The 72,089-nt window shown below is 41.7% G+C and overlaps 1 protein-coding gene across 1 annotated transcript; it reads left to right on the forward strand.

Moving 5' to 3' along the window:
- The first annotated feature begins 24,074 nt into the window (after positions 1–24,074).
- On the forward strand, positions 24,075–58,864 carry LOC121696220 (sodium/hydrogen exchanger 3-like). Its single transcript, XM_042077575.1, has 16 exons — positions 24,075–24,508; positions 48,233–48,535; positions 50,181–50,341; positions 50,614–50,692; positions 51,020–51,197; positions 51,536–51,756; positions 51,947–52,149; positions 53,170–53,259; positions 53,595–53,665; positions 53,981–54,110; positions 55,568–55,710; positions 56,228–56,342; positions 57,037–57,210; positions 57,479–57,533; positions 57,694–57,792; positions 58,428–58,864. The coding sequence occupies exons 1-16, from the start codon at positions 24,193–24,195 to the stop codon at positions 58,697–58,699; spliced, it is 2,610 nt and encodes an 869-aa protein (XP_041933509.1). The 5' UTR covers positions 24,075–24,192; the 3' UTR covers positions 58,700–58,864.
- Positions 58,865–72,089: the final 13,225 nt, after the last annotated feature.

Consider the following 72,089-nt stretch of genomic DNA (forward strand, 5'->3'; position numbering starts at 1 on the left):
GTTGCCCAGTTGGGACCCAAATAAAACCCAGTGTAATCCTGCATGGAGCCCATGTGGGCAAATGACATGGGGCCACTTTGGAACCTGCGGACAATCCCACCAAAAACCCATATTTTTTTTTATTTATTTTTTTTTATAATTATATTTATTTGATTTCATACATGTAACAGAAATTGCTTATACCAGTACAGACATATTAACTATTATCAATTTACAATCCTACTCAGGCATGGTATTCACATGCTGTTACTCATACACCCATGCACCTATATATACCTAGGACACCCATACCCTTTCATACTCCATACATACCTGCTGGATGCCCTAGCACACACACACACACACACACACACACACACACACACGACATGATCGCACTAACACCCCTACACTCACACATTGTTCTCCATGAGGTTCTCCCGTGTGGTCCTTATAACTTGCCCAACATTTGATTATAAAGATTCATAAATGTCCTACCATACTCTATTAAATTGTTCTATTTTATTTCTGTCCTCACACATTGCTCTTTCTATACTTAAATAATATTTCATCAATCCCTTCCATGCCTGCATGGATGGGGCCTGTGTGTCTTTCCAATGTTTCAAAATGATTTTCTTATAAACCAAGGAGGAAAAAAGAATCTGCCATCCTATTGGATACTTCAGATTATCTGTCCTCTGCAAAATACATAGTGTAGGTGTTAATTTGCACTCAATTTTGCAGGTTTCGGTCAACAACTTTTGAATTTCCAGCCAACCCTGTTTAATTTTCTTACATTCCCAGAAGGCATGTATAAGAGTGTCCACATGAGAGCCACATTTCACACACAAAGCAGAGGATGATGGGTCAAATTTATGTATTTTAGATTTTGTGTAATATATTCTTGTCATGAGCTTATATTGTGTAAGCCTCAGGTTTTCATTGATGGTAATGTTATTGGTTAGGTTTAGTCCTTCCTTCCATTTTGTATGTGTATCTATGATATTAAGGTCCTTATTCCAAGCATCATATATATTTTTAAAGGAGTAATTATCCACCTGTGACTCAATCAAACATTTATAAACTTTACCAATTAGTTTCTTTTTCTCTCCAATTTTCATAAAAAGCTTCTCTAATGTTGTTGATTCAGTATTATAATTTAGCTCAACATTCTGTGATATCCAATTTTTCAATTGTAGATATCTAAATGTTTCATTATGTGTTAAGTTAAATTTATTTTTGAGCTGTTCAAAAGTCAGAATTTTGTTTTGAGATATAATGTCAGAGATAGTACTTATTCCTCTATTAATCCATGATTGCCATTCTAGTTTTAAACTTTGAATAGTGATAGATGGATTGTTCCACAGGTGTGTATTCCTAGGGAGACTAATATGCACTCCTATAATATTTTTAATCTTCTTCCATGCCCCTAGTGTACTGTTAATTACAAAATTAGAACTACTGATTTTACGTTTTGTAAACATAGCTAAAAATAAATTGTCCGGCTTGAGTTGGTAATCTTCTATTTTTATCCAGGGATCTTCCTCTGATCTATTAATAACAGAGTTGATGTAAAAAGCTTGGGCTGAGTAGTAATACAGTTCAATGTTTGGGAAATTAAGACCTCCCTCACCTCTAGAGTTCTGAAGAAGTTTCCAACTTAATCGGTGGGATTTGTTTGACCAAATAAACGAGCTAAACAGTCTGTTAACCATCTTAAAAAAGTTCTTTGGTGGTATCACTGATACTGTCTGGAAGGTAAACAAAAATTTGGGTAACCATATCATTTTAATCAAATTTATTCTACCGATTAGGTTTATTGGCAGATTTGCCCACTTATCCAAATTTATTTTAAGATCTTTAATTAGAGCAACATAGTTATCCTTATACAGTATTGTTTTATCAGGGCTTATATAGCATCCTAGGTACTTAATCCTTCCTTTTTGCCATTTGAACTCCTTAAAAGATTCTTTACTCTTGGACAAAGGCTCTGTTATTGATAAAAGTTCGGTTTTCCCCATGTTCATTTTATAACCAGAAACTTTAGAAAATTGTTTTATGATATTCAACAATTGTGGGATAGATGTTTCAATTTTAGTGAGATACAACATAAGGTCATCTGCATACAAGTTAAGTTTGTAACACTCACCACCTATCCATATGCCAGTTACCTCTTCTGAATTCCGAATCATCTGGGCCAATGGTTCAATGGCTAGGGCAAACAGTGTTGGTGATAGTGGACATCCCTGTCTTGTTCCTCTCGTAATTTGGATAGCCTCCGATAGGATCCCATTAGAGTAGACATATGCTGTTGGTGCCTTATAGATCGCTTGAATTATTTGGATTATTTCCTGGGGAAAGTCATATGCATGTAATACTTCATATAAGTAACTCCATTCAAGGCGATCGAATGCCTTTTCATCATCTACAGCCATTAATGTTAGATCTATTTTTTCTTTTTTAGCAAATTGTGATATTGATACACATGTTCTAACATTTGTTTTTAAATTCCTACCTTGTATAAATCCTGTTTGGTTGTAATGGATAATAGATGGGAGTACTTTTGCCATTCTGTTATTCAGGATCTTTGTAATGATTTTATTATCACAATTTATCAAGCTTATAGGTCTGAAATCTAAAGGAGTATTACATTCTTTACCTGGCTTTGGTATCACATTAATAATAGTCTGATACATTGATTGTGGTAGATTCCCATTCACAATGACATCCTGTATAACTTCCAAAAAAATTAAACTTATATGAGGCCAGAACGTTGAATAAAATTCAATTGGCAATCCATCCATTCCTGGTGCTTTACCCTTTGGAAAACTGTCAATTGCTTCTTTAATCTCAGGTCCAGAAATTTCCTTTCTCAATGCCACTTTTTGTTCCGCTGATAGCTGATTTGTTATGGGATCCTTAAGTACTATGTTTTCTTGTCTGGTCATCCTTTTCACTAATGAGGAAAGTTGCGTGTGGAGAGGGTGAAGAGCAGCGGACTGAGCACGCAGCCTTGGGGGGCCCCTTTGCTCAGTGTGATGCTGCTTGAGGTATTGTTGCCAACACGTACTACTTGAGGCCTCTGACAGAGGAAGTCCAGTAGCCAGTTGCAGAGGTAGGTACTGAGTCCCAGTTTGTCAAGTTTGCAGATGAGTTGTTGTGGTATTATGGTGTTGAATGCAGAACTGAAGTCTATAAACAGCAATCTCACATATGAGTCTCTTTTTTCCAGGTGGGTGAGGGCTGGGTGGAGGGCAGAGCAGATTGCATCCTCTGTAGACCGCTTGGCTCGGTATGCAAACTGGAAGGGGTCCAGGGTGGGGGGGAGAATGGATTTGATATGTGACATGACAAGCCGCTCAAAGCACTTCATGATGATGGGTGTCAGTGCCACAGGGCGGTAGTCATTGAAGCAAGATGGAGCAGTTTTCTTCGGCACAGGTATGATGGTGGCAGCTTTGAAACATGATGGGACGATGGCTTGCTTCAGGGAAGTGTTAAAGGAGAATTCCGGTGTGATATTGACCTAAAGTGTATCGAAACATGATACCGAGTGTGAACGTATGTCTCATAGCCCATCTCGGCTTGTCCCCTGCACTCCAAAATCTGGCGCTAGTTAGCCGATGCTACCAACATCTTTTTCAATAGTGGTGCTTCGGCATCGGGCTAGCCATGCAAATAAATCACTGTTGAGTCGAGCAACGAGTAAGAATGAACAGCTATGATAAGGGATCAGATTCAAAAAAGAATTCAGTGGAAATGCATGGATTCAAGTTGCTGCTACTGGAAGAAACTGGAATCCATGCATTTCCACTGAATTATTTTTGTAATCTGATCCCTTATCATACCTGTTCATTCTTACTCGTTGCTCGACTTATCGTGACTAAATTCAAGATGGCTGCAAACGTTAAACTTCGTGAAGATACTGTCTGTATAAATCGTCTTGTAAGTAAACTACCAGTGCTTTTTCAAAGTTCTCAATGTCTCGTTTTAAATGTCAGGGCCCTAGGAAGTCTACCAATGAAGTGTGGAGATACATTGAGCCTCGTAAATGGGTGTAAAACAGTGATTTATTTGCATGGCTAGCCCGATGCCGAAGCACCACTACTGAAAAAGTTGTTGGTAGCATCGGCTAACTAGCGCCAGATTTTGGAGTGCAGGGGACAAGTCGAGATGGGCTATGAGACATACGTTCACACTCGGTATCATGTTTCAATACACTTTAGGTCAATATCACACCGGAATTCTCCTTTAAAGATGTCTGTGAAGACATCCTTAAGCTCCCCTGCGCAGTCCTTCAGCGCACGACCTGGGATGTTGTCTGGACCTGTTGCCTTACGGGTGTTGATAGCAGCAAGTGTCCTCTTCACGCTGTCGGCAGAGAGGCACAGGGGCTGCTCATGTAGAGGGGGATGGGTCTTCTGTGGGCAGGTGCTGTTTTGTGCTTCAAAGCGAGCAAAGAAGCGGTTCAGGTTGTTGAGCAGAGGGATGTTGCTCTCACAGCTCTGTGGCGCGGGCTTGTAGTCCGTGATGGCCTGAATGCCCTGCCATAGGCTTTGTGCGTTCCTGCTGTCTTTGAAGTGGGTGGTTATCTTGTGAGTGTATTCCTTTTTTGCTTCCTTGATGCCACGGGACAGGTTGGCTCTCGCTGTTCTCATGCCAGCTTCATCCCCAGCTCTGTAGGCTTTGTCTCTGGCCCTCAGCAGCCTGAGGACATCCCCTGTCAGCCATGGCTTCCAGTTAGCCCGAGTGATGATGTCTTTTGTGTGGGTCACATCATCGATGCACTTGGTGATGTAAGAGGTTACAGTGTCTGTATACTCCTCTATGTCTGTCCGGTTGTTGTAAGTGGCTGCCTGCTTAAACATTTCCCAGTCTGTTGTGTCAAAGCAGTCTTGAAGAGCATCAGAGGCTCCCTCAGGCCACACTTTTACCTGCTTACGAACCGGTTTGTTCGCTTTTACCCTTTGTCTGTATGCGGGCATTAGCATAACAGTGATATGGTCTGAAAGTCCAATGTGGGGGAGGGGGGTGGCTTTGTATGCTCCTTTGTGTGTAGTGTAGACCAGGTCCAGGATTTTATCTCCTCTTGTTGGAAAATCAACATGCTGGTGTAGCTTTGGAAGTACAGTTTTAAGATCAGCATGGTTAAAATCTCCAGTGAAGATGGTGAAACCGTCTGGGTGTGCCGTCTGTTGTTCACTGACAGCCTGGTACAGTTCACTAAGAGCCGCGTTCTTATCGCTGTTGTTGTTGGTAGGCGGGATGTATACTGCGACTAGCAGAATCGCAGTAATTTCCCTTGGCAGGTAAAAAGGACGGCACTTTATGATCATAAACTCTGCCAGTGGTGAGCAGTGTTTGCATACTACTACAGTGTCCCGGCACCATTCGTCACGGATGTAAACACAGATTCCTCCTCCTCGTGATTTACCTCCCTTTACAATGGCCCTGTCTTCGCAGCTTCGCTGCTTGGCCCCCAATAATAATTTCACCCAAATGGGCCCTTTGAACAGCAGTGGCTCATTCTGCTCTAAACAAACAGAAAACAACCAAATGAGAAAAAGAACATTTAGCCCCAAAATGGTCTCTTGAACAGTGGTGGTTCTGCCCGTGTGTGTGTGTGTGTGTTTATGAGTGATGTTGTGTGTTGTAAGTGTTTGTGGCAGATTTTGATGCCTTGATGACTGATACTGAGGGCTCCCATTTAAAGCACTGTGGTTCAATGTCAGCCATTTTCACAGTCATGAGGCCATCCTTAAAAATATTCTTGTTTAGTAACAGCCAAAAAAAAAAAAAAAATGGGTCGGTAGGTACAGTAGGTCAATATTTTTTTTTAAAGATTCAAAGTAAAAAAAAAGTACAATTTTGGTCATGGTGATTACGTAGGTATGAATTTAAACAAATGTGCATATTGTGACGTAACTGACTGGGTCCTCAACCTGTGCCTTCAGGCGCATCACTGCAAACCTCAATCTGATGCAGGTTATGTAGACCAGCCTTTCTCAAACTTCTTTGACCTGAGGCCCAGTCATGGCAGACTTGGGAGTCATAGGGCTCATCTACACGTACCCAACCCCACTCCCTCCAAATCAAATTGTCATTATCATTATCACAATCATTATTATGCCTATATTGTTATACATGCACTTTCACTTAAATGTTTTGTGACATGCACATCAGAGGACTGCTTTACTAATGTAAGATATAATTGGTTTAATTGCTTTTGCATGGTTGCATGATGCTTGCATAAGAAAAGAAATACTTCTCAAAACAGCAACACTTATATGGGTGGTATTGTTTTGGGATGTTTTCCTCATGCAAGCATCATACATTGGTAGCCTAGGAAATGGAGAAAAAAAATACATGTTTTTTAATTAAGTTTAATTTGAATACCTGAATGTAATGATTCAGGAAACACAATACCAGCTTTTTTGGTGATGTTTACAGAAAACCATCATATGATTCTGATGAAAATAAATTCGCAGATACACCTAAAGTGAGGTATCTATGGAAAGACCTGCATGTTCTAAGTAATGTTTTCAAAAAGGTTGATAGATTGTTTAAATGGAGTGCTGATTTGAAAAGGTGCCCTGAGGTGTCTATCTAAGACGCGTCAAGCTGATCTGGATCTGGCCAAACAATGTGAATTGGCACCTCTGGAATCAACGCCTCTAGCTCAACGCCTCTAGGCCTCTAGCTCAACGCCTCTAGCCCAACGCCTCTAGGCATCTAGCTCAACGCCTCTAGCCCAACGCCTCTAGCCCAATGCCTCTAGCTCAACGCCTCTAGCCCAACGCCTCTAGCTCAACGCCTCTAGCCCAACGCCTCTAGGCCTCTAGCTCAACGCCTCTAGCCCAACGCCTCTAGCTCAACGCCTAGCCCAACGCCTCTAGCTCAACGCCTAGCCCAACGCCTCTAGCTCAACGCCTCTAGGCCTCTAGCCCAACGCCTCTAGCTCATGAAACTTAAAAAAGAGGTGTTCATCTTTTTTTTCTTTTTTTTGTTCATCTTTTTTTGCTGTAATGACCACACCCTTTTTCTTGTTCTTTTATTATTAATAGTCTTGGCATGTCATTTTATTGCCTTTTTTCTCTGATTGCTTGTTTAATGGATTGAGTGTTTTATTGTTGTAAGGTGACCTTGAGTGTTGAGAAAGGTGCCCCTAAATAAAATCCATTATTATTATTAATATTATATTAGTTTTCCATTTATAAGAAACAACTTAGTGATAGATCTTCATTCATCCCATTTGAGATTCAGGTGTTTAAGTAAAAAAAAAAAAGCCTTGTATATATGCTTATGTTACCACACCCGCCCTAAAGTGTTACTTTGATACATGCGTTCAAAATCTTAAACTATCTACATACTTTACCATTTGTTGATGTGTTTGTGGGGGTAAAGATAAACATTTTCAAAATCATTATTCTCTATCTGTCCCTACCTAAATAAATTTTAATAATTGTTGTTATTTAAGCCTATGAGCTTAATGCACAACGTTGTGATTAGGCTACCAATTGTATCCATTTTTCATAAAAGCATAACAAGAATCCTTGATTATCCCACCATGTTCTATGTGCAAGTTCCGCTGACATACAATTCCCCACTAAATCAGCCATTTCGACGGATGAGAGTCTAATATCTCCCTAAATCATTAATCAGACAATGGCGGCGGGCGGTGCAGCAGCTCGGCGTGCTGTGGGAAAGTTTTCACAAGAGTTCTCGCAAATTAAACCTGAGATTTACCATACTGAAGACGGTAAAGTCATAGATGAGGATGAACTATTGAACTTTATTGTGATCAAAATGCGAACACTAAGCCATGATGATATTGTGCATATAGTAACGAGCAGTTTCAGCTCCGAGCGGATTGAGTCCTCAAAGGCAGTTCTGGCTGAGCTCTTTCCGCATAACAAACGATGGATTTCCCATAGGGGACAAAAGAATAACATTAACAATGTCAAAATGTGCCTTCAAGTGCTTAATGAGTGCGGTGAAGAGATCCCAAGATTTGTATCGCACTTCCTGGATGACTTACCCCCCGTTTCATTTAAGGACATTGATGTGTCTGCGCTCCTTGGGAAAATGCAGCAAATCAATGCTGACATTGACTACCTGAAAAGAACTTTGGGAACGCAGGTAACAGCCTGCGAAACATTGCGGGAGGTTTCCGCTAAACTTGACAGCCGCCTGACTGCTGTGGAGGGGCATGCTGGGGCCGGACGCTACTTTTCCGGGTGCCTGTCTCTCTGCTGTGTTAGGCCTACAACCGGGCCCTGCGCCCAGTGCGACAGGTCTTTCCTCTGCTGTGATGGTGAAGCCGTCGGGTCCTGATCCTGCCCCCTGCACTCCCTTTGGAGCTAATGGATGGGTAACAGTAACGCCTGACGGGACCGACGGCGGACAACCAGCCCAGCCTGCTGATCCAGCCCAGGGACATACGCAGAGCCCTCCATGGAGTAAGGTGGTAAAGGATGGGCGCCCACAGAAGCAGCTACGACTGAAGCAAGCATCTGAGATCTCTGCCCATCGACACCCTACAACTCGCACGGGAAAAACTTCAGCGGGCCATGTGAGAAAGAAAACCGGCATAATCGGGACTGGTGTGGTTAGCAATATAGTGGCTGTCAAAACAAAGATGGTAAAGGTATTTGCTACAAAGTTTGATCTTAGTGTGGATGCCAACGCTCTCAGCGATTACTTAAAAAACGAAGCTGGGTCGGGAGGTGACATGTAGAAAAATCGAGACGGCACAGAGTAGGTTCAGTTCTTTCTGTGTCACTGCTGAATGTAACAATGTGGCGGAGCTGTACGATCCGCAACTCTGGCCCGCTGGGGCTTTTGTCCGACGCTACTATGAGCCTCGTCGCCCTAGAAGAGCAGACGGAGGCCCGTCTGCAGCTCCAGAGGATGCACCTAGCTCTCAAGATGTGGGGCTGCTTCACAGTAACAATACTGGGGTGCCGGACACATCTGTGGGCAAGGATGGGATGAAGGCCAGCTGCTCCGCAGGGAGTGATACAAGTTATTAAATGCGTGTTGCTTCATACAACACTCGCGGGTTGCGAGTAGGGCATACTACTACTGATAGATCGAGATGTTTGGTTGTGGACTCAATGCTGGGCAAATGTGACATTCTGTGCCTGCAAGAAACCTGGCTGGCGAAGCAAGATCTGGATAAGCTGAACACCATACACATTAACTTTCATGGGGCTGGAGAGTCTACTACCGACCTCAGTACAAGGCTGGTTCGAGGTAGGATAGCTGGTGGTGTAGCCATACTGTGGGACATCAAATATGACTCAATGGTGAACGCTTAAATGTGGACTGGGCCATAGGGCTAGAGTGTCATTTTAATGGAAAGAAATGTACTGTTTTAAATATCTATACACCATATGAATCATATGAGCATGAGGATGAATTTCTGAATAGATTAGCTTTTATTCAGTCCTTCATAGAGGACAACAGCTCGTCTTCTGTTTTTGTTATGGGTGATTTTAATGCTGACATGTCAGATAGCAAATCTTTATTTGCAGCTCACCTGCAGAAGTTTTGTAATGAGTCTAAATTAATTCTATCAAGTAAAGCGCTGATGCCGGACACAAGTTTTACCTATGTGAGTGAAGCGTGGCACACAACATCTTGGCTAGACCATATTGTGACCACAACTGATGCTCATGCCTCTCTGGTAAATGTGGAGATATGTTATGAACTTGCCACCTCTGATCACATACCTATTGCTGCACTATTAAACGTTGAGAATGTTCCCCTGCTGTCCAGAAATAATAATGCTGCTTCCTCAAGTAAACTGGACTGGTCAAAACTGAGCAGTGATGAGGTGGCTGGATACTCACTGCGAACGGACAGTCTTTTAAATAATATTGCACTGCCTCAAGTGGCCCTTATGTGCTCAGATATGAATGTGAATATGAAGGACATGCAACATGCTGGAAAAACTCTGTGCCATGTATGATGTTATTGTGAAATGTCTCATTTCTTCTAGTGAACCTGTGTGTAAAAGTAAATGTAAGGTACCCAACATTAGACTTGGGTGGAATGAGTTTGTGGCTGAGCAGTACGCTGAGGCAAGAGAGGCCTTCAGACACTGGTCTGAGGCAGGTAGGCCTAGACATGGGGTATTGTTGGATATGAAAAAACGCACAAATGCTAAATTTAAGTATGCACTTCGTTTTGTTAAGAAAAATGAAAACACAATGAGAGCTGACTCGCTTGCCAGAAAGCTACAGAACAATAACCTTACTGACTTCTGGAAAGAGGTTAAAGTAATGAATAATAATAAAACACCCCTACCGTCTGACATTGAAGGTGTTAGTAGCCCAGAAAAAATAGCTGAACTTTGGCGTGAGCACTACCGTAATCTGTTTAATTGTGTCAAAAGTAACCCAGTTACAATCTTTCATGAACATAGTAATGTCTCAGCAGATATGATAGTTAGGGCAGCAGATATCTATGATGCCATTAATATGTTGGATAACAACAAAGCTTGTGGTATGGACTGCATCACTGCAGAGCATCTAAAATATGCAAGCCAAAAGCTCTGTCCTTTGCTTTCCATGTGTTTTAATGGGTGCCTTGTTCATGGTGTCCTGCCTAATGCTATTTTGTCTGTATTGCTAGTGCCTGTGCTGAAAGACAAGGCCGGCAAACTTAACAGTATTGACAATTATCGACCTATTGCATTAGCCAGTATCTTGTCTAAAGTACTGGAGAGAACACTTTTAACAAAACTAGAAATGTATGTTCTCACTAATGAAAATCAGTTTGGGTTTAAAAGGAAGCATGGAACTGATATGTGTATCTACGCTCTTAAAGAGATTGTGTCAAGTTACACTAGCCTGAATTCATCTGTATTTCTATGTTTTATTGATGCATCAAAAGCATTTGATCGAATTAATCATGAAAAATTGTTTGTAAAACTGTTGGAAAGAGGTGCTCCCAATTTTTTAGTGAGAATTTTGGTGTTTTGGTACGCTCATCAGACATTCCAGGTTAAATGGGACAATGTTGTATCTGCTCCATTCTGTGTCAGTAACGGAGTGCGGCAAGGAGGAATTTTGTCACCTATTCTATTTAATGTTTACATGGATGACTTATCAAATCAGCTAAATAGGTTAAATACAGGTTGCCTTGTGGGCAACACTATTGTTACTCATCTCATGTATGCAGATGACCTGGTCTTGCTCTGCCCATATAGTGCTGGGCTGCAGCAGATGCTAAAGGTGTGCTCCCAGTATGGCATTGACTATGACGTAACATATAATGCTAAGAAAAGCCATATAATGATAGTTAGAAGTGCTGAGTACAGGAAATCAACTTTCCCGACCTTTTATTTGTCAGACAGCCCTCTTGATGTGTGTGAGGAGGTTAAATACCTAGGCCATGTCATATCTGATGATTTGACAGATGACAAAGACCTATACCAACAGCGCTGTAAAATTTACTCTCAAGCTAACATGCTTATAAGGAAGTTTTCTATGTGCTCTGACTCTGTGAAGTGCTCCCTGTTTAGAACCTACATAACACCACTATATACTGCTCAATTGTGGTCCAACTATAAGAAGAAAAGTTTGCAGAGGCTTAAGGTAGCATACAATGATGCAATGAGGTTGCTGCTTCGTGTCCCTAAGTGGCACAGTGCCAGCCAATTATTTGCGTCCACTAGAGTGCCTACCTGTGAGGTACTCTTAAGACAATTGATGTTTAGCTTTATGTGCCGACTGGGCAAGTCAGAGAACCAAAAAATTGAAGCCCTAGTCAGCCCTCTGAAAAGCTGCTTCAGATTCACTTCTAGGTTAAGAAGGCATTGGCGCAAATGCCTGTATGTCCTATAGGCTAATGTGATTTTCTATGTATTTTGTATCTCCTTTTTATACTATGTATCATGTGTGTGTATGATATGGACCTGTGTCTGCAATAAAGCTTATATATATTAATGAGGATGAACAATGATAAACTTTTCTCCAAAAATGAGTCGATGTAAACTAATCAATAAGCTGAGAATGGCCTATTAAGGGACCTCTAAATGCCCTCTAAAAAGGATTTAATATGCATTGGGACATGAACCACCTTCCTCCATGCCACGGGCAGTACAGTATTTCTGTATCACATTTACACAGTAGGCCTACTGAATCACATTGGTTTTCCTGCATTTTATTTCTTCAGAGCAGAGTAGGAGAAGGAGGAGTTAGAAACAGACCTTTATAATTAAAAGCATGGCCGTAGCTACCATAGAGGACACCGAGGTCATGTCCTCTGTATTTTTTTCTTTACGTTTCGTTTCATTTATTAAGTAGGCTACAAATAGGCCTAGCCGACGAGACAATTATCTTTGCATCAACGGACCGTCACGTGATAGCCTACCTACATATCAAAACGAAAGTAGAGTCGAGGGCTGTGTACTAAACTAATTAACGAACGCAACGCAGCTCACATAGCCTGGCTAGCGCCACCACTTCTCAATGAGACGTGGTCTGGAAACCAAACGTTAATTTTCTCGTATTTGAAAAAAATGCCCAGATCCGTTTATTGGGTGCCACGGATGTCTATCAAATGCGTCTGTGCATAGCTCATCATCGTCTTGCTTTCCCCCCTGTTCTGTGATTGGTTCCCTATCTCAGGCGAAAATTTGCTCCATGGTCTCCAGGCTGCCTTAGCAGCGTGAATCAAATCGCGCGCAAGGCAGCATGGGAACACCCAGGCTACAGCTCACATAGTTTAAAAATAAATTTCAAAATAAACTTGACGTCTTGTTAATTTCTGCAGTAGGCTAATCTCAATTCACCTGACCTGAACAAAGGCTGTCACAAAGTTAACGTTTGGAAAGCCAGCAGAAGAGCAGACAGAGAAGGAGGGAAGGTAAGAAATATAGGCCTAGGGCTACCAATGAGATGCTAAATAATGAAAATGTATGTTGAAATTCAGTGGAGATGCAGTTAGCTAACCTGCATTGAAAACGAAGCTATATCAATGTTATATAGGATGGATAATGTTGTGAAGGATATTATCTCATGGCACAAATATTAGGCTACTTATTGTCAAATTATATCAATTATTGTTCAGTAATTTAGAGACTTGTTGTTTTAAGAAATCCAACACAGGAGACAGGGGATATAAATCAGGCAGTTGAGAAGAAAGAGGAGAAGAGGGAAATGATAGGTGAAGGCAAGATGTGACACTCACTGTGTGAAGGTAGCCTACAAGATCTGCAGCCTATAACCCTGCAAATTATGCAACATTTGCTACACTGATGAGGAGAAGCAGCTCATTCTTAATAACAGATGGAACAGGGTCCAGTATAAATATCCAAAGCCAATTTGGGAAAAGGCTCAGATATACAGGTGCAAAAAAAGAAAAAAAATAATATTGTGGAAAAGTATGTTGGTTCAAGTTATAAACAAAACATGTTATAATCTGAACAAATATATGGTTGTTGGCAAATTTGGGGGGGGGGGGGGGGCTCAGAAGAACCGAAGAACCCAGCATTTTGGGGTGCCCAAATTTCTAGCGACGCCCCTGACCTCGGTATTTGAAAAATACTGGCTACGGCCTTGATTAAAAGGTGAGGGATCCTTTCTTTTTTATACTTTAGCCACCCTTGAACTCCTCCTCAGAATAAAGTAAGCATCTACTCATACACTTTGACCGCTGAACGATGCATTTTACTTTAAAAAAAAGTTTGTTTTTTGTTAAGGTTATGACCAGATATTTTGCCCTTGTAATGCCGCCAAAAAAAACAATTATGGATTGTGTCCAAAGCGACTTACAGATGAAAATGACTTTAAAATGTGGTTAAGACTATGTAAAGGAAAAAAGTAATAATAAACAATAATGTCAATGCAATATCCATGACCAATAGCCTAATGAGAAGAAACAAACAGTTAGAGATGAAGCTACTAAAGACAATAAATGAGCTGACAAAAGAGAGAAGAAAAGTTGGAAATATCAGCTTACAAACTTGATCAAAGTCAAAGTCAAAGTCAGCTTTATTGTCAATTTCTTCACATGTTCCAGACATACAAAGAGATCGAAATTACGTTTCTCACTATCCCACGGTGAAGAAAAGACATATTTTACCAATTTAAGTCCACAGACAAACATAACATTCAAGTAAACAAAAAAGTAAGTAAATAAGTAAATAAGAGGGCACATATAATAATGAAAAAAAATAAGAGCAGCAAAATTTGGTTGAAATTGTGCATAGACAGTCAATAAAATACTAGTGCAAAGTCAGGCCAATAAAAGGCTTGGGTAGTTCTGTTTGACCTAAGTAAGAAAGAAAGTGGCATAGTGGTGCAAGTTATGTAAGAGCAGCAGAAGTGTTGTGTTTTCAGGACAACAACAACAAGTTGTAAAGTGTACAAGTGTGCAAGTGTGCAAGTGGAGTAGTGCAGGCGGCCATTGTGGGTCCAATGTCCAGGATGTTATGTAGCTGAGGGTGGAGGGGGGAGAGGAGGGAGAGAGTTCAGCATCCTTACAGCTTGGTGTATGAAGCTGTTGGTGAGTCTGGTACTGCGGGAGCGCAGGCTTCTGTACCTCTTCCCAGAGGGCAGTAGATCAAACAGATTGTGAGCGGGGTGACTTGCATCACTCACAATTTTGGTCGCCTTGCGGGTGAGGTGGGTGGTGTAAATGTCCTTCAGAGAGGGGAGTGAAGCACCAATAATCCTTCCAGCTGTGTTCACTATGCGCTGCAGGGCTTTCCTGTTGTATTCAGTGCAGCTTCCGCCCCACACAGCGATACAGCTGGAGAGGATGCTCTCAATGGTGCCTCGGTAGAATGTGGTCATGATGGCTGGTGGAGCACTTGCTCGCCTGAGTGAAGAACCGAAGAACCCAGCATTTTGGGGTGCCCAAATTTCTTGATGATTGAACTTTTATTGGGATTTGGCTAAAGGAGACTTTATAAGATCCAGGACCAGATGTTAGACATGTAACTACCGGTAAGTGTACTGCCCCTAATTGAATTTCTAAATGTCGCAGCATTTTACAAAAATCTGTACTTTTCCAAGTTTAAACCTCAATAGTTGCAACATATTCAATTCCCTCAATTTTGATTTTTTCTTTTTTTCTTTTTCTTTAAAAAACAAAACAAAAAACACTACACCTCAGATCTTTCAAAACCATATCACATTGTCATAACACATCCATCCATCATATGATCTGATCATGTTTGAACCAGTTACACCCTAATGTAGGCTACTCAATGTCCTAGTATATGAGTCACAGTCTGGTCCAGGTTCTATGTTTTCTGTTCCTTGTCATGCCGTGTTGGTCATGTGTACTAAGCCCCTCTGTCCACGCCATGTTGTGTTCTGTTACTGCACTTCCTGGCTTTCTGTTGATTGAGTCCTGCATCCCTGTTCTAAGTTACTCAATCACCCTGTCTATCTCTGTCACACACTGTCTTGTTTCTGGGGCTTTTCTGACTTATTTTCTAAATGTTTCAGCCCTGTCGTTCCGCGTCACGTCTCTTTTCAAAAACTCTTGAATTTTTGGATTCTTATTGATTATTATTTTTGTCTTGCCTCTGTTTCCTCTGTATTGAACCTGGCTACCGCTATTTACCTACCATTTTGTGCTGCTGACTAACCTTAACATTCTAAACTTATATCCATTTCCCATCTCGGTGTCTGCATTTGCATCCTGCATTTTACACCCCTGCAGTATGCCTAATAGTAACCTAATAGTAATCTAACCGGTATGCTATAGTAACTATGCTATAGTAACTATGCTATAGTAGAGTACGTATACATAGAGAATATACTGCCCAAACATGCCGCATAAGACCCTACCTCTACATTGCAGACTTTTTTCTCTTCACATGGTAAAGTACACCAAATGCCATCACCATCTATTCTGGAAATACTATGTTGGTAAAAGAGCAGTGTTCGGTAGTTGGGTCAAACAAAAAAGATAGAAAGCGGACATATGTTACGTGGCTCGACCCAATCTTCACAAGCAATGTTGCTCAAATCTCATCTGATAAATACATGTGGTCCTTGTCTTTCTTCACATGTGCCTACAGTTATCTCTTCCTCAGTGCTTGCCTTCATTTTATGTTGCTGACTAGGGCTCGACGGTTTCCCTGTGTTTAGGCCTGATTGTTGAGTTGACAGTTATGCAGCTACAGTAGGTGTCTTTACACCTTATCATTGTGTCTGATCAATTGGATCAGTGGATTGTAACATTACATAATACAGTCTAGTTTTGAATGAAACACCAATGTATGGCATTCAGCTAGTCATTCCAATTGAGCATTCCATTTACCTAATTGTTTTTTACTACTGTGAAAAAAGGAAAACAGGGTTTGTCACAGTTAGTGATCTGTGGTATTACGTTGAACTGATATATTTTACCTCCTCAATGAATTTACCTAACAGAATCATGTGTAAGTGCAGCTAAGTACTGAACCAGGTAAGCAATTGATCATATGGCAAGTTTTGGTGTCGCCTTTTGCCAGAATACATAGGTTTTTATAAAGACAGTTATGCTAAGAGAACAGTAGAATTTGATGCAGGATTGTGTCTTATGTTATGCTTTGAGAATAAGTTTGTTGAGAAGTTTTGTTCCTCGACATACAGTATAATGGAAGTGAATAAGAGAATGCTGAGGCTTGACCAACAATGTGGTTATAGTAGTGCAAATATGTGCTGATGTTTTGCTCCTTGAGTTTAAGGTTTTGCTAACTGTAATAATTTTGATGCTAGTGTTCAAGCAATAGATATAGCTAGATATACCTACTGTGGGGGAAAAAACCCTCTGTGCCATGAAAAAGGAAAGGATATATTGAAAAGGATATATTGGGTGTGAAGCAGAAGGAAGTGTGCGGATGAAACTGGAAAATTGTAATTATTTCACTCACTCCAAACTCCTAAATGTTATTATTGATTATAAAATGTTACTTTTACTTTATCTCATGATATCCTATTAGAGACACAATCTGACTATGAAAATATCTGCATATAACAATAATATAATCTGACCCAGTACAGGCAAACCCTCAACTTACTTGCCTTTGGTGCCTCTTTTGTTGATATAATGGACTTTCTCATTTGGTATACCCCGCCCTCTCTTTATTTATTAATGATAAAACAGTAAAAAAATATTCATGAACCTCACAAACTTAAAAAGGAGGTGGTCTCTGAGTGCAAAGTCCATATGAAGTTACAATATGAGTGTTAAATGAATTCCAGTGACCGGTATACAGATCATTGGATGGATAATTAGATTGATCAATAGCTCCACCACGTTCCTACAGTACAGCAAGTCTCCCCTCCCCAATCTTCATTCATAAACACACACGCACACACACACACACACACACAGACACCCATCCTCCAACATAAAGTACCTATACATAGACCCTCTCTCTCTTTTCTCCCCCCCTCTCCACACCCACACACACACACACACACACACACACACACACACAACCTACCCCTTAGGGCCCTGGAGCCATGACATTAGACATGCATAACCCTGAACCTTAAAGTTCAACTTAAATGTAGGATTTATTTTTTATTTTAGTTCACAGACACGTGGCTGAAACCTTTTTAGGCTCTTGGCATCATCACATCCTTGATTCTTTTATTCAGGTTCGTATCACTAAAACTTGAAGCATACACATAGTCAAACAAACCCCCTCCTCTCTCTCTCTTACCCCCTCTCTCAGATACACATACACACACACACACACACACACACACACACACACACACACACACACGCACGCAACCACGCATACACAGACCGTTGGCCCAGCCTCTACCCTCTCTCCACCGACTGGCTGATACATTTTATTCTTTTCAATGACTTGATGAAAATCTTGATGAATTTGAATTTAAAACTGAATTTAAACTTGACCAGACTCATGGCTTCTAGCACCCATTCGGATTTTTGATAATTGTCTAGGCATGACACTCCCCAACAGGACACCAACCATGACCAATACATCCGTGTACACCCCCCACCCCTGGACACACGCGCACTCATGACCGGCACATCCGTGTACAACCCCCACCCTGGACACACACACACACACACACACCCCTGTACACATACAGACATCCACCCCTGTACACACACACACAAGCCCCCGCTCCGGCCAAAAAACACGAAATGACTAAAAAAACATACAAAATGATCATAAAAAGTACAAAAATGACACAAAACCTACAAAACTGTCAAATTCATCTCCATGCACACACAGACACACACACACACACAGCCCCCTCCCCAGACACATGACTCATACAAAAAGCATCCCCCGCAATTCAAACAACCTGTCAGACTCAATTGATGACAAGTTCAAAACTCTGATGTCCCGTCTTCACCGGAAATCAAATACCTTTGCCGGAAGTCCCACCTTAATCAACCGGAAATCCCGCCCACCTGTCACTTTTAATTTAATTGTAAGAAGAGGAAAGGACTGTACTCATATCTCTTGCACATACACACGTTGTACCCACATTCTCACTATTTATTAAATCTTTTTAATCATTCTTTCTTTATCTTTATAAATATTTGGTGGTCCCTCAGGACATCACTGCATAGGAGGAAGTTCAGCAAAAATATGTTTTACAATAGCATCTATATATGACTGTCAGACACCAAACAGGACGAGGACCACAAAAGAGTCACGTTCAAAAGTTTATTTAAGGGTTGGGGGTTAAGGGGGTTTCAGGGGTTCCGGGGGGGGTACAGGAGTTCCCCCAGTAGCTGAACAGCGATGGCAGGAGCTGGATGATCCAGGAAGTCCTGGGGGAAACACACACACAACAGCAATTGAAACGAAGCAGCAGTACAGTCAAGGACTAGGCGGTATTCGTAGAAGAGGGACGGAAGGCAGGTCAAGATTACCGGGGCTGGAGAACACAGAAGTAGTCGAGCGGGTCCGGGATCACAGGCAAAGAGTCAGAGGCGTTTTCCAAAACAGGCAGGTAACTGGTGCTGGTTGCAGACGATCTGACAAGTGTGGACTGAAAAGCAAGGCTTTATATACAGGGCATGATGAGTGGTGAATGCAGTGCAGCTGGTAGGTAACGAGGGTGAGGCAGAGCAGAGCAGAGCAGGAACAGGTGGAGGTCAGACTTCAATCAGCGTGTGTTACCAGGCAGAGAGAGAGCTCATGACAATGACAAATGAAAATACACCTTGAATCCTTTGTCAACATTTGAAATGGGCAAGCACGTAAGTCTGTGAACTAGTCACAACAACAAATTAAAATAGACAGTGGAATTAAAACATTGCTTCACAATGCTGTGTTCTTGAGCAAGCAGACTAATTCAAGTAATGCCTATGAAATCCAGTAAACACTCAGTGGGTAGAACTTCCTCAGAAGACCTTATTCTACTCCAATTTATCTTCATTCCTTGTCTGAGCAAACATTGTTGTCCACAAGAAGTAGACTAAATGTGAGACTTCATAGAGAAGTTTACCTGTTTCAAGGCCACTCAAAGACACTTAGGCGTCTGTCCCTTTTCTGACTTTACTCTTACAAAACAGGCATTTGTGATGACACCAAACATTGCATGGGACACCTATAACTCAACAGAGGTGAATCACTGAAGGTTTTAATAGTTCAGGAGGACACAAAGACACTTTGTTGTAAATCTTCCCATGCACTCAACTGAGCTGTGTGACCCTTTAAAGGAGATGCTAAGTAAGCATGCTTTTAGTTTGCACTGTCATAAGTGCTCAGCACCGCCGAGAGTCAAGGATCCTTACCCAGGGAGAGATCTGAGAAAGATAAACATAAAGATTCAGCCAAGGGCAGGCATGTCTGCTCATTAATGTGGTCAAGGACCAGTGTGTAGATTCCCCACACTGAAACTGGCCCAGGATTTGAGGAACTTGCTTTTGAGTAAAGATGCGCTTAGACTGAGGTGTGAATCTCTCTCTCTGTGTATGTGTGTGTGTGTGTGTGCCAGGAGGAGGGTGGTTTTAAGTGAGTTTCGCTAGGCTGGCACCCTGCTTAGTGGATGTTGTTGTAGATGATTGCCTGTCTGCTGGTAAAAGGGATTTTTTTTATGAGTCACTCCAAAATAATCCCGGAGGGGGAAACATGATATACAGGAAACAATGATAACAGGAAACAATTGCCACAAAGCACAGCCGTGGGCTACATGGTTAGTGCAACAGCTGAGTCATTGCCATTGGGCAGTGGCCATGCTTTTGGGGAAGGCTCAATGGCAATGTACGTCATCACAGTACGACAATTTCAGTAAATGCTATTCACTTATACCTAGTAATAACAGTGTTGCATAAATATAACAAAAATATATGATCAGTATAGTATATATATACTCTTTTGATCCCGTGAGGGAAATTTGGTCTCTGCATTTATCCCAATCCGTGAATTAGTGAAACACTCAGCACACAGTGAGGTGAAGCACACACTAATCCCGGCGCAGTGAGCTGCCTGCTACTACAGCGGCGCACGGGGAGTGAGGGGTTAGGTGCCTTGCTCAAGGGCACTTCAGCCGCTTCCTACTGGTCGGGGTTTGAACCGGCAACCCTCCGGTTACAAGTCCAAAGCGCTAACCAGTAGGCCACGGCTGCCCCAAAATAACTCTATTGATCAATGTACAACTGTATCATAATTAACTTCCAGTCAGTAAGTGCTATACATTTTAAAATAATAAATTATATAATTTAAATAATAAAATAACAATCTGTTGGACATTATATAAAGTGCTGTAGTAGTTGACTTTAATAGCAACCCTTACCCAGGTTCAGAATATTGCCATAACAAGCTGTATTGTGTAAACCTGAAGTAAATATAATCAATAGAGGTTCCAAACGGAACTATCCGGTCCTGCTGCGTGAAGAGCCTATGCAGGTACCTATATCTGTAGTGACCAAAGGAAACAGCATTATTTGTGTGTTTGGGGTGCGGGTGGGTGGGTGTCACTACATCTTGTAATATGTGTAATAATTGCCTTTAATATCAAGAATACTTTGATTTTCAGTGCAGAATATAGTTGGCTAAAATTGTCATTAACACAGAGGAATCAACTGTAGATCCTTAGACAATGTCTTAAGGGACATCAAGTAAATGGTCTTTTGTTTCATGTAGACATGAGTATGTGTGTGTGTGTGTGTGTAGAGAGAGAGTTGATGGTGAGGCTGCAGGTGTGGCGGTAAGCAGTGGGCTGTCTAGGTATTTGCCGAAGGGCCTGGGGTTTTAAAGTATTTTTCCTCTGTGAAAGGTACACAATGAATTCTTTTTCACCCTGAACGGTAAACATGGCTCAGCAATGCTTCTGCTTCCATTAGTACAAGCGTGCGCTTTTCCCTATTTTGGCCAAATCACTATAGTGAAATAATGAACCAGATGAATATGACTGTGTATATCTACAATGACATAATATTTTCTTTTACTGAAATAAAGAGGAAATGATACAAGAGATGTGTGTTGGTGAATGTCGGTGACATCATTATGAAAGTGTCCCCCACTATGTAACTCTGACATACATTATTCATGTAGGTCATCGATCCAGACTCAAAAGTACCTCTTATCACTGAGTGAAACTATTAATTAACACAGGTGGAGGAATGAGGAAAGCTCTATTGTTTTCCTTTAGAATGTGATGAACTGTATGGAATGTACCAGGAGGGAGAGAGAGGTTGTCAAAGGATAACACAGCACTATTGTGGCCTACTTTACCTTGCCAGTCTAACACACTGGCAAGCCTGTTGAAGTCCTTAAAGGAGGCTGTGATAATGGCAACTAACTGACGTGTGAAGCATAATTGGTTACATGGTGCTAAACTTTAAGGTTCTGTTTGAGACCTACCCTGTATGTGGGACAACCAATCATTCACTAGATAAGACTAGGTTATTCACTAGTCCAGTATATAGTAAATGAGTGGATATTTTGATTGGGGAAGAGATCAGAGAGTTTGGAAGATGTTCAAATTTGATAGGTTTCAACTGTCAACAGAGTTGTCGTGCAAGCTGGTGATGTCCTCGTCATGCTGGTGTCAGCATCACAGAGGGTACGGAACACTTCACCTGCGTCACCTTAGGTCCTCCAGTATCCCACCAGCCCCCATTCCTCCACTGAGCTGGCTGGACATTACTGAAGGGTCAGTTTTTGCTGATAAATTACCACTAGATCACATTAAAAATAACAATAAGATATACTTAAAGGAATTATCCGGAGTAAAATGCACTTTAGATCAATTTACGGATGATTGGGAGTACATACGTTGAGTTGACATCAAAATCATGTCATTCGGATGTGTTTTGAGAAAGTTCGATTTTACCGTTTTTAGTCAAAACTCGTTAGCCTGGAAGTGACCAGGGCAAGTCATTTTGCCGCTACAAAACGCTATTTTTATACCTCTTCTACAGTTCCAAACAACATTACACTTACGTGGTAGTGAGTAGAGGGTCCCTAAAGTCAAACCGTAGTATCCCAAGGTCTTTATGTGGTCGGATAGAGAGTCCAGAATGAATTTCATCAAGCCAGTACCTTTCCGGAAATGTTGCTGCTGCAGCTGGCGTCTTTAGGGGAAAGTCCGTAGGAGTCGATTGCCGAGTGTGGAGTAACACGCTCTGGAAATTCACAATTTCGTCGCTGTTTAAAAAAAAAAAAAAAAAAAAAAAACATAGTCCAGTCCATACAACTTCATTTCAATTTCGAAAGAAATACTGGACTATGTTTTTAAAAAAAAAAAAAAAAAAAACGGCGACAAAATTGTGAATTTCCAGAGCGTGTTACTCCACACTCAGCAATCGACTCCTACCGACTTTCCCCTAAAGACGTTTGGAACTGTAGAAGAGGTATAAAAATAGCGTTTATAGCGTTTAGTAGCGGCGAAATGAGTAAAATAGCGTTTGACTTGCCCTGGTAACTTCCAGGCTAAGGAGTTTTGACTAAAAACGGTAAAATCGAACTTTCTTGAAACACATCAGAATGACATGATTTTGATGTCAACTCAACGTATGTACTTCTAATCATCCGTAAATTGATCTAAAGTGCATTTTACTCTGGATAATTCCTGAAGGAAAATTGGCCACAGCTGTGGCGCAACTGGCTGGGGCACCTGCACCATACCCCGGCGACCTGGGTTCGATTCCCGCCCCGTGGTCCTTTCCGGATCCCACCCCGACTCTCTCTCCCACTCACTTCCTGTCATTCTCCACTGTCCTGTCATTAAAGGCATAAAAAAGCCCAAAAAAATATACTTAAAAAATCCTGAAGGAAAATTGACGGTCACAACAGCATTGTCCTGTGCATGTAAACAAACACAATATAAGGCTTTTTTTTTTAATTAAAATGAAGAAAAATATGTCACATCAATGTGAAGGTGCTAACCCTGGCTACAGAGGAAAAGGTCATTGTGCACATCCTAGGTGCAGGACAGACTGAGATGCAGTCAGGGCAGTATGAGCACTCAAGAAATGAGCTATTAGTCAAGTCAAATTTTATAGCGTATTTCACAGAGGTCAATGGATGAGGATAATGATGTAGGATCCTATGAGAGGTTATCCAATAATAAATCTTGACCTCAGGGCAACTCTGAGGTCTTTGTCCTACTTATAACTTCCCCCTCTATACCCCGTGTGTCTCCATGAGTAATACAAGTCTGTATGCTACTGAGACCTTGAATTTCCCCTTGGGGTGTGTGCTCCTGTTCACTGTGTGCTGAGTGTGTTTCACTAATTCACGGATTGGGATAAATGCAGAGACCAAATTTCCCTCAAGGGATCAAAAGAGTATATATACTTATACTACTATACTTATACTTATTGCAATTTTGAAATTTAGTTATCAATTCCCCCTGGTTAAATTAAAGTTGCAAAGCTAACAAAACCGACCGACTTGGAAAACATTACATCACTAAGGCAGACAGCTAGATAAATGGTGGATAGAGATAGTTAGAAAAGATAAATAAACAAATAAATAAATAAAGTAACAGCTGAAACAAACAGACCTCTGTCCCATCATCCCATGAACTGCTCAAACAAGATCGCCCAGGTGAGTGCTGAAGGGAGGGGCTACCTGTCACCTCACCTGCACAGGAGGACTGGACAAGGGAGGGAGGAGAGAAGCGGCCTGGGCACACACACACACAAACACACACACACACATTTGGGCGGCACAGACCTATACAGAGGCGTGAGAGCTTTGCACTAGGCAAGGGAGACTCAGCCAGAGGAGAGACACTTTCTGCTGGAGACGTCATGGCAGGTGTGAGCCGGCTGCGCCTGCTCCTCGCTGGGGCTCTCGTGCTCCTGCTGCTGCTGCTGCTTCAGGCTAGACCCTGCTGTGCAAGCACAGCCAGCCACGGTGAGGACGCTGCGAGCCAAGGTGATACAGTTGACCATAACAATACCGGGGCACATGGCGAGACAGAAGGCCATGAGTCCACTGACAATGGAGGTGAGCATGGTGCGGCGAACATCACCACTCTGCCCATCGTCATCTGGAAGTGGCACCATGTGTCGATTCCGTACATTGTGGCTCTGTGGATTCTAGTCTGCTGGCTCTGCAAGTTAGGTAAGACCCAACTATGTTCAGATATCATGGCCACATGCTGATTGCTGCTACTCCGAGAGATGCATATTTTGCACTGGATAGATGATTTCACATGGGTTTGTTTGAGTGACATGCCCTTCTAAGGCTGCTTTGTTGTACAATTTGATGGAAAGGTTAGTGACACTCAAAATGGATTTTAAAACAGCTGTCAGTGTAAAATCAAAATAGAATGGTCTCTCAAGCGCAAAATCATAAAAAAAACTATTGCAGTGAGACACTGTCATCAATATTTTTTTTCTAAATCCAACAGTGTAGAAAGAACAGCAGAAAAATTCTGTCAGAATCAACTGGGTCCAAACACAGACGATTCACAGACGATTCATTTTACTTTAACAATTGCCGCTCCTACTTACAAGCCAAAATGTGACATTTCAGTTCAGACTGAGCGAAAGCATGTTTGTACTTACCACACCATTAGTACCCAAAATAGATCCACCAGAGGGCTTTTTCTGCCCAGGCACTACAGATGCAGATTATCGTATAGATTAGCCTCTGTGCTATAATCTGGCTAAATTATACACACAGTGCACTGTCCCTGTTAAATAAACACATTAATAAATAAATAAATAAATAAACAAACAAATACAGTAGCAGCTAAAGCTCAGAGGAGTATTGTAGTAGTATTGTAGTATTGTAGAAGTGTGACTGAGAGCAGAGGAGTATTGTAGTAGTATTGTAGAAGAGTGACTGAGATCAGATCACAGAGCAAAAAGATCCTGGGAGCCTGTGACCATGTGAGCAAGTGGGCCTGTGACCATATGCCAATGAAATGTTTAGTTTCTGTTGGGGTATCTCTGTTGCAGTATCTGTATTCTCTTATGATAGACATATTCTAGATCATATGCTCTCACTGCTCTCTGGGGTGACAGAAGATTAGGTGACTGTGTCATACTTTAGTTTTCCACAGATAGATATGAATATGGCTATGTATTCCTTAATAGAACTTAACAAACAATGCAGTAACTATTCATACCTACATGTATGCTTCCTCAGATAAATAGGTTGCTTTAAAGGCGTCTGTGAGCGGGAAAAAACCGCTGTGCCACTTTGGGACGGCGGGCCGCTGCAGACTGACCGATTGAGAGGTGTCGTAAAATATATACTGTGAAGCAGTACAGGTGAATCTGAAAGAGAAGGCCTTGTAGAGGCCTACAATTTCTGTCACACATAATCACAAACTAAAAATAATAATATGATGCATGCATGATTACCATGATATATTACATCTCTTCGAAATAGAAACAATCCCATCTGTCTTTGTAATATCACGGACTATAGTCAGGAAAGAAAGAAAATGTCCCTACAAATCTATTAGCAGCATACAGGTTCCACCCTCTCATCACTCTTTACTAAGTCGTAGTGATTTCTAAAGATGTAGTGTTTTTTGTCACCAGAAAATGAAAGTGCACCTGGACACACAGAATAATGTAGGTCATATCCTCAAGAAGTAAAGAGTGCTCAAATGCATTGCATGGGACTTGCTTCTTCCACCATAACATTTGAGTTCTCTAAGAGAAAAATGAGGCATTTCCATTGGTGGAGCATTTGGTGGTTGGCTTGGCAATGCTATATTAAGACACAGTTTCACTGTGTGAGGGTAACATTATCATGATGAATGAGAAATATTGTCAGAGGAAGTGAAGATTATGAACAATGAGCATTTTCCACAAGAAATGGCATTGATAGGAAGTGTTGTGTTGTCTGTTACTTGTGCAAAACTAGGACACTTTACTTCGAGGAAATTCTATCCAAACTCAGATAGATGAGAATGCCTTCCTTGAGTGATTGAATGAGTGCGGCAAGTTTTACACTGTGATAACAGATATGTATCAGCCGATGCTTCACCTTACAGTAGGATACATGTATTAAATGTGTTGTGTTAACTTCTTATTACGTTTTTTTTGTGTACTTTTTAATATTGTATTTACCTAGTTTATTTCATTGATATATGAAGTGCTAATGATATTTTCACAAACAAAGCCTTCCAAAAAGGTATGGGCTCTAATCTAATCTAATCTAATCTGACAAGCGCAAATTAATGCTAGTTTAATTAAATTAAAATATAATAATAAAGTACAGGGTACACTTGCCATCACACCTCAGTCCAGCAGATGGTGGTGCACTCCGTTTGCACCACGATCTGCTGGAAAACGGCCAAAACAAAACTCACTGAAGAAGAAGAAAAAGAAGAAGAAGGTTACTCTGGCAGGTGACTATTATTTCCATGAACTGTAAAAGAAAACACGTTTTTTTCCCGGTGTATTCTCCATAAAGAGTAAAGTAAATTATGTACTTATTTCCGGAATTGACGTTACTTCCTGGACTCGTCTGAGGTTGGTCTGTATGGGTCTGAAGTCTCTCAATGACTTAACCCCTACTGTCCAAGGGGGCAGGCGAATTCCCGGAAGTAGAAGAATCAATGGTGGCTGGAGGGACCACTTCTCTACTAACCCCCATAGAAGCCCATTCATTCTAGGATTTTTTTGAAATACCATAACTTCATATAGCATATATCCTGTGCCGATATTGTAGCTTCTGTGTTATCTACATAAACAATAAAAGACAAAACAAGACTCGACTACCTCGTACATAACGTTAGGTTCCCGTAAAAAGAATGTTTAGCATGTCCGGTTGGAGGGAAGCTAACGCACCGAAGGGAGATAACCGTATTGTTTGGATAAGAAGCGTAGTCCAGCCAGCACGGAAACGCGCACACAAAGCTATGTAGGCTACAATAGCATTGTATGTTAAGGTAAAGAGGCAAGTAAACCTAATGAAAATGGTAGTTTTACCGTTAGGTAGTCTAACGATAATCATTTCAGAGGTTTTTGATGGATTGACCGTAGGTCAGAAAGTGGAAAGAAGATTAGCTTAAGGCTATAAGTTTTTTTTTGTTTTACCATGACTGTTTTTGAAGATGATGTGTGGTAATTTCAACATTAACATGACTTGATATCGCTTGTGAGGATGATATTAATAATAATACATAAATAAATGTTTAACTTTGATGACTTTAAAGGCAAAGGAAGTGTGAGAAGAACGGAACCTGTTCGTCCATTTCTTTTACTGTCTATGCTACTGTCTGGCAGGCCAGTGAACCCTTCTTCTTTTTCTGTTAGTTTTGTTTTTGCCAGTTTGCAAACGGAGTGCATTACTGACATCTGCTGGACTGAGGTGTGATGGCAAGTGTTGTTGCCAAGGGGTAACTCAATAAGATTAGAGAGGGTGCCCGGTGATATCCCTTGAGCAATTTCATATATTAACCCTTTCTTGTTCAATGTGCTGAATATAAGGCAAGGCACTACAGGTGAATAGGGTAAAAAAATTAACTAGCAGATATATGAAACTTCCCCAGTTGATTGCTTACATTAATATGAAAAAAAAAAAAAAATCTGTAATTTAATGTTTAAATATGCAAATTAGGCATGATCTAATTAAATATGTGCTGATTTGCATAAAAAAGCTAAATCTGAACATTGGATAAAGCCAGGTTCAAAATTACTTTTTCATTGTGTTGACATATTAGATGAAAAGTATTTGACACAGGGAATTATGGATATCTCTGTTATTCAGTAAGTCAGAAAATACTGCCAATAGCCTTAAAAAAAACTATTTTCGCCATGTTCTTAGGAATAACATTTCATAAATCAGGCTAGGAATAATATATCAACAAACCCCTCTGTAAAAGCCATCTGAATATGGTAGGTATAAGATTGGAAAGTTTGGTGTATGTAAGTGCTTCTCAAGTGCAGATTTCATTCTCAGAGTGGGAGAGGAAACTCATCCAAGTGCTAGCATCTCTCACTAGCACGTCAGGTGTTGGGAGGGAGGTTTACTTACTACACAGCTATGTAACTGACTACTGTTAGCCTGCACTGCCCTCTTTTAGCTGATGTACTTTAGCTCTGTGCTACTGTTCTAGTTTCCATAAAATATACATTTATTTTGTATTCTTTATCACAGTATAGTCTATGCTCAGAGCCTAACCTCGTTAGAGAGAATATTCATTTTTAAGTATTGATTCATAGACATGCATTAAAATACTAAGGCCTAATAATACACACAGGTCAGTCTGACTAATTAAAAACAAAATTATTTTTTTTTAAATCCAGGCTTGATTTTTGATTCCACTCAACTGAAATATTTAAATTCCCATCCCTATAGTAGACATAGTATATATATACTTGGATATTAAAGTGAAAGTTTTTAGTTTGGTACAGAGTTCACAGTCATGGAGCCTGAAACCGAGAAATGCTACTTCAGTTGGAAATTCAACTGCTATTTGAAGAAGGATTCATTGATTCGTTACTGAGCCCAACCAGTCTATCAGAAAATGTCAAACTTGCACCAGACTCCATTTTGGAGATGATCAGATGTGGGTGCAAGAGTGAAACCCCTTGTAGCTCTAAGATGCAGTTTCCAAGTTAATGGTGTGCCCTGCACAATGTTCTGTGCATGTTTTAAGGTACTGTAGGATGTTTAAGAACAAATGAGCCAGAACTGCGCAAAACTAATACTACAGGAAATGTGTACATATTCCGAATTATTACAGGAGATATCTGAAATTATGAATGCATTATTTGACATAGAAAAGGGTTACATTTTCCCAATTTAAATGCATAAAGTATTGTCTGAAAACTATCACATGGCAAACTGTTTTTAGTACATTCTATTTGAATTGATTTGCTTTTGATATGTGTACTCACCTTGAAATGAGAGGTATTTCCTATTTTTTCATGATTTCGGCACATAGGGCTTTAGGGGTTAATATATGAAATTGCCCATGGGATATCACTGGGCACCTTCCTAAATATTAAAGAGCCACCCCAATCAATAAGTCTAAGCAAAAATAAATGAATAAATAACTGACAAAGCCAGGTCTGACCCCATGACTACTGGACTACTACTGGCGTTATCTGAAATACAGAAATGCATTAATTGGTATAGAAAAGGGTTAAATTGTCCAAATTTGAACGCATGCAGTATTGTCTGAATAACTATCACACAGAACACTGTATTTTAGTAATTTTTATTTGAGTTGATTTGCATTTGATATGAGTAGGCCTACTCACCTTGAAATTAGAGGTATTAGAGGTTTTGTTTTTCTTAATTTTGCCACATTGGGCTTTTTTCATATTTAAACATTAAATTACAGAAAAAAAAATAAATTTTTTCAACTGGGGAAGTTTCATAGTGATATCTGCTAGTTATCTGCTAGAGTCTCGCCTTATATTCAGCACATTGAACAAGAAAGGGTTAATATATGAAATTGCTCAAGGGATATCACTGGGCACCCTCCTAAATCTTAAAGAGCTACCCCTAGTCTACAAGATTCTGCAAAAAAAAAAACTTTAACCGACAAAACCAGGTCTGACCCCATGGCTGCCGGACTATAGCAGAGCCTGTCTACTTAGACATTCTCTGTCCGTAGGCTAATTTCCCCTCCCCAACATAATCGAAGAAGTGGGCTTATTTCCTTATTTCTATGAATGGAAGAAGAAGAAGCAGTCATGGCTGTAATGTCTTGTTGATATCTAAAATAACTAAAACTCAGGGACACCGTGTGGTTTATTAGACTCTCATGTTATCAACTGGCTTGATCTCTGTTTCGTAGCCTACATAAATTAGTAGGCCTAGGCTACTAAATGCACCAGCACCATCTACAGGAAACTCCATTCATAATGGTGTTGACTGTAGACTAATCGAAAAAATCAAAACAACATTGAATCATCAATTCTTGCTGCCAGCTCCTGTCTTGCATAGGCTGCAGCATTAAAAAGACGATTAAAAACTCCTTCGCCCTCTGGTTGCTCTGACATGATGCTAATTAGTGCTAATTACAAAGTTAACAGTTAACAGGTGCTATGTGATTTGATGATTTGAACAACAACACGCTCTGCTCCCGCCTAAAGTGGCATGCGGGACCTAATTTTCATAGCAATACAAATATCTCCAACGTCATTTCGCCTAGTCAAAACTCTAATTCAAGATATCTATAATTAAATTTTGACTAGGCAGAATGAAAGTTATAGATATCTCCAATTTCAGATATCTCTAATCAAAACTCATTCAAGATATCTATAACTTGATAATAGATATCTACAATCAAATTATGACTGTCCCTAACTCCAGTTTGAGATATCTACAACGTCATTTTGACTAGTCATAATTCCATTTACAGATATCTACAATGTCATTTCGCCTAGTCAAAACTTAATTCAAGATATCTGAAAAGGAACATGTAGATATCTTGAATTGAGGTGAATTAAAGATATCTTCAACTGAAGTTATGACTAGTCAAAATCAAATTGTAGATATATCTAACTGGAATTACAGATATCTACAATTCAATTGCAGATATCCGTAATTCACATAGTGGATATCTGCAACTTAATTGTAGATATCCGTAATGATAAACCCCATAGAAATGAATGGCAAATGTGGCGTCATTTGTCCTAGGAAGAATGTCTTTGTGGATATCTGAAATTACAATTATGAATAGGAAGAATTCAATTGCGGATATCTAAAATGTTCGTTTTGACTAGGCAAAACTGAATTACAGATATCTGCAATACATATCCAGTCTAGCGGATAAATGTTAAAATCGCTTGCCATACAAGTGTACCCTGTAGCCTCGTTCTGGCTGCTGGTTGAATAGGGCAAATAATGCGTTGCGTTTTCATCACATGGTTTGGCGAACTCAATGAATTAGCATATGTTGTAGCCTACTCCTGTTTGTGGTTTCCACAGCACAGTAGCATGTGCGTAAAATCCAAATTAGGATTAGTGCATTGCAGATCCAATACTGGACAGCACTGGATAGGGACGCCAGACAAAAAGTATGGGAACCACTAATTTACACGACTGTGCAGATATCACAGGTGTCCAAAATATCTAGTTATCTACCCCCCCCCCCCCCACACACACACACCTTTTTCCTTCCCTTCTGTAGAATATGTGAGAGTCACTCTACTGTATGCTTAACATTTCACAGTCCATTAGAGACAGCCTCAAACCAAAGTGTTTGAAGAAACTGTCGAGACTCCTTATTCAAACAACATTAATCTGGCACCATTTGTTCGCACTGCCATTAACGTGAACTGAAGTGTGACTGCTGGCTTGTGCGCACATGTGGAGGTCCGACAGAGCTTGCATCAGCAGAGGTCAGACGAATGGTCACCCATTCGGCAAGGTGTGAAAATTATGTAAGATGGCAGGTTAATGTGGAGCTATATTAAGCAAGTTTCAGGCCTGGTGCTATGCCTGGAGGGCGTACACTGCTGGCAAACGTGTCGGGGACTCAGGTGATTACCCTGCACCTGTAGAGGCTAGAGTAACCAATTATAGCTGCAGCTCTCCACCCAAATACAGACTGTGCTCTCTGGTGAGGTCAGAGAGAGGACAAAAGATAAAAGTATGAAAATACATGCATAGAATGGTTGTCACTAAGATACAATGACTTTTTCTTAGACTCACATATGGATAGAAAAATCTAAATGACTCTTATGACATGGTCCTATGCATTGTATTTGGCTTAAGGCGTAGGCCCATGTATCTTTAACTAGTCGCCATGTTTAATTAAAGGCTTTTTTCTAAACAGACTGTACTTTCCTTTTTCCATATATGAATAGCTATGGGCATGAGTCATGACCAAAATGGCTCATTGTACCAAATATGGCTAAATCATTGACTCTTATTAACTAAATTGTCTCTGTGACACGGAAAGGTTTAGTGTTAATTCAAACACTCATACACACAATCACACTTACAGCGAACACACAAACTCAGTTGGCGCCATCTTTTAAAAAACATCAATCACTTCATTGTACCTATTGCTTCTCACAAAGTTCTGAGCTCTTAGCCACTTAAAACAACCTGTTGATAAAGTGCCTTGTGTCAGCAGAGGACAACAATCAGGAGTCTATAAGGCCCTCTTTCATGATGAATAATTTAAGCCTATAAGTCTCTCTTTCATGATGATTAATCTAGGCCTATACATCTCTTTCATGATGAAACAAATCATTTAGGCCTATTTCTCTCTTTCATGATAAATAGTTTAAGCCTATATGGATTTCTTTTGTGATGACGAATGTAGGCCAGTAAATTATCTTTTATGATGAATGATATTGGGAGACCAAGGAGAATGCAGATCCTGAGTGTATCAGCAAATCCTGAGATGTCTTTGTTTCTCAGCTATTGGTCTTGTAATGACCAAGTCCAAGATATGGACCTCACAAAAGCATTTTACACCTGGCATTGGTGAGTACCTGTAGGGGAAGCTCTGGATTCTGGTTACCAGGCACCTACCAACTGAGGCCTTGTGCACCCTGAAAGGACAACTGGTTATCCCCAACATGTCTGATACTCAGACTTACATTACTACGCCATTTTTTCTTCAGTTTCTCTCACACTTCTTGGGAGGTAAGGTTCATATCAAAGATCCTCCGCTTTAACCCTCTCTGTTCATATCTTTGGTTGGGTCCAGTGCTCATCGCTTCCGAGGTGAGGCTCATACGGTGAACATATACGAGTGACAGGATGTCAAGTGCGTCAGCATCTCTAAATCAATTGGGGATTTCCACTAGAGGAACTTTGGGGTAGTTTTACTGGGTCTTGGCCATTTGCGCGTGTCTCCACTGCTGGAACCGCCCATAAAGACGGTTTTTGAGAACTTCTACTGGGCTGAAACAAGTCCCTACGGTAGGTACTTGAGTGCGGCCCTGAAAAGCCCCTGCAGAGTGATTGAGATGTAAAAGAGATGTGAACGAGGCGTAAGTGGAAGACAACTAGGTTCCTGTACCTGGGTAGTGGGCCGAGAACTTGTGATGGAAATGAACCTCCATCTCCCGCGTGGTAACACGGATGACGGAATGAGCGAAGAACCTCCTGCTGTTTCTAAAGGAGGGAGATGTCCAGTACATGTTACAAGTCTGACTTCCTGTGACAGAACACGTTTGACTTCCTGTGACAGAACACATTTACATTCTAATGAACCTCCAACATAAAGTGTACGCTGGATCATCTTTTCTTCTAGTAGAATAACGGCCTGAAGAGTCAGACAAATGCTGATGACACTGAATAAGACACAGATTTTGATTCGTTTGAATGTTTCATTCCACTACAGAGTGCTGAAATATGTAATCTTCCACTGGAGTGATTTTGGATGGCAGTACTTGAGATGAGCTTGTTACTCACTCATTACTCATTTCCAGTAGTAAGAATCCTCTTCCTACCACGCAACCCCCAAGATTAAACTCACCGTGAATCTTCAATCCACAGACCGTTGGAATGAGTGAGGTGGTGTGAATCCTTCACTTATCCACATGGGTCAAAATCTTTTAACAGACGTTGTGAAACAAACTGGTCAATCATTAAGGGACACCTCTGTGCCGAATTCTGAAAGAGTCCAAGCGTGTCAGTATGCATCTATTCAATCATTTCTGCTCATTCAAAAATGTATAAGCAAGGTCAGACGTGACTGTGCACTCTAAGAATATCAATGTCCATCTGTCCTGGATTTTATCAACCTGGTCACCCTAAACATAACCTTGTGTGTAAAATGATATGTCAATATATTGAATTATAATGACATTGAATAGTACGGTATGGCTTATAGTAGTAGGCCCTTGAATTCAGGACTCAAGGGATTGGAGCTTGCTGACTCCGAAAATATCCACCGCTGGCTTTTTAATGTATGACTTGGGCAGTACAGCTTGTTATGAGTGACGAGAGGACCTCCCAGCCTCAGGTTTATCAACCTTATGCAGGACAAACAGAGACACGACTAAAGCTTGTTTCACTGGACAGGCGTGTGTGTCACTGTTCTTCTGGCGTGGGATGGCCGGAGGTCTGAGGTTTTTAAAGGGGGGCTGGGTGGGTGTCCGTGGATCCCTCCCTGTACGGAGGCAGGTGCCGTATAAAAAGGCTGACTTTCTCACTTAGAGGACTTCTGCCCTCATCGCCTCAGTGACTCTTACTGACCACACAGAGAGGGGGGAGAGAGGGAGAGAGAGAGAGAGAGGAAAAAGTCAGACAGAGTAGAGCAGGGACAGTATAGGACATCTTGTTCGGCCACTTCGGTCGGAGCCTCCTGAAACTGCCCACAACCACATCACACTAGCATCGCGGCTGAATCAGAGTCAGAATTGCACTGACCTTAGGACAACAGCACAGGAACTAACATTTACATATATTTTTTATTGTGCTGGAACGCTTTCTATTGAGGACTTGACACTGGATGCTGTGCCGGACCACTACTGAAGATTTCTGGAAGTTTCTGTCCGGCGAACGAAAAACCCATCACTCTCTCTCTCATTTGTCCTCTGAGACTCACCATGCACGTTGCCCACTCCATGCCGTTGGGGGTGGCGTGGCTTACTTGCCTGACCCTCGTAGTGCAAGCCGCGGGCAGTTCGAGGGCATCCAGTGAGCACTTGCTGTCCGAAACCGGGCACCATGGATCCACGCGTCACCCGGAGAACGCTCCCAGGGTGCTCACTGCGTCATCTGGACGTGCAGAGGAGGAGGCTGGGCATCAGCGCTCTGACATCCATGAGTCTGGGCATCCACCTCACAACGTGTCTGAGGTGGCCATCGTCACATTCAAGTGGAAACACGTGCAGGAGCCCTATGTGGTGGTGCTGTGGATATTTGTGGCAGGAATGGCTAAGCTGGGTGGGTATCGCTAGGGCAATGTGCAAAAAATGATTGGGGATGCCGGTTCGAGCCCCGACCAGTAGGCACGGCTGAAGTGCCCTTGAGCAAGGCACCTAACCCCTCACTGCTCCCCGAGCGCCGCTGTTGATGCAGGCAGCTCACTGCGCCGGGATTAGTTTGTGCTTCACCTCACTGTGTGTTCACTGTGTGCTGAGTGTGTTTCACTAATTCACGGATTGGGATAAATGCAGAGACCAAATTTCCCTCACGGGATCAAAAGAGTATATATACAAGGTACAAGGAAGTTTATTGTCACATGCATATAGTTACTGGAAGTAAGAAATGCAGTGAAATTATGTCTGGTGTCAGCCTATTTGTGCAAAGTTGGGGGGGTAAAAAGTGCAGTAGAAGAGGGGTTTAGTAGATTAAGTGGCAAGGGCTGCATAAAAAAGGTGGGGGAGGATTGGGATTGGGTGGGGGGCACCAACAAGGAGCACCCAAGAGCAACAGGGGCAAGGAAAAACTCCCTTACCAAGGAAGAAACCTTGGGCAGATCCACGGCTCAAGGGGCTAACCCAACTGCCAGGGGTCTTGGTGTGTGTGTTGGGGGGATGACAGGGGAGATGGGATAGTGTGCTGTGTATGTGGGGAGAGGGCAGTGTGCAATATGTGTGTTGGAGAAGCTTCCTCATGAGACAATGTGCTCTGTATTGGGGGGGGGCAGTGTGCTGTAAGTATGTTGGGGATGTGTGTTGGAGAAGCTTCCTGATGAAATAATGTGCTGTGAAGTTTTAACATCAAAGGAACATCTGCTGGTGTATGTGGATAGACATTATGCAATCATGCCAATACAATAATAGAGTATCAGTATAATAATCATTGCTCCGCTATTGAAAATGAAAAAGAAATTGTTATTTTATCTCATATTAATTTTGTATGTCTTTCAATAGATGTTAGTATTAATTCTGTAAATGTTGGCGCTACCTGCTAAAACAACCCATGGTCTTTTAAATGTACATGAGGCCTGATCTTAGCTTCTTTCTCACATGAATCCCCTGTAGAATGAGGCATCAGATTTATAACTCTACCACAACCACTACCAGTAGTTCAACCACTGGTCGGACGAGATAACTGACTATATTAATTAAATAATTATGAGTCATCATGGCTTCTCAGGTCATGTGGATAGAGAGACAGGGTCTGAGTCAAACACAGGGAGGAGTGGGGAGATTGTCTAAAGATTGGTGCCATTCCTACCATCAACTCGGTGCTGCCCTCCCGCTCGTCGACTAGGCGTCGATGGCATGATACGGCTGTGCCCCGGAATCTTCTCCAACTCCCCCCATCCCCACTGCCTGCGTCTGCAACATCTACTAAGCGCATCCCAGTGCATTGGTCTTCTCGCCCCGCGACTGCCAGATCTCGCCCGACGCGTGGAATTAACACAACCTCGCTCCGTCCACTGAAGTATCAAGGATTCACGCCGTCTACCACGTCCGAGCTAACTACACCTGTTAAATTTGCCCTGTTTAACGCTCGGTCGTTAGTTAACAAGGCATTTATCCTTTTTCACGACTAGGAAACTTGATGTACTGTTCATAACAGAAACGTGGCTTAATGCAAATGATCTCACTCCACTCGGAGAGCTATGCCCTCCACACTGTGGTTTTCTAAATACTCCTAGGGCCTGTGGTCGTGGAGGTGGCCTAGCCACAATATTCAAAAACACATTTAAATGTCGTTTTTTGCCCACAAATGCCTACTCCTCGTTTGAAGTGCAATTGCTACTGTTTGTCCATATGCCTTTACTTTGTGCCTTAGTATACAGACCTCCTAAAACTACTGGTAGCCTATTTATTCAGGAGTTCACTGATCTCCTCTCCTCTATGGCCGCCCGTTTAGATAAAGTGTTGATTGTTGGGGACTTTAACATCCACATATGCTGTCCCACTAAACCAATGGTCAATGAGTTCATTAACGTTTTAGAGTCTTTTAACCTAACTCAGTCAGTGTCTGGTCCAACCCATCAAAGGGGCCATACCTTAGACCTTGTTCTCTCCTCTGGTTTTGATGTGGCCAATCTCACCATATCCGATATTGGTGTATCAGATCACCACATGATTGACTTTGAGTCTACACTTGTATGCTCCCCACCCTCCCCCACTCAGCCCCCCCCCTCTCTCACGGATCTTAAACCCGGCCACAGCGTCAAAATTCTCTCATCATTTTAATTTGGCTCACCAGTCAAGTCTCTCTGTCTCTTTCTCCACCTGTTCAAACACTTATGACTTAGCCGCTCTTTTTAACTTAGCCTGCACTGACACTTTGAATCAGGTTGCACCTCTGACACCTAGAAAAGCCAAGGCCGCTTTACCCTGGCTAAATGACACCACCCGTGCTCTTCGGCTTGTCTGCAGACAAGCTGAACGCAGATGGAAGAAGGATAAGCTCCAAATTTCATATGATCTTTTGCGTGATAGCCTAAACAGCTATCAACTTGCTGATAAAAAGTCAAAAGCTGATTACTACGCTGAGATAATTAATAAGCATGCCCACAGACCCAAAGTGCTTTTTAAAACAATTAACTTAATCTTAAACCCTGCTGCCCACTCTATTGAAAGCTCCACCGAAGCTTGTGATCTATTTTATTCAAAAATTGACTTAATAAGAGCCAATATCTTTTGTTCTACTCTTGACCCTGCAGAGCATCAACCCCCCATTAGCAGCCATCTCCAGCACTTTGTACCAGTTTCTTCCTCTGAGCTGTCTCAAGTTGTCTCACGAATGAAGCCCACTCATTGCCTCTCAGATGTCATTCCTTCTCAGCTCTTCAGAGATATCTATTCAATTATCTGTCCTTTCATTCTGGCTATAGTAAACAGTTCACTAGCCACTGGTGTTGTCCCATCTTCTTTTAAGCATGCTACTGTGCAACCTCTCCTAAAAAAGCCTTCCCTTGACTCTAACGATTTAAAAAATGACAGACCTATCTCAAAATTGCCTTTTATCTCCAAAATTTTAGAGAAAGTGGTTTTCCTGCAGCTCACAGAATATCTAAACAGTTTTAATTTAATAGATAAATTCCAATCTGGTTTTAGAGCTATCCACAGCACTGAATCTGCCCTACTGAAAGTTTACAATGACATTCTGATCTGCACTGATTCTGTTTCCTGTGCCATCTTAGTTTTATTAGATCTCAGTGCTGCATTTGATACCATTGAACATGGTATCTTGCTGCACAGGCTGGAGCACAGAGTTGGTCTGCAGGGCACTGTACTCACCTGGTTCACCTCATACCTCAAAGATAGGACTTTTTCTGTCAAATTGGGAAATCATTCATCTTCATCTGCTACCATGAAATGTGGGCTCCCCCAAGGTTCAATCCTTGGCCCCCTCCTCTTCTCTCTATACATGCTGCCCCTCAGTTCCATTTTTGATAAATATGGCATCCAATACCACTGCTACGCTGATGATACCCAAATCTATCTCCCAGTGGCTAGCTACATAGCTGCCTCAATGATATTAAATCTTGGATGGCCTGCAATTTCCTACAACTCAACGACAGCAAAACTGAAATAATCATATTTGGTCCACCCTCCTCTGTCACCAGCCTCAGCAGTACTCTTGGTCCACTCTCAAAAAATGTGCACTCCGTGGTTAGAAATATTGGTGTCATGCTGGATAGCTCTCTAAATTTTAATAAACAAATCAACAGTGTGGTCCGAAGTGGCTTTTATCAACTTTTATCAACTCTTCAAGTCAAGTCGGCTTTTATTGTCAATTTTTTTACATGCACTGGTCATACAAAGAATTGAAATTTCGTTTCTTACTTTCCCATGCAGACATAGACATGCTTTAAATACAGACATAGACATACTATAGACATAGCCATAGACAATAAACATTAAATTAAAGTGCAAGACTGAAATATAGAACATGTATGTATCAAAATAGAAATATAGGACATATATATAAAACAAATAGAGGTAGTTGTGTTGTATATTTATATAGTCTTAACAGTTACATGAAGTTTAAACTTGTGCTTGTGCGACCTGTGTGAATTTCAAGTATATCAGGCTTGATGTGAAGCAGCAACACGTTAGGCTGCGCAGTCACAGTGCAGTTCCACAGGGCGGTGTTGGGGGGGGGGGGGGGTTAGGGTAGACAGGATCCTAGTTTCCTAGGTTCCTGGCTGGCTGGTGGGTGGGGGGGGGCTGTCAGTGATGGGAGCGTGGGTAGAGTGTTCAGCATCCTGATTGCTTGGTGGATGAAGCTACTTGCCAGTCTGGTGGTGCGGGAGCGGAGGCTCCTGTACCGCTTTCCAGAGGGCAGGAGGCTGAACAGTTTGTGTGCAGGGTGGGTTGTATCCTTGACAATCATTAGTGCTTTGCGGGTGAGGCGGGTGGTGTAAATGTCCTGCAGGGAGGGGAGTGGTGCTCCAATGATCCTCTTAGCTGTGTTAACAGTGCGCTGGAGGGTCTTCCTGTTCTGATCTGTGCAGCTTCCGCCCCACACTATGATGCTGCTGGAGACGATGCTCTCGATGGTCCCTCTGTAGAATGTAGTCATGACAGGAGGCGTGGCACTTGGCTTCTTCAATTTGCGCAAGAAGTAGAGGCGCTGCTGGGCTTTCTTCGCCAGTGATGCTGTGTTGGTGGTCCAGGAGAGGTCGTCGCTGATGTGCACCCCCAGAAATTTTGTGCTGCTCACTCTCTCCACAGCATCTCCGTCGATGGACAGTGGTGGCAGTTGTTTGTGGCCTCTCTGAAAGTTGACAACAATCTCCTTGGTCTTGCGGACATTTAGCAGGAGGTTGTTGTCTTTGCACCATTTAGCCAGCAGGTCTACTTCTTCTCTGTAGTGAGCCTCATCGCCCTTAGTGATGAGGCCCACCAGTGTTGTGTCGTCCGCAAACTTCACCAGATGGTTGGAGCTGTGAGTGGTTGTACAGTCATGTGTTAGCAGTGTGAAGAGCAGGGGGCTGAGCACACACCCTTGAGGGGCCCCCGTGCTCAGGGTCAGAGTGCTTGAGGTGTTGTCCCCGACACGTACTGCTTGTGGTCTCTGCAACAGGAAGTCCAGCAGCCAGTTGCAGAGGGAGGTACTGAATCCTAGCTTGTCCAGTTTGCTGATGAGTTGTTGTGGTATTATGGTATTGAATGCTGAACTGAAGTCTATGAACAGCATTCTCACATATGAGTCTTTATTGTCTAAGTGGGTGAGGGCTGGATGGAGGGCAGAGCAGATTGCATCCTCCGTGGTTCGTTTGGCTCGGTATGCAAACTGGAAGGGGTCCAGGGTGGGGGGTAGGGTGGCTTTGATGTGTGACATGACTAGCCGTTCGAAGCACTTCATGATTATGGGCGTGAGTGCTACAGGACGGTAGTCATTGAAGCATGATGGTGATGATTTCTTTGGCACGGGTATGATGGTGGCAGTTTTGAAAAGTGATGGGATGACTGCTTGCTCCAGAGAGGTGTTGAAAATGTCTGTAAAAACATCCTTCAGCTCTTCTGCACAGTCTTTCAACACTCGTCCTGGTATGTTGTGTGGGCCTGCTGCTTTGCGTGGGTTAATGGTGGCTAGTGTCCTCTTCACGCTGGCAGAGGACAGGTACAGGGGTTGGTCGTGGGGGGGAGGTGGGGTTTTCTGTGGGTGAGTGTCATTTTGTGCTTCAAAACGGGCGAAAAAACTGTTCAGGTCATTTAGCAGAGAGGTGTTGTTCTCACAGCTCCGTGGCGCAGGCTTGTAGTCAGTGATGGCCTGTATGCCCTGCCATAGGCTCTGTGCATCTCTGCTGTCTTTGAAGTGTGTTGTTATTTTGTCTGTGTAATCCTTTTTTGCCTTCCTGATGCCCTGGGACAGGTTAGCCCTCGCTGTTCTTAGGCCAGCTACATCTCCAGCTCTGAAGGCTTTGTCTCTGGCCCTCAGCAGTCTGTGGACGTCTCCTGTCAGCCATGGCTTCTGGTTGGCCCGAGTGGTGATGTGTTTTATTTCTGTAACATCATCGATGCATTTGGTGATGTAGGAGGTCACAGTGTCTGTGTATTCCTCAATGTCAATGTGGTTGTTGTGGGTGGCAGCTGTTTTGAAGATATCCCAGTCTGTTGTTTCAAAGCAGTCCTGAAGTTGTGAGACGGCCCCCTCCGGCCACATTCTCACCTCCTTCAGAACCGGTTTGGTGACTTTTGCTCTTTGTCTGTATCGGGGCAGCAGCAGGATGCTAATGTGGTCTGATTGCCCGATGTGGGGGAGGGGTTTGGCTTTGTAGGCTTCTTTCTGTGGGGTGTAAACAAGGTCCAGGGTGTTTTGTCCTCTTGTTGGGAAGTTTACATGTTGGTGAAATTTTGGTAGTACAGTTTTGAGATTGGCGTGATTGAAGTCTCCAGCGATGATTGTGAAGGCATCTGGATGTCTTAGGCACTTGGCTAATCTCAAGTCCTTTTTATCACAAAACGACCTTGAAACCCTTATACATGCTTTTATTACCTCCAGATTCGATTATTGCAATATTTTATACACAGGACTGACCCAATCCAACATTCACAAATTACAGATGGTCCAGAATGCAGCAGCCAGATTTCTTACTGGTACTAAAAAGAGAGAGCACATCCAAGGCCGTAGCCAGTATTTTTCAAATACCGAGGTCAGGGGCGTCGCTAGAAATTTGGGCACCCCAAAATGCTAGGAGGTTCTTCCGAGCCCCCCCCCCCCCCCCAATTTTGCCAACAACCATATATTTGTTCAGATTATAACATGTTTTGTTTATAACTTGAACCAACACACTTTTTTGCACCTGTATATCTGAGCCTTTTCCCAAATTGGCTTTGGATATTTATACTGGACCCTGCTCCTTCTGTTAAGAATGAGCTGCTTCTCCTCATCAGTGTAGCAAATGTTGCATAATTTGCAGGGTTATAGGCTGCAGATCTTGTAGGCTACCTTCACACAGTGAGTGTCACATCTTGACTCTCACTTGGGGGGGCCCTTCACCTATCATTTCCCTCTTCTCCTCTTTCTTCTCAACTGCCTGATTTCTATCCCCTGTCTCATGTGTTGGATTTCTTAAAACAACAAGTCTCTAAATTACTGAACAATAATTGATATAATTTGACAATAAGTAGCCTAATATTTGTGCCATGAGATAATATCCTTCACAACATTATCCATCCTATATAACATTGATATAGCTTCGTTTTCAATGCAGGTTAGCTAACTGCATCTCCACTGAATTTCAACATACATTTTCATTATTTAGCATCTCATTGGTAGCCCTAGGCCTATATTTCTTACCTTCCCTCCTTCTCTGTCTGCTCTTCTGCTGGCTTTCCAAACGTTAACTTTGTGACAGCCTTTGTTCAGGTCAGGTGAATTGAGATTAGCCTACTGCAGAAATTAACAAAACGTCAAGTTTATTTTGAAATGTATTTTTAAACTATGTTAGCTGCGTTGCGTTCTTTAATTAGTTTAGTACACAGCCCTCGACTCTACTTTCGTTTTGATATGTAGGTAGGCTATCACGTGACGGTCCGTTGATGCAAAGATAATTGTCTCGTCGGCTAGGCCTATTTGTAGCCTACTTAATAAATGAAACGAAACGTAAAGAAAAAAATACCGAGGACATGACCTCGGTGTCCTCTATAGTAGCTACGGCCATGAGCACATCACACCAGTCCTGGCTCAGCTGCACTGGCTTCCTGTTAAATTTAGAATTGATTTTAAGATTTTACTTTTTCATAGGTGCCAACTCTCACGCATTGGCCGTGAGACACACGCATTTGATTAGTTTCACACACTCACACGCCACACCCCCGATTTCTCACGCTGAAGTGTCAACCCGGTCGGTCAGATGCCTGAAAAATGAGTTTAGCCTATCTATAGATCTACCTGTTGAGCCACGGTTATGCTTTCAGAGACGGTGAAAGAGTTCAAGAGCACCCCCTGTCTGTGGAATTTTCTAAATGTTCTCTCATTTGCGATATACTTCAGAAGCCATCCCAGGCGCATTTCCCCCGCATTTCCCCGGCTTCAGGTATGCTGAGTATTATTGAGTATTTTTCACGCTGAAGTGTCAACCTGGTAGGTCAAATACCTGGCAGATGAGGTTCAACTAAACTAAAACCTATACATATGATATCACACATCAGGTGAACGTGCGGAATCTAAGCTTTCCAATGATATTAGCGCCAAGTTGCTGTGATAAATGGTTCGCGAGAAAATTAACATTGAACCGACGTGCAATTTAGGCTAATCATATTTGGATTTTGCACACAGTGCACACCCATTACTCTCGGTTTAATATTTCATTAACCCTTCACACAACACGTGGCAAACCCAATATCACAATAAACAGCAAACCGTACCGAATACGAGGATATAAAGCATGCCTCTGTGCAATAAGTGGTTCCTGAGTAATCCGGTTTTGAAATTGCAACACATTTCTACATAGCCTCATTGGGGAGAAATTATAATGTATTCTAATGTAAACTATTTGTCAGTAGGCCTACATACATTTTTGTAAATTGCTCAGCCATAGATTATCCCACTATCATGGTTCTTATATTGTCAGGTTCCAGCCAATCCCATTACAGATAAAATAATATATTTATATTGGCATGCTTCCCAGTGACATTAATGCAAAAATATGAAGAAAATCAAATAACGAAACACAAATATTGATATAAAGCCTGACATAAGCCATATGCAAACATTCACATCATGCAGATATGGGTACATCCTGAAAAAGGAATAGCATGTAGGCTATGGCCATTACAATGACCAATATATTATCTTAAATAAACCAGCTGAATAACACAGGTGACCACTTCTGCATAATTTAATTGAGTGCTGAAATGTACACACATTTTTGAAAATTTCTGAACTGTGAAATGTAGCATATGTTTTTGTGGTTGTGAACTTATTGCAATATCACCATAACTATTCCACCTGTGTGTGCATGGTTATAATTCTGAAGTGCAAAATAGCTTAGGCTACAGCACAAATATTTCCATAAAAATAAGCAAGTTTGACCTCTGAATTTATTTTGAAAGTGCACCTGATTGATGCATTTAAAAGTTAAAATATACAAACATTTCTTAAATTCTTACAAAACACCCACCCACTTTTTAAAATTGTTAGTTTGGACCCCCCCCCCCCCCCACACACACACACACACTTTTGCCGTGCGAAATACCAGTGCTGTTTTCAGCATCTGTTTAGTGCTTCATTGTCATTTTCATTGGATTCTCCCATTTGCGCGTAAATCACTCATAAACTTTTTTTTTTTGTTACACGCATTCTCCCATTCCTCTTCTGTCACACACACAGTGACAAGCGCCAAATCCCCCGCAGTGTTCAGAGATCAGTCATCCCCCTCACTTTTGATAAGGTAAAAAGCCTTATAGGTACGCCAAATAATAACCTATAGGTTTGCGCTAGGCTATGTAAAACTCCCCATTAACAGCATCACGTCACTAACCACAGCTAAGACTGCACAATCTCTATTCACTCTGTTGGATATCTGAAGCCAGTTTGTCTACTTAGATACTGTAAATCCTCAAATTATGGCCGGGGTCTTAAGACAAAGTACAGGCCTTTAGGGGCAGGACAGCCCTTTATTTCTTATGCGAGTTTTATTTTGAGACATGCGTTTCTTGGAGCGGCATACTGGTAGGCCTTCAAAAGCATGACATTTTCGGTTTAGTTTGATATTTAATTTACTTTTGGACTGTTTGATTATATTGTTAAATGTTCGGACTGATGGGCACTGAAATCTGGGGAGGTATTTGATGATCACTATTACGTTCCATGTAGTTGAAAGAGTGTCGGGATTTCAAACAAACCATCCGCTTTCATGCGTTCATTGAACGTCTGCGGTGCTGTAATGGAAACCTTATTGCGTAGCCAAGTAGCCTATTGAGTTATTTTTAAATTATGCATGATTTAATTTTTATTAATTTCGTAGGCTGGCTTTATTTTGTCATATAGAAGTATCTAAATAACCTGTTAAAATGTACCAGAATTCAGGAAATTGCATCTAGTCCAAAAATGTTTTTCTGTATGTTCATTTAACTCTGGGACCCTGGTCCCAGGGATGGATTACTGCACGGGCATTCTGGGCCCAGACCCAGGGGCCCAAGGTGTCAGGGTGCCCTGAAGCCCAAGCCTTTGCATGGAATCATTGCCTCAATATCAACACATCAGGATGTAGGCTATGAATCTGATTGAATTTAGTATTGGCCATCCCCAAAATGCTAGCCTGACGAGCCAGACCCACATTAAAATGTAGGGTCTGGGCACTCACCGTTCGCAGTGCTCAGTCCGAGGGGTGGGATAATCGGTTGTCTTTCAAATTCCCTCTGCACGCAAAAGGACAGCACTGAGTCCCATGCGTTTTCCCACCAGCGGAGCTAGTTGGCTAGTTCAAACTTTTGCCATCTCAAAACAAGCGTAACTCGTGTCACACTGTTGGCCAACAGCAATATCCATCTTCTTTGTTTTCAAGTAGCAGGGAATTTAAGCCAAACCGTTGCAACTCTGCCATCAATCATTATGTTATGCCCCCCTAACGACTCTATAGACGATTTGATTGGCCTGATAGAAGTTTAATTTTTCGAGCTCACAAGCCAACGGAGAGTTGCTAGACTAGCCCTGGAAGCAAATGTAATTTGCTGCCGCTAGGGTGTGTCTAGATTTCTAAGCTACCAAAATGCACCAGAATACAGGAAATCACATCAAACAAATGAAGAAAATTCTGGGGGAGGACACCCAAACCCCCCTTCCACATGTGCGACAATTAGTGGGGAGCCCTTAATACATGTGGGCCCAGGGGCCCGAAAGTTCATAATCTGTCCATGCCTGGTCCCTACACCTGAGAACCACTGATGTACGTTTTTTTTTTACTGTACGGTATAATGCTGAATGAGCCAAACTAAAATTTCCGCAGCAAAACTTTGGTTGGCCCCACCAAATCTCACTCCAAGGTTTTTTGAAAAGTTGGCAGCCCTGCTTTTTGTTTTTAAAGCTCTTAATGGCCTAGCACCCCCCTACATTGCTGAAATCCTTTCTCCACACTCTACCTCTAGGTCGACCCGGTCATCTTCAAGACAACTCTTAACTCGCTTTGGACAAAGGCGTCTGCTAAATCCATAACCATAACCATAACTGTCCCCCGCACACGTCTCGAAACAAAAGGTGACCGGGCCTTCTCTGTGGCTGGCCCAAACTTATGGAATCCCCTCCCACCCCACATTAAGTCCTCGACTACCCTTGCTAGTTTTAAGTCTAATTTAAAAACGTACCTTTTCTCTCTTGCTTTTAACAACCTTTAATTCTGCCCCCTGTGTTTTGTGTGTGTGTCCCTCTACCTTTTTACTTATTTTTTATCTACCACTTACTTTTAGTTATTTATTTATCTTATATATATATATATATATATATATATATATATATCCTGCTTACTCTATTTTACCTGTTTTACTCCATTTATTTTATGTTCTTATTTTTATATCATATATTTTTTTTAACTTTATCTATTCTACTGATCTTATTATTATTATTATTACTACTATTATTTTTTTTTTCTAATGTACTACTTCCTAATTCTACTCATGTAATATTATTTTCCTTTACTTTTTTATACATTTCTTTAGTCAGACCTGTGTATCCCTGGGCCCCTTTTTATGTTTCAACTGTTGCCTAACCTCTCATTGCCATGTAAAGCACTTTGGGTCAATTTCTGTTGTTTTTAAATGTGCTATATAAATAAAAGTGACTTGACTTGACTTGACTTGACTTGACTAAAGGTTGGACCCAGCACTGAGGCTGTGGTTGAGGCTGGGGCTGGGGAGGCGGTGGTCGGTTGCAGAGAGGCTGCAGAAAGGTTGCAGACTTTGCAGACAGAAGTTGACAAGTACTAGCAGTGATTCACCGCACGTTATCAGAGCACCATGCTGTTCCAGGAATACTCTACTGTTTTGACGAGAGGCATTCCACAGGTAAAAGCAGCAGAAGCAGCATGTTTGGCGTGTGACGTCAGAAGATAGCTGAGATGTTGGTGTTCTGGTGGGAGATGTGTCAGGACGTTGTTGTACTTTGTGGTTGCTTGGATGTGTCTGGAACACAAGAGCTCTAATGTGCACATTTTAAGAGGTTCAGTTTAATAGATTGAATTGTAACACAAGTGGGATTGTAAATGGAATGTTCTTCTTCCATTTCCCCTGCTGTCTCCTCGTCTTCATATATTTTTCTGTACCAACAGCAAAAAGGTCAGTGCAGGACATTGCAAGTCCTAGTCTTTTTGAAAAGAGAAAACATAAATTAATCAAATATTAGTCAGCAAAGTATTACCCCCATTTATGGATATCATCTTGTTAAATCACCTGACTTACCCTTTTCTAAACATAACTTCAAGTAGTCTTGATGAAATCAAACAAAAACAACTTTGTTTCACTTGCCCAACCCTTTATAATTTCTCAAAGGTTAATAATGCACCAAAGGTTAATAAAGTTAACACCGCCTTTGAAGTCTGGCTGTAGAGACTATATTTCACACTAGAGGTGTCAATCATTCACAAACCAAAATAAACAAAATATCACCTCAAAGCGGACATTAAGATTTCTTCTGTAATGGTTGCCGTGACCTTAGCAAAGAGAGTGGAAAAATAAACAGCCTTGTTATACAAACTACTGCTGAAATGAATTTGATTTAATATCCACGTGGCTTCCCCATATGAACCCAATTGTACAGATCAGCTATGTACCATGAGATTATGCACCATGAGGGACATTTAGAGGACTTTTTTTAAAGCTCAATCCTATGGGTCACTAGACAACCTTTGGCTCTCCAAGGCCACTGCTGCTCCTGTCAATATATTCCCATTACGATGTGTTATCTGTGGGCTGCTGCAAATTAGACTTAAACATGGGGGAAAGGCATGATTCAATGAAAGACTGAACCTCTCTCTCTCCCGCTGTGTGTGTGTGTCTCTCTCTCTCCCGCTGTGTGTGTGTGTCTCTCTCTCACCTGCAGTGTTTGAGCTGGACCATCATGTGACCAGCGTGTTCCCCGAGAGTGGACTGCTCATTATCATCGGCTTCGTCCTGGGCGGGATTGTGTGGGGCGCAAACAACGTCCAGACCTTCACACTGACGCCCACCGTCTTCTTCTACTACCTGCTGCCCCAGATCATCCTGGACACCGGCTACTTCATGCCCAACAAGCTCTTCTTCAGCAACCTAGGCGCCATCCTCATCTATGCCATCATCGGAACGTGCTGGAACGCGGCTGCCGTGGGGCTCTCTATGTGGGGCTGCTACCTAGGGGGCGCCATGGGTGAGTGTCCTAGAACAGTGGTTCTCAAAGTGGGGTCCGGGGACCCCTTGGGGTCCGCGACCCATAGCCAAGGGGTCCGCAAAATAATTTGCTTGAAATCATAAAATTGAGTTTTATCATTTTAAAAATTAATATCTACAGATGATGCCCCTTTTCAACCATAAAACTTAGATCATGAAGAACCATTCCTACTACTGCTTAGCTTGGCTTATTTGTTAGCCAGCTAGCTGATGAATGTGTAGAAATGTTTGAGTGAGTCCATGTTGTCAAGTGATACAAAATCCAAAACTGACAAAAGATGAAGTTGCACATCTGCCAAAAAAACATGGGATAGTGGACCTGTCCACAACTTCAGAGAATAGAAATGACATGCTTAATTGTTACGGCTATGAGGGGGTCCTCGGAATATTTTCTCCCCCAAAAGGGGTCCTTGGAACCAAAAACATTGAGAACCCCTGTCCTAGAAGGTCAAAGGTTAAAGGGGTTTTAAATATCCAGGGACAAACACATAGGTGAAATCAGAGCCCGTCTACGGAGAGCCTGGCCACTCCGTATTAAGTCCCAATTGTACCGAATTTTGGTTGCAGTTCCACCAGAGTTCCACTGGGGGCGATCGCCATGAGTACAGAATGAATTGGAGTCAATGGAGCTAGACGGCTAAATTTGTCTCTTTCACCTGATTGTCGTTGACAAATCTCAGATTTGATTGTAGTTTGTGTAACTTCAACATGGGTTATAGGTCAAAAGTTGAAAGAACGAGTGCTTATGTCCTTTTGATTTCTTACAGGTTGGGTTGTTGTTGCCCATAACACGCTAGCATTGTGCTAATGAATGACGTCATTGACACGTTTGAAAGGCTTTTTAGAACAATTAAGTGACTTTAAAAAATATAATACTCAACCAAGTGTATTTTCTTTACCTCCCCTTTCGAATACAATATTCAAATTACTTGAAAAAAAATTATAACCCGAGAAAAGTGGATTTTGAGGGGTACAGCTCCATAGACCTCCATGCATTCTTCACTCGTGGACGAGCGCCCTCATGTGGAACCACAGGAGGAACTGCAACCAGTTCAGAAACCGGAAGTTTTCCGAGAGTGGCAGTTCTCCCCTTATTAGACATTCTCTGGTGAAATGAAAAACACACCCAAACATGGGTACCGTGTTATGCAACATAATTGTATAAAAGCACATAAAAGAACGCTCATAGTGGCGTTCAAAGTAGTAGTACCACAGTTGTTTTGACTAAGAGAGAAGGTATTGAAAAATAACGCTAGCCTTTTCATCTGATAATCATAATAATTGATTGGACACAGAACGTTGAAGCGGGACCCTGTTATATCTCAATTTTACTTATGAATTAAGGAGATATTGCAGAATTTTATCTAAATAATATGGACCACACATAGACACGTCTGGTGCTTACTGAGCACAAATTTAATGAACTCCACCTCATCCACTCTACCCATAATACCCCTGAACATTTTGATAGGGTGTGTTACACATGGACATGACAGACCCAACTCCTCCCCCCAGAAATGTGGTAAAGCATTGAAGTAGAAGATTAACAAAAGCAGTGTTCTCAATAAAAAGTATGTTAAAAAAGTGTTCTGAGGTGAGAGGTCATGACCTTGGTTCTTCTGCAGGTGATCTCAACATCGGCCTGCTGCAGTTCCTGCTCTATGGGAGCCTGCTCTCCGCTGTGGATCCTGTGGCTGTGATCGCCGTGTTTGAGGAGGTGCACGTCAATGAGGTCCTCTTCATCCTGGTCTTCGGAGAGTCACTCCTCAATGACGGGGTCACAGTGGTCAGTTTTCTGCAAGGTTACACACGCACACACACACACACACACGCACACTTTCTAGAACAGAGTGGATACATTTACATAAGATTATCTGTACCCTATTAAAATTATTTATAAGGTTAAACTAAACCGTGGTCAGAGGATTAACATAGTTCCCAAAGTTTGGTAAATATTTACAGAGGAGCAAATGCCATGACTGATAATGTTCCTCATGTAGTGATATGAAACTGGAACAGATCTATCTATGGATCTGATGTTTTTTTTCTCTTGCATAGGTGCTTTACAACGTTTGTGATGCTTTCGTGTCCCTGGGAGCGGCTAACATCGATGCTGTGCAAATCATCAGAGGCATAAGTAAGAACATTAGAGTCTTACATTTGCTGTCACAGTAGAGTATTGAAAAGCGCTATAAAAATAAAATATATTATTACGTATTATTATTATTAATTATTATTATTATTTAATTCCAAATCTAACAAGAAGGGGTCTAAAGGCATACCTATAGGCAGATCTGTAACTTTTTAAACTGTTTACTGTCAAATGTAACTATTGTATTGTTGTTATTTGTATGTCGCTTTGAACAAAAGCATCTGCCAAATCCCATAACCAGGTGGACTTGCCTCATTCTGTCTAATTGGACACACTGTCTGCTCCTCTTCCTCTCCTCTCTCCACTCCTCAGTCTCGTTCTTCGTGGTGGCTTTCGGAGGGGCCCTGGTGGGTGTGGTGTTTGCCATCCTGCTCTCTCTACTCACCAGGTACACCAAGAACATCCAGATCATTGAGGCCGGCTTCATCTTTGTGCTGGGCTACCTGTCCTACCTGACCGCAGAGATGCTCTCCCTCTCAGCCATCCTGTCGTAAGGGGAACACACACTCTCTCTCTCTCTCTCTCTCTCTCACTCAACACTCACAAACGCACACACACACACGCACGCACACGCACACACACAACAATGTCATTCAGACCAAGGTAATTTTGTTCATTGTGTGACCTTTGTCAGTAAGCACATCTCAACCTGCTTTAGAGGATCCAGACCTAGTGACCGATGGCGGAACTCTGTGATTGCAGGATAACATTCTAATGACCGATGGTGGAACTCTGTGATTGCAGGATAACATTCTAATGACCGATAGTGGAACTCTGTGATTGCAGGATAACATTCTAATGACCGATAGTGGAACTCTGTGATTGCAGGATAACATTCTGTGGGGTGTGCTGCCAGAAGTACATCAATGCCAACATGGACGAGAGGTCCGTGATCACAGTGCGCTACGTGATGAAGGTGTTTGCCAACGGCTCCGAGACCATGATCTTCGTCTTCCTTGGCATCACGGCCATCGATAAAGCCATCTGGGTGTGGAACACTGGCTTCATCCTGCTCACCATCTTCTTCATCCTCGTGTACAGGGTCATGGGTGAGCAGAAACAACATGTGATGATGATGTGAAACGTATGTGTGTTGTATGAAACAATATATGTGTGTGTGTGTGAGCGTGTGTTTTATGTGAGGGTGTGTATGTGCTTAATGTGTGTGTGTGCGCGTGTGTGTGATACCTGCATCTGTGCTTTGACCATGCGTGTGTCCTATGTGTTTTTTTTCCACAGGTGTCTTCTTCTTGACGTGGATCTTGAATAAGTACCGCCTGGTGCCCATCAGTCTCATTGACCAGGTAGTGATGTCGTACGGTGGCCTGCGAGGAGCGGTGGCCTACGGCCTGGCTGTGATGCTCAATGAGAAGAAGATCCCCGAGAAGAACCTCATGATCAGCACCACGCTCATAGTCATCTACTTCACTGTGATCTTACAGGTGAGGCCTTGTGAAGAAATGTTGCAAAATAAATGTATAAGCTAATAGTTGGGAAATTACGGTATAAGATATTACGGTATAAGAAGTTGGTGCACATCCGCACCCATTGAGCACTAAATGAAGGGGTTGATGTGCTTATTTACCAACCATTTTACCTGTATTGCTAATGCTAACCTATGCTAAATGCTAGGCTTATCAACCTAAGGCTTTTTTGGGGGGGGGCGGGCGGTGGCAGGGCTTTTTATGCCTTTAATCTGACAGGATAGTAGAGAGACTGACAGGAAGCAAGCGGGAAAGAGAGAGATGGGGTCAACCATCTTTTACCAGTAGCCTATTGCTGACCCTATGCCTGAGGCCAGTGTTGGTTGATACACAGGGGCAGTTGGTATTAATATGATTTTGTTTCTTTTAACTTGCATAAAACATTGTCCTGCGGCTTATACACAATGCGGCTTATACAGGAAATTACTTTATCTTCCATTTGAGCTGCATTCTGAAACTATAGCTTACTAATGTTTACTGCTTAGTTAAACATATCCGGGTCACAGAATGAACACTAATTTATGTACACTGCAAATGCATACACACCAGTTGTTTGTAACCAGGGGTGTAGTGTTAAAATAAGAGGTGGGTAAACTACTGTAAGGTGGATTGGTGCGGTATTGGATTGGAAAAAAGCATTCAGAGAACATGTTTGATGGTGGTGGAGGTTATTGTCCAATGTTTATAACAATACCAGTGGTATTAAATGGTTCCTAGAGTGTTGATGAGTGTACATGGTACATACAGATGGTGACTCATACTTTTGAGAGGTGGATAAACTCTAATAAGAGGTGGATAAACTCTATTTCTGAAATTTCAGAGGTGGATAAACTGCGTTTACTTGCATTTGGCCTCCACTACACCCCTGAATGTAACGTTATGCTTGGACTCGTATCGTAGTCATAGTCACTCAGTATGTGTATAAGAGTGTGATCTCTGTACTGACTCTGATGAGTGTGATTGACTCCTGTCGGTCAGGGCATCACCATGAAGCCTTTGGTGCAGTGGCTGAAGGTGAAGAGAGCGGAACACTCTGATCTCAAGCTGGTGGAGAAAGTCAACAACAGAGTGAGTCTACATGCCTTCATATACCTCTTGTACAGAAAAAGAAAATGTGTACAATATATAGAGTGAAATCCACAACACATGGAATCATAACGACTCACAACATACAACAGGCATGCCACAAACACAAGCCATGATTCGGTTGATATCTGCGATTTCAAATACAGACAAGGAAACTCCACACTGTGCAAACAGATTTCTCTAGCATGTCATACTCATGATCTGAGAAAAGATCTCTGGGCGAGATAAAGAAGTGTGTTTTGTTCTGAGATGAGGATATTATTTGAAAGTCCTCTCCTTCACTCTCTCACTCACCCTCTCTGTGACCTCCCATGCAGGCTTTTGAACACATACTGTGCGCTGTAGAAGACATCTGTGGACAGATCGGAGACAACTGGTGGACCAGAGGGTAGGCTTTTTGTTTGTAGGATAGTATGGAGCCCCTAAAGGGATATGTGCAAGTTTCTGGTGTGCACCAGCTTATATTATCATGCTCACCAAAAACCTAGAAAAAAAGAAAAAAGAAAAACACATGTCCCTTGCACATAAACACATGCACATGTCCTTTTAGAGATTCCGTAGGATAGATTCCTAGAGAGAAAGATGAATATACAGTATTAAGGGATTCATTTTTGGATTTATAATGTAAAGAATTCTATCAAGTATGGTTCTTGGAAAAAACATTCAGTTGCTAAAAAGGTGTAAAAATTTTTGTCTCCATTAGGTGGAATCGTTTCGAGGATAAGTACATCAGCTGGTTATTAATGAAACCCAAATCCAGGAAGACTAGAGATTACCTGTTTGGCATTTTTCACAAGCTCAACCTGGAGGACGCCATGAACTACGTCTCAGAGGTGAGAAAACAGAACCAGTGAGGGGATTTCCAATTCTTCAGGCTCTTCCTAGCATGATGTAGAGTTTTACATTGTATATTTGCAGCAGGGGAGAGTAGGTTAAGAGCCAGAGCCCACTTCCCCGATAACGACGGAGACACGCTCTTAAGAGGGTTTTCTACGATTCATCTTACGATCGTTCGTTTGGTTTTTCCGACTGTTTCCCGAACATGCTCGTAGCGTGAACGCGCATGCACTGCTCTTAAGATGCTCTGGGAGCTGTCCACGTTAATAGTTCTGAAATATCCTCTGATTTGACGGTGATGTCAGGTGACTGCACGTCACAGCTATAGACCTACCATTTAAACTTCGGATCTACACATTAATTCACATCAATACGAAAATAGAAACACTTTGACATCTGCATGTAAGCATCCCAAGTAGGTTATATACCACACAGAGACATAAATAATTGTAATTATTTTAAGATTAGATCGTTGCACCATGCAATAATTTTTCGCGGTGCCACTTAAAAACACATTTTAAGATAAGAAAGAAGTCGAGTAAGAAAGAGAGCAAATGTGTAGGCTTAGATTTTGATGCAGTAGGCTACAGAGTACAGACTAAACCACATGTTGCTTTCTCTGCTTTTTACCTCATAGGCCTAATAAAATATTCACTTAGCAAAGATAATGAACTATTCTGGCAACGTCTCGTTTCATAACTTGATTGCATTTTTGTCCGCTTTTCATCACATTATTATGACCATTAAATATAGGCTATTTTGCACGCTAAAATCTGATTCATCACAGGTAAAAACAATAAAGAATGGGAACGTAAATTGGATTATGTATTCTAAGTTGTAATTCCTCTGTATGTCCTGTTGGTAACCTCAGTGAGAAGTACTGTTAAGACGCTCTTAGCCGGTAACGAGTACTCTGGAGCACTCGTAGATCTACGAGTGTTTTCACGATGCTCTTAAGCTACGATGGTTTCGGGAAACAGTCGGCAAAAATCTTAAGACGTTCGTAAGAGGGACTTCACGACGCTCTTAGGCTTAAGATGCTTTCGGGGAAGTGGGCCCAGGTGTCGTTAATCTTATATCAAGATCAGAAAATCTAGTTGGTATTATTTTCAGTATAAAGATACTTTCTCGTAAAATCATTTGACTTAATTTAAGAAGAATTGGACTTGGTTAGATTTAATTTTTTGCAGTGTGTTTATTTTGGGTTTTTAACTGCAGTCTCACAACATAAACAAGAGACTCATACGAGACAATTTCATATAACGATAAGTCAATACGTGCTGACTATTCATGGTGCTTTTTGACAGGACAACTGTAAACAACAAAACTGTAAACAACAACACAACTCTAAATAAAATCTCATGAAATGGTTTCCAGGTTTCAAATTCTGTTTATATGAGGTGTGAATCATCTCTGTGAGGTAATTGATAATGGCTCCCCCTGCTGGTCACAGGGTGAGCGCAGGGGCTCTCTGGCGTTCTTGCGGGGCAACGATGACGCCCAGGTGGACTTCAAGAAGAAATTTGGCAAAGACATTGAGGACGTTATGCCAGACATCATGGTGGACACGGATCATGTACCTATGTCTTCCATCTTGTGAGTATAGAGTGCACTACAGCATGGGTCATTTCAACGGTGTGAGTCTGATGGGGGTCCTTATAGGAGTAGTATTACTCTAAACTACTTCATACTGCACTTCATACTACTTCAAAAGTCCCCAGGGGTTGTGGGACTAATCACAAATGTCAGACTACAACAGCAGACAATTTTACTGCTGCTCTTATAATGGCAGGTTTAACATAATGGCCCATTCAGTATTGAACAGTATTGGCAGGCCTGTGCTGATCAAAAGTCTGGCACTCATAATCACCCGGGATGCCCAATATATACTTGGGGTTTTCTGATGTTTTGATTTATATATATATATATTTTTATTTTTTTATTTTATGCACTTAACATTAACGTTTCAGCTCGTTATGTTAATGGTATACATCAACTGTAATTAAATAAAAGTGACAAATATGTTATGTTTTATTTAATGTGTTATTTCGGTAGTTGCCAGTTTGTGCATGTGTGTGTGTGCGTTTCTGAGCTTGGCTTCTGGCTCTTTAAGGCAGGACACCATACCCTCTGTGTCTCTGGACCTTCACGAGCAGGACAGTCAGGGCAAAATGGAGGGAGACGCCCATAACTTGCTTCAGCAGCACCTGTACAGGAGCAGGAAACAGGTATGGACCACAAACAAACAAACAAACAATAACACACAAACAAACAATAAATACTCTAGCACAGGGATCCTGGCTATGAATTATGTTGCCAGTGCATCAGAGAGTTCAGAGGATTTCAGTGTGGTGTTCATTGAAAAACTACCTATGTAAACTTTCCAATTCAATTCTTAAATTCATTTTCCTATTAATGATTACACACAACTTAAAGTTATACTCTTGAATCATGATCAATTACGATTTTGATCTATGCTTCAAAACTATAATGCCAGCAGTCTTTACGGTCATGCTAGTATAAGTATAGTATAAGTAAAGTATATATACTTTTTTGATCCCGTGAGGGAAATTTGGTCTGCATTTTTCCCGGTGAATTAGTGAAACACAAACAGCACACAGTGAACACACAGTGAGGTGAAGCACACACTAATCCCGGCGCAGTGAGCTGCCTGCTACATCGGCGGCGCTCGGGGAGCAGTGAGGGGTTAGGTGCCTTGCTCAAGGGCACTTCAGCCGCGCAGTGAGCTGCCTGCTACAACAGCGGCGCTCGGGGAGCAGTGAGGGGTTAGGCGCCTTGCTCAAGGGCACTTCAGCCGCGGCCCACTGGTCCGGTTACAAGTCCAGAGTGCTAACCAGTGGACCACTAGAGTGAAATGAGTTTGCTTTGCTCTCCGTCTTTTTCCCTCCGCCGTTCCTTTAGCACCATCACAAGTACAGCAGGAGCAACTTCAGCATTAACCAGAACGAAGACGAGGTCCAGGAGATCTTCCAGAGGACAATGAGGAGTCGATTGGAGTCCTTTAAGTCGGCTAAGATGGGCGTCGCACCGGGCAAGATAATCACCAAGCACCCACAGAAGGAGCGACAGCAAAAGGTCAGAGGTCAACGAAGAACCTCGGCCATTTACTCAGTTTGCTGTATCTTAAATTGTAGCCTACGTTTCATTTTATTTTGATACTATTTTAGTCAATTAGTAAAGTCTATCTATCTTGCTGTCTATCTTTCTTTAGTCGTTAGGATTGAAAAAGCCATTGTGCTAAGAACACAGAATTTTAGATTAATCTTCCCAGTGAAATGCATTCCGTCTTTTTGGGTCCAAACCAAACAAACACTTCAGCTACAGTGATGTGATCTCTCTGCAGATGGCCAATGGAAACCCCACAAACAGAAGCAAAAGCCATCCCTATGGCGATGAAGGTGAGGCTCACCTTCCGTGTTTAGTTTGTTTGTCAGCTAGTGATCAAGCTCATCACTCTATACAGCCACCCATCTTCACCATATTTGTCATTATGTAATTCTTTATATATATATTTGTTATTATATTTGTTGTGATTTCTCTTTTGTTTCTGTGGAGCAGATTTCGAGTTCTCGGTCTCAGAAGGGGACAGTGCATCAGGAGGCGAGGGGGCCACAGCGGGCGGATACTCCTTCAGGTTACCACCCTACACTGTGGGAGGTAAGATCACCTGCACAGACACATACATATGAAAGGTATTTTATAATTGCCATGGGGTACTTTCCATAAGATCATCTCTCAATCCAAATCAAACCAGCTATTAGGCTAGCTGATATAAAACCATGTCAATCTCTAGGTATGGTGAAGGGTATGTGATGATGTGGGGCTATTTTAATTCCAAAGAAGTATAGTTATATATAGGATAGTATTTTTTTTTAAATCAAGGCAAATTATTTTTTTTAAAATAAGGCATAAAGATCAATTTCCAAAAGATGACTTTTTATTCCTGTTTTTAGTCAAATTTAGCACGGGGGTGTAAACTTATGCAACCCACTGTACATATCAAAGCTTGATCAGAATTACATGCCATATAAAGACAGAGTCGGATGTGGTGGGCAACAGCGATAATGGGCAGTACAGGGAAGGGCAACTCTTTGCCTGAAAAACTCATTAAAAAAATATTGAATTCATTTATTTTTAAAAAATGAACAATGAAGATGACCATTTATCTGGGTAGCTCTGTATTCTGTAAAAGTATTAAACATGACTTATTGGGAAAATATGAGATATGAAGGGATATGAAGAGTATCAAATAAAGTGTGTATCAACTGCTGAAGCATTCCTCTGCTCCTTAGCTGGGATTGAGAACCCCGCCTTCATGCCTGAGATGGACACACCCCATCCGATGCGCCCCCCGCCGTGGCTGAGTGAGCCCGAGATGGACGTGACGGTGGCGCCTTCCCAGCGTGCTCAGCGGCGGCTGCCCTGGACGCCCAGCCAAATCCACCGGCTGGTGCCCCTGCGGGTCAGCACGCGCTCCGAGGACTCCTTCGTCATGGCCGACGTCCTCAGCCCAGAGGAGGAACCCAAAGATCCTCCGCCCGGCCAGGATGGGAGCCGCCTGTAACAGGCTCCGCCCAAGAGCAGAGGTGGACACCCCGGCCACAGAAGTCCTGCCATTGTATTCCTTCTGCCTGCCCTATGCACTTAACACAAGTGATATCTCCAATTAGCTGATCGTCCTGGCCGTAGACTTTCTAATTAGGAGACACAGCACTCAAAGAATCCTCCATAGACATGCATGGGGTTTGTTCGTTAACACCATTATGGCAGTAGTCTCTATACATATCCTGCCACTTCCTTTATGCCTTCCTATTCACTTTAATAGGAAAATAGGTGCCCGATAACTGCCCAAAGTGCGCTGCAAGATGGTCGCAGAGTGGGGGGATCTGCCTAAAATGACTTTGATTAGGATCAGGTTGACCGAATGGTTTAAACAAATATGTGGTAGGACTTTCCTGAAGCTGGGATGTCCAGCTGTGCCCCAGAGTGGCCTCTCAGTAGCAATCGCCAAAGGACCTCAGTAGAGATGAGATCGACCTCAGGGAGGCTTCCATGTCCTACAATTAGGACATAATTGTATTAGGAAATACAATAATCCTTTGCTCTTAGTTCCCTCCTCTTATTTCCTCAATTATAACCCTCATCTCCTCCCTTTCAGGATAGCACCTTGTGCTATATGGAAAAGATGTGAAAACAATGACGTATAGCTAATGACCTAAATAGGACAGGAAACAGGAGAGATACTAGATTTATGTTTTCAGGCCTTTTAAAGCACATAGGTCTATTCAGGGTTCCCGCGGGGTCTTAAAAAGTCTTACAAATAAGTCTGAAAATTCAGAACTTTAAATGTAAGTCCTTAAAACGTCTTAAAAACGGCCAGATTTTCATTCCGAGGTCTTAGAATTCATTTAGTCAGGTCTAAAAAATGTTTTACCATCGTTCATTTCCAGAAACGCTGGCTTACAAAGTATTACAAAGTAGCAAAAAAGTATTGAGTCGTAGCTTGCAAAGCAGAGCTCTAGCGTCTTTGCTACCATTGTAACAAAACCAGCAGAATGCTCAGAACATTGGTTCAGTGTGTTGTAGTTCTTTCTGGGGGGTATTGGTGTTGGTACGTAGCCTACGCAGTGATACATCTAAATCCCATGATAAATGCAATACCTGCCCGCAAAATACGTCTGCGTCTCCTCAGAATTTGTTAAAGTTTGGCTACGTGTGGAAAATGGGAAAGTGTAAGCCTACTTTCAACGAGACATGGCTAGATCCAGTGATTCCGCGTTATTCTATTTTGACCACTTTTTTCGGTAACGAGTCTAACGCGCTACTATTTCTAGCAATCAGATTAAAGTTACTTATCCAAGTCACTGTGCGTTAGGCCTACTATTTTTGTCATTTAGGCCTACCTTAGTATTCTTTGCTTTTTTCTTGACTCGGGGATTAACGCTCACGTTTTCAGCATGATTACTCACGTGTAATACCACGCAGCAACACAAACATAAACAACAATAGAGGGAGGAGAGAGATTTTAGCTATACAGTCATTATTTTGAGTTTGTGTCCGCTAAACATGATAACATTAAGATACGTTGTAGGCCTACACTCTGTGCTGTTGACAAAGTGCTGACTAGCTAGACATCCCAAGTCTCCCGAAGTTTTGGGAGTCTCCCGATAGCGGCTTCCGTCCGCAAATTAGATAAAAGGCTTGTTTGAGATTGACTGAGTCTGACTTGGTCTGGCTTTCTACGTAAACGTGATCTTCAGAGGCTAGCCGGGAGGAGCTACAACAGAGGGCAGCTCATCCCGGACAGACAGGCTACAGTATACCTGACGTGACTCGCGGGAGATATCGCGGAATTTTGTTTGCAATAAATACAGCAGAACTTTCATTCTTAGGCCTACTCATTAAACCGAGCATCATGACTGACGAAATAAATTCTTATGATGTAGTTTAAATAAACCACTGTTGTCATACAGTTAACAGGCCTGCAGTGTAGCACATAAATTCAATATCAAGTGTTTCCCCTATATGTGTGTCTATCTATTTAGCAAACAGCAGAAAATAACAGAATATCCAAACGTTTTCAGTAGGCTAGCCTACCAATGTTGCAGAAATCACATATAAGAAGGTATCCCTTCGATTTCTGTTCATTTTCGCATATTCCAACATAAGGAAGCAGCATGAGACTCCTGTCAAAATCGTCATGAGGAGATTCCACCTAAGTCTCATGCTGCTTCCTTATGTTGGAATGACCTGCAGCGCTGGCGCACACGCCCACCCGTGGGTGGTGATCATATACATAGCTTCCTCTCTGGGAGAACACAGCCGGTCATTTGATATTTTTGCTGCATGGGTGTTTGTGGTTGTTGTTGTTGTTGGAAGAACATGGCTTTATTCTTAATTCTAAGACTTCATTGCTTCTCTCGCACGCCTGGCCTGTTAGCTGTGGATAACCCGTTGCTTTTAAAGAGAGCAAATGCACATGGTTTAGTGTAGAGCAATGTTTTCCCTTGAGTTATTTGTTTTTTTGTATTAGTTCAGGCTGTGAGAGGGCCATCCGTGGTTTGTCAGTACCTTATATTCTTTTGTTAATTTTGCGTACTGTTACTCAACTACCTATGCCTATGGTGTACTGTGTTGCCTATACTATTATAGATTAAGACAAATTTCTCTTAAGGTAGACAATAGAATGACATGGCAGGTCAAGGAAAGCATCAAGAAAAGCAAAGATTAAGAAATTGTTTTTGACATAGGCAACAAGGGAGGAGGTGTTTTTACACTTTTCAGACACTCAAAGTTTGAAAACTATGGATATTGTTTTAGAACCAACAAGCTTTCTACATTATCTGGGGGTTTTGTGTGCAAAAAGTGGAATTAATTGTCAAAAAATTAGAAGAAAATGTGGAAATCACTTTTCGGACTAGATATAATCGCTTATTTTAAAACATACAGAAAAAACACTAAAAGATGGATCGTGAAAATTTGAAGACAAAAAAAATCTTGTTCCTTAGACGCTATATTAGCAAAATATGCAAACAAATCAATTTTTACATGAAAATCCAGCGGGACCTTCTTTTCCAAACACAGCGTACTGTCTACACTTCGGAATGACAAGGACCACCCCCGTGGCTACTTTGTTTTTCCCACAGCAAGTGTTCATGTGCTTTGCCGTCGGAATGTGTGACAAACACGGATGCCACAACAAAGGTTAAAACATACACTCACTAATCCTAAATAAACAACTGTATTTGCTTAAAATATAGTGTAAGACGCTTGTGAAAGAAAGATATGCAGCTTTCAAGTGACAAAAGCAACAAATTCCCAAGTTCACATTTAAACTGTTGGACATGAAAGTCCACATGGACTACAAATGAACTACAACGTGACGACAAAAGTGATGACGAGCCCCTAACTGGGCAACATGGTTAGCAAAATCTAGCACCAGTTTCCGACCTCTGACTGACATTACGCAAGGGGGCAGGCGAATTCCCGGAAGTAGAAGATCGACGTAGGCTGGAGGGACCACCTCTCTGCTAACTCCCATAGAAGCCCATTCATTCTAGGATTTTTTTGAAATACCATAACTTCATATAACATATATCCTGTGCCGATATTGTAGCTTCTGTGTAATCCACATAAACACTACAAAGGCAAAACAGACTCCACTACCTCGTCCGTAGCGTTGGTTACCCGTAAGAAGAATGGTTAGCTTGTTCGGTTGGAGGGAAGCTAGCTTTGACGTAATCTCTCTTTCGCGCCGTAGGGAGATAACCGCATTGTTTGGATAAGAAGCTCAGTCCACCTTACTGTCTATGACGGTAACTCATAAGCAAAACCTAGCATACACGACCGTATGTTAAAGGAACCGTATGTAAGAAATGTATTTCAATTAATCCTAAAATGGCCCTGATATGTCACTAGACATTAAGAAATCATGTTAATTTCAACTACTTATATCACTGACAACAGTAGTCCGACCAGGATATTGTCATTTAAAAAGTGAAGTTGCAGCCCTCAACTGATGTTGATGTTGTGTTTTGTCATGTCATGTTGTATTTTGGCCTGATGCGCCACCCTCAGCCTATCTACTAATCAAGAAGACAGTACTGTTTCGGCATCCAGGTTGGCAACCTCGAGTCAGGGGGGAGGGGGAGGCGATACACCGCTCTACAGTAATTTGAAAGTGATTGCAGTACCAGTTTTGGCCACAATCTTACATATGGTTCCTTTAAGGTAAAGCATTACACAGAGGCAACCTAATAATAATAAAAAAGTAAACCTAATTTGAAAAAAAACGGCACTAATCATTTCAGAGGTTTTCGATGGATTGACCGTAGGTCGGAAAAGTGGAAAGAAGATTAGCTTCAAGGCTATAACTTTGTTTTGTTTTATAGTACAGTGGGTAACCATGAAAATTGTGCACTTTTTGAAAGTAGGTTTGAAAGTTTTCTACCATAGTTAGGTTATACCATGAGGTTTATTTTCAGATTGGGAGGGAAGTCAAATTTGACCTCTGAGGCCCGGGAGAGGTCAAATCCAAGATGGCCGCCAATAATATTCAAAAGTGCCTCACGTTGGAACCAAACACAGTAGAAAAACACTTAAGGTGTCATTTCCCACTAACTTTTGGGTGCCCATTCTGTATCTGATAACTTTGAAACCACCAGAGTTCAAGAAAATGCATTTATGTAAAGGTCAAGGTAAACAAAACATCAAAATATTCATTTTTTATGTATCCCAATTAATTTCTTTGTTGTCGCTGTATTATTCAGTTATTAGTTGTTATTTCATGAGATGTGTGGCTTATTTCATTTCTTCACAGCACAGAATTATCCACAGGTGACCCCCCTAGACCATTTTCACAGACCACCTGCAATACCACCGCTGGTTGAAAAAACCCTGCTTTAGAGAGTTGTTGCTACAGGCCACAGTACGCACAATGTAGAGAGCACTTCAACCGACATATTCTAACAGGTAAACAGATTGACTATGAACAAACAATATTATTACATAATTACATAATATTATTCATGTTGCAAATTAATTTAACCATAGCCAGGAAGGAGTTTTCCTTGGTAGTTAGCTTTTGAGTTAAAAATCATGGACATTGATCAAAATAATTATCCTAGCTAAACTAGAAGATAGTCTGGAACATTTATGTGAGCTGAAGCTAGTTTAATGATTGAACAGAGTATATTGTAGATATGTCAGCTTGGTAATGTGAAATTTGTTATGGCTGAAATAGGTAATGTTAACAGAGTAGCCTTGGTAAAGGGACACCAGGCAACGTTTTCGTGTTAATTATTCATCTTCGTAAGTCGGTATATGGTTAAATGACTCGTTACAGGGCGAGTGAAGACTCTCTTGCCCGCCCCTATTGCCTGTAGGAAGAATATCCCGCTTGCAAGTTCAGTGTATCCTACCCGCCGACTGAAGCAGGCAGGCTAACGAAACGCTAGAGATTGTTGAAAACGTGTGTATGGCAGAGCCGGCGAAGAAGCAGCGAAAACCCTTGACAGAAGACTCAAAGAAAAGGAAAAGAGCTTCAGACCGAGCGAGGGGGAGTTTCGTAGAGAAAAAGCAGCAGGGTTGCCTGTTGTCCCTTTAAATAGCCGGTCAAACGGGCTTGAACACATTTGTAGCTAGCATGTTAATATAAGGCTGTGTCTTTAATTACTACTTAATTAATTACTTCTTACTGTTAAGACTATCAATTGGGAGATTGTTAGGGCAGGTTTTGTGGTGGACTGATGCTCAATGTTTGTACCATCAAGTACCATGTTGATGAAGGCCAAGAGAGATGGTGGCACAGCCCTCTGCTGGCAGTTTTCTTTGAATGACCCGTCAAAAGAGAAAGATGAATTAAGGATCTCTTTGCGCACTACTTGTGCTGCTTGCATTAAGTGCATGGCATCACTGTCAGTTTGACAGGCCATCATGAGAGCTGGTCCAATGTCCTTCTCAAAACTCAGGAGTGTAACTCAGAAGTCGGACCTGATTTCCAGAGCCCGTCTTATTAGACATTCTCTGGGATTTCTAACCAGTAAGCATTGCGTCCATCCCAGTATGCATTGTGTTCAACCCAGCATGCATCACATCAAGTCAGATCTGCACAAAGACGAACAAGCCTAATATCTCCCGGAATCTAGAACGAGCAAGAGCACGCAAGCCAGACCGGGAATTCAAATCGCGTGTGCATCTGAGTTAAGCGCGCACACAAGGGAGAGAGAGAGGGGTGGTGCGTGTGTGCCTGAACCGCATCCAAGACAGAGAGCATCCTGGCCTGTTTTACTAAACCAACCAATCAATTTTCAGTGTAGGTGGGCTTTTATCTTTTTTTCCCCAAACTAAATTAATCAGTTCAGTGTATCTAGGAACAGCAGCGTCATGGCAGAGTCAGTGGCCCCCAAAAAGGAACATTTAAGACCCATTTCACATCAGACTACACAAAAGTGTACCCTTGTCTCATAACAACATTAAAACATAATGATAGTCTTGCACACTGCACTGTTTGTAGCATTGCCCATGGCTGCAAAAGGCTTGTTGAGGTGAGTTTAACAAGTGCCATTTAATTTGCTATTATTCAGGCCTATACTAGATGGCTACATGAAAAGCCTTTTCTTTGCAAACACCGCGCTCTCCCGTTTGTTCTCTTTTTGAAAATGAAAAGCCCAAACTACCAAAATCTACATATTCTATCATCATAATTTCTATCTATAGGCCTTCCTTATTTGGTGTACTGACTAGACATTGAACAAACATCTGAATTTCAGTATCTAAATAGGCTAAAGGGCTACCTCCCTAAAATTACTTTTTTTCAGGTTGGGATGTCTGCTATACATTGTTGACATTACTGTTAAAATGCATTTCCAATAAAGTGAGTATTGGCAAAACCGGTTGTCATTTTTATGTTGTGGCGGCGGGGGGGGGGGGGGTGTTGTCGGCAGCTGCTGAAAGTACCTAATAAAGTAACTTGTAATCTAACACAGTTACTTTACTGATTACTTGATTTTAAAAATAACTAAAGTACTCCTTTAAAAAGTAAATCAGATTTCTTTTTCAAGGTAACTGTGGCAACACTGGCTAGATCACAGCGATGTCTGCTGTTGGTTACAAGTGGTACCCAGCTCCAGGTACGAGGCTCGCTGCAAACTTTGCAAAAAACTATTCAATTAGGGACTCTGGGTGTGAAGATGCTGGAGTCACAAGCCAGAGCATGCAGAGAAACATAAGCTAGCCGCAAAATGCAAACTGTTTATCAGCACTAGCCGCTAACATCATTCGAAAGCTCCGGTTTCGCTCTTTCAAGTGCCGTCTGTGCGACTTGTGTGAGATAAGTACTCCGTGAGCAATTCAACAGAGAATAATGGAAGTGAATTTGGACGCATATTAATACTATATATTTTTAGGAGGGCTTTTGATCATCTTTGGGTGGTTTCAGCTCCCCCAAAATACTGTAAGCCTAACGACGTCCTTGACAAGGCTCATACACATACCCCACCCACACACATTCTCATGCAAACACACACACACACAAATGCAGAGTGTCCACCTAAAACACACTTTCACACCCAGTTTCAACTCGTCTCATTTTTGACTTCCTTGCTGAAATCTATTCTATTTGAGGGCTAGTTTGTTTTAGATTATTTTCATTTTGGGCTTAAGGTTTAGGGCATTTGGTACGTGACACGGATATTTTTCCTTTAGTATACTACAAGTGAGCAATGTAAAAATCAGTTGGGTTGTAGACGCTGGGTGTGGAAGGTTACTAGTTTGATTGCTTTATCTGTAAATTAAATTAATGCTTTTTCAACGACTTTTCAATGATTTTTTCAGAATTTCTTTGATTTGAATATTTTTTGGTAATGCGTCGTGTAGGTCCTAAATTTCAATCTTTATGGTCTTAAAATGGTCTTAAATTTGACTTATTGAAACCTTGTCTTGATCTTGTTTAGAGGCTCAAGGCATATTTTCACATGTAAATAGAATTGCTGCAGTGTTAACACTGATATTTATTTGGGCACACTGGACATAAAGAGTTTCTGTTTATATTTATTTGGGTACAGCTGTCGCTGAAATCAATGTACTTATCTGGAATGAGAAAGGATCTTTTGATTTAATTTTAATCGACTCATTACAGTTAACATTTGGACGAATATGTAAGTGGGATCAATAACATGATTTTTCAAATTGTATTTTGTTACACAATCTACTGTAAATTCTTGTAAAATAAATACATATTTATTCCTTAACTCTGAGGTCATTTCTGTGCACTACGTTTTGCTGATGGAGATCACCATGTTGACGATGGTCAAAACTGTTGCTAATGGGAGCTCATTTTGAAAAACGTCTCTTCTGGGAGATCCCAGACAAACCTGTTGGTAAATTTGAATTTCAGTTGAGATTTGAGAAGCTGTCTGGTGTTAACCAGGCTAGTGTCTTCTGATTTTATCAATACAATTCCATTAATTAGGAAAGAGTGAACAGCATTTTCGAGATTGGAAGAACTTTGGGTACAAGCTCGGATATCTTAATGAAAAGGATGTTGATATTAGAGTAATCAAAAACCTGGGCATCCTGTCTGCTAATTAATTAGCAAGTGTGTCAGTATTTAAGATATAAGTGCAATGTTCTTTCAGAAACTGCATACTGTTTATATTTGATATAATTCTAAAATTCTTACTTTCTCCTGTCAAAATGCACGCACACAACATCAAGGACAAGGAGAATATGTAGATCAACTTTGGAAGATAAGTACAACTTACAAGAGAAAAAGCACAAAACGAGAAAATGTTTTTGTTTACATATATATATACTTTAATTAAAATAACAATTAAATAGGACAACCAAATAAAAGGCTCAAGGAAAGACCAAAGTCAGATAAGTGTTAAGACAAAACAACAACAACAAAACAATCTTTACATATATATTTCTAAAATAGGACATTTTGTTTTTCCGTGATCAGGCAGGCGATTCAGCGCATCATACTGTGATCAAAGCAGTATTTAACTGTTATTCTCTCTTTAGTCATTTTTAAAATGCAGCACACCACTGTCAATAGAGGTGCAGGGTTCGGAGATGTCTGGAGTTTACTTCAAGATGCAGTCCATGATTCTGGCTAAGGTTGGTGTTTTTTTTTGTTTTGTTTTACATTTGAGCTGAACAGCCAATCAAATTACACCCTCTCCTTTCCGTGCTTCTGAAGCAAAGTGTTGATTGGCTGGAATTGTTTGTTTTCCCATTATAAAGAGAGGATTGTGTACACCATTTATTGGTTTATTGGAGTGCACACATTGACAGACAGCTAAAGGAGCTGCAAAGACTAATTCGCTGAATTTGCCAAAAAGTGTATTGGTTTAGAATCTCAAGACTGCATATTAAAGGTAGGTGGACATCAATGTCTCGCACACATGTATTCTTTGTTGTTAAGCTCTTAAGCTTGTTCAACTATGATGAAAGATATCTTAAATCATCCAATGGAGAACCACGTTTAAGGGAAGAGTTCTCAAAGTTTGATGTTCCTTCTGCATGTGATTGGCTGGCCACAGACAGGCATCTAATTGGCTGATGCCCATCTGTGCAAGTTGTGCTATACAAGTGCCCACCTGCCTACAAGTATGGATGGTCCTGACACCTCAAAGATAATCCGTTTATCAATGTGTTCTTGGCATAAAGAGGTACACCAGTCTCTCGTATACTCTCATACACACACAAACATACTATACAGAATATCATATCTCAATATATACTCATCATCCATATAGACAAGGCTCTTTTTTTGCCCCTTTAAACATATTTTTTGAGTAAAAGCATTTTTTCTTGGATTAATTTTTATTTTTGTTTTCAGCACCATCAGGAAAGGCACATTCTACTGACTACTCAGGTTCAGGATTATCCTTCTTCTCCCTCTTATTCTCAACTTCAGATGAAAAGGTAAAAAGGACAGGCAAGGAGACAGAGCTAATGCAGGAAATGATGTCAGAGGCACACAAGGGCAAGGATGTGATGTCACAGGGTGCAGCAACTGCATCACTGATACATTCTGAATCTTTGAAAGCTAGGTTGAGCGGACATGCAGGTAAGATCAAATGGACCACAACAAGCCATTTCCTGTTGATATAAATATGTCCATGGTTGATTTAAGTATGCCAGTCAGTGGCCAAAAGACAATACATTCATATCCTCTCTGAAAAATTCTTCATCATCACTATGAGGCGATTACTGCTCGTTTTTTGCAAACCCGGGAAAAGGGACCGGTGAGGACCGCTGACCTTGGTCAGACAATAACACTGACATCATTTCCTTGCTATAACTCCCATCTCCTGATTTCTCCATCTTCCACAAAGGAAGGTTCTTATGTGAAAAGCTTTTGTAGCGTTCATGTTTTTTTAATCTTTTTTTTTTTAATGGAGCAATAATGTAAAACTGTAAAAATAAACTCACAAGAAGAAGGGAAGCAAAAGAGGAGAAGGAAGGGGAAGGAGGGGCTCATTTCCCACCGAAAAACAGGACACCTTCTTTTCCCCTTTCCCCAAGGAAACACCATTTCCCACAAGTCCCCACAAACATTCACACAAACCAAAAGACTACACACAACTATGGGTCAACAGTCTATTGCGTTACTTAAATTGATTATTATTAGTCTCTATTATTGTCTTATATTAATATTATTATCATCAATATTATGATTTTATTATTATTTCTGATCTACCTTCATCGATTTCTTTTTGTTAGCAAAAATAAGTGGTGTGCATTACATAGTTTCATTCTCTTTAAATATAGAAATATAATTCCACTCTGCGTGAAAAAGATTCTGAGAAGGAGACCAGGTTACATCACAGCTGGAGGGAGGAGAAACTCTAGGCCCCACCCACTGGTTAGACATGCCCCTCCCACTGGTTTGACAGGCCCCTCCCACTGGTTAGACAGGCCCCTCCCTTCACACACAATGCCACGCCCACTGGGCTCCAGGAGCCATTTTCATGGCAACATAAGTGGAGAGAAAGAGATATGGAGAGAAAGAGCATGAGAAAATGACAGAGAGAGAGAGAGAGAGAGAGAGAGAGAGAGAGAGAGAGAGAGAGAGAGAGAGAGAGAGAGAGAGAGAGAGAGAGAGAGAGAGAGAGTGTTCCGGACCCTCCAAGGGCGGTTTCTGGAGTCTCACTGATGGACAGATGAGTTGTCAGACAGCCCCTGTGGATTAGCTAGCCTGGCACTAGCTGTTCGCCTAGCGCTAGAGAGAAGACAACACAACGACGACGACGGCACTCAACGGGCCAGGTAAACACTCCTTTCAAGTAAGTCGGGTGCTGGTTACTTGTTGGCTTCTGCTCACCGGGGAAAGGGGGGGGTTTAGGCAGGGGCACAGGTCGCACCCTGCGCCACCTTGAACACAGGCACACGCTGCCACCGAGCTGAAGGAGACAAACTCCACATACACAAACGCATACACTGCAATCGTTAAGACCCTGACACACACTAACCCAGTGTTTCTGGTGTCTGTGCAGACTTAAAAAAAAAGGTCCCTCTGCTGAACACAGTACCGCACTTCTTAGCACCTCGAGAGTGTGTGTTTTAATCATGAACACACACACACACACACACATACACAAACACACATACATATATACATATGTATATATATATATGTATATATGCACGCACGCACACATATCTTTTAAGTGCAGTTGCATTTTCATACTTAGTTTTTACAGTTGCTCTCTCTCAGTATGAATATAGGTTATCTTGTGTACATTGTTATATGAATAGCAGCTAGTTTGGTACTGTGGCTAAGGACAGCCAAGGAGGACTCGCTACTGCACCACACACACTTACAATTTTGCAAAAAAAGGCAGTGAGACAACACAGTGGAGGTTGTAGGACACGGTCGGAAAGTTCTAGAGACGATCTAAAGCTTCTAGAGACGTTCTTTTACCCCCCCCCCCCACACACACACAGGTGACATGGCCGGAGTGTTGAACCTGTAACATGCTCATCTCCCCCCACCCCCCTACGAGAGGCACAATGGTTTGGTCCCAGCAGAACACCACTGAACTGACAGAGGCATTTGGTTGTAGTCTGCACAGGGAAAGCTAAGCAGAGGCAGAGAGAGGGGGGGGAAAGAGACTGTGAGAAAGAGAGAGAGAGAGAGAGAGAGAGAGAGAGAGAGAGAGAGAGAGAGAGAGAGAGAGAGGAGAGAGAATGAAAGAAAGAAAGTTAGCAAAAAAGAAGACACAATAAGGGAAATAGAGAGAGAGAGAAAATAAGAAAGACAGAAGGAATGAAACAGGAGAGAAAGAGAGAGAGAGAGAGAGAGAGAGAGAGAGAGAGAGAGAGAGAGAGAGAGAGAGAGAGAGAGAGAGAGAGTGAGACAATGCCCATTTGAAAAAACATGACATTATAAATGCCAAAGCCACCTCTGAAATATGAAGGTGTGCTCTAAACAGTGCAAGGACGAGCCCCTTATGTAAGAATGTGAGAAGGCCTGGATACAAGATCAACCATCCTCAAGGCCCACAATGCCTTCAGCTTATCCAAGCTTACTCCATGATACACTTTAGTTTTCCTTAGAAATTCATTTCATAAAATAAAACTTAATATCATCCAGCCATTTCTTTCTTCTCTCTTATCCTGCTCAGACCCCCCCCCCAAAAAAAAAAAAAAAAAACGTATGTTCATAGTGCTCTTTGATCACGTATATACGTCTAGGTACGAGTCATCGTTCTCTTCTGGCCTCAATATATAAATAAATATAGCTACAAAGGTGTCATCTCATATACTGTATATACTCTATTCGTCCCCCGCTCCTGTTGACAGGCACTTGGTCTTCTATTCCTTGGGTACTACACGTAACTCGGCTTTACCTCATCTCAAACCAGACAGGCCAACTCAAACACATTCATCTTGACATACAGACGTCCTCTCCACCCAACTAAGGGGTGGGTTTTGGGGTGGGGTGGGGGATACATCGCAACAAACAGTCAATTTCCCTTTGGAGATACCACTGCTTCAATACGACAGCATTGCATAAGCCAATCAGGTGAAGCCATTCTTAACCCTGGTCGCCTGTGTGAACCAATTGGAATTGGCCCCCGGAGGCCAAGGCCTGGTGGCTTATTGCACTAAAGGAGGGCTGTGAGGTGAGGCTTTGTTTTGGTTGGGTTCACAGCTGGAGGACACAAACATGAATCTTTACTACAGACCTAGTCGGGTCAAGCCGACAGACAGACAATGGATGAGTGTTAAAGTAGAGCAGAGTGAGGATGAGCTGCAAGATAAAAATCCCCCCCCAGTAATCTCATTGTAGTGAAAACCGTTTCAGTTACTGAGTGGCAGCCAGGCGTGAATTACCTCAGCAAATGACTGAAAAAGGACTGGTGTCTCGTCATGGAGACCATCTGTCTGAACACACACACACACACACACACACACAGAGCAACACAAACCTGAAGTTTCTT

Source organism: Alosa sapidissima, chromosome 21 (genome assembly GCF_018492685.1).
Source record: "Alosa sapidissima isolate fAloSap1 chromosome 21, fAloSap1.pri, whole genome shotgun sequence".
NCBI lineage: Eukaryota > Metazoa > Chordata > Actinopteri > Clupeiformes > Clupeidae > Alosa > Alosa sapidissima.

Coding starts and splice junctions, on each gene's coding strand:
- LOC121696220 (XM_042077575.1), top strand. CDS start 24,193: ATGGCAGGTGTGAGCCGGCTGCGCCTGCTCCTCGCTGGGGCTCTCGTG. Junction 50,693..51,019: donor GCAAATCATCAGAGGCATAA/GTAAGAACATTA, acceptor TCCACTCCTCAG/TCTCGTTCTTCGTGGTGGCT. Junction 54,111..55,567: donor CCATGAACTACGTCTCAGAG/GTGAGAAAACAG, acceptor TGCTGGTCACAG/GGTGAGCGCAGGGGCTCTCT.